This window comes from Adiantum capillus-veneris, chromosome 13, assembly GCF_014529385.1.
Source record: "Adiantum capillus-veneris isolate H3 chromosome 13, ASM1452938v2, whole genome shotgun sequence".
NCBI lineage: Eukaryota > Viridiplantae > Streptophyta > Polypodiopsida > Polypodiales > Pteridaceae > Adiantum > Adiantum capillus-veneris.
Genome location: NC_140943.1, coordinates 57826143 through 57898231, shown reverse-complemented (window position 1 = coordinate 57898231; position 72089 = coordinate 57826143). Strand labels below are relative to the sequence as shown.

Here is a 72089-nt window from a genome sequence, read left to right as displayed (position 1 = left end):
GGGTCCTTGAATAGCCTCCTTGCTCCTTCTATCCTGGTAGCAGCCGCTATAAACTCCTCCAGAGATGCTTCAATTCGAAGACTTTCGCATAGTTTCTGCTGAGAAATCTTTGGAAGAGCTTTCTGTACCCACTCCTTGACCATAAATTCCCCTGGTTGCTGAGGAAGCTTGGCAGCCAGAGACTTGGTTTTAGTCATGAGTTCTGCAAAAGTCTCCTCTCGCTGGAGTACCATGTTGGCCAACTCATCCAAAACCTTTTGGTGGAAGTCACCTGGCCTGAATGCTGCACAGAACCGTTGTCTCAGAGCTGCCCAAGTTGGAAAGTGATTCTCTGCAAACTGTACCACTTGTCTGCTAAACCATCCAAGATTGATGGAAACAACACCAAATAAGCATCTTCTCTATTAAGACCACGACCTCTACAGAGAGATACAAACCTCCCTGCATGGTCGTCTACATCTTCTGAGGAGAGTCCCTTGAAAGTAGGAAACTTGATGTTTACCTTGGCCAAAACATTGGTCAACTCCTCCATGGCCTCTTACTCAGGAGACTGTTGCTCAATAGCTTGCTATAACAAAATGGGAGAGGGCTTTACTGGGGAAGGTGACCTGGAAGATGTAGAACCGAATGGAGGAATGGATGATGCTATATGTGGAGGTATGGGTGATGGGGTTGGTGGACTTCTAGTAGGTACCAAGGGTTGACGCCTTCTGTTGTAGTACTTCAGAGGACTCAGTAGTGCACTTTGATACTCTAATGACCGCCTTGTATGTGTCATGAAGTGACCACAAACCCAACCAAGCTTTGGGCAAGAAGACCTTTAACTGGCTGAACACGGGTCTAGACTCTACTAGACCACCTAGCTGGACCAGGGACGAGGAAGGACTAGACGAGGACGAGAGCTAATTGGACCAGGGCAAGAGAGGACCAAACCAGCAGGGTGAAAGACAGGGTGAAAGACTAGGTCAGCTAGACTAAGCTGTCTAGGGTGAAATTGGACCAGACCAACAGGTGCAAGGTGAAGTAGGCCAGTCTAGGTAAAAACCAGCTAGCTCCTCGATTTGTACCTCAATAGAGATTGAGACTTCAGTTGAGGTCCCACCGGGCATGCAAAAATGAGAGCACCTGTAGCGTGGATAGTGTGTCGTGCTCTCTACAGTGGGTGCTCCTCAGTGCAATGTGCGTGACATCTCACTCAAAACAAAACGAAAACATAGGAAACAATAGATAATAGCAAATCAACACAAAGACACAGCAACAAACCAGAACATATGGACTCAACTATCTCAAAGCAACCAGTATAGACTTTGGCGTGGTAGCACACTCAGCTCCAGCCCAAAACTCACAGGTACAATGGGGGTGTCGAGGCTCAGATGTGCAAGGATGGTGCAGACGTGTTGTGTGTATAGACTCTCTACTCTAGACGACAACGTTGTACCATATATGAAGAAGATAATCGTGATGACCCAACAACTACTACTCATCTGTACAACCATAAAGAGCCACCAATGGCTCATAAATGTCAGCCATCTAACTAAGTCTATCTCCAAACTGAGTGGTGGTGGTGACCTGGCCATGATGTCCACTAGACCCTCGTACGTATCCCTGCCACGTGTCACTACCCAACCCAAAGAGTCCATCAAGTGTGAACCAGACCAGACTAACTGCACTAATTGTGTGTCCTATGAAAGTGACATTGTAGCCTGCTACAATTTTGCGACAAGATCATCAAAAAATTTGAAGGTAATGATTTCCTCCCCCCTGATGAATTGATGATTTCACATCAAAAAAAAAGGTGACCTCCTATACTAGAGGACAAACAAATGTGAGCCTTTGAACACTAGAGGAGATGCATATTGTAACCCAAACACTCGAGGAGGAAACAAGTATGCAGGGGAAGGGCACATTCTTTACAGTTTATAATAGCTGGGTGTGGATGGTGCCACCTCTCCGTCATACTTACATATGGTATTTTTTTTTTTGGGGGCACAAGCATGGGAGTACATAATGCATTGATCATGATCTTTTGAACCCATGCCTGTATAATTTTTATTGTAATTTAGCTTGTATAAATGCATTCTGGAACGGATTTTTGAAGGTACATTATTACCCTTCCATTGATTTTTTTCACTAGTGTGACTTGAAGCGATCCATGTCAGCAGAGAAATTGTGATCCAGATTTTTTTAAATAGCAGCAGCGCTTTTCCTTTTCGGCATACAAAAGCCAATAACACCCTGCTTGAAAAGGCCAAAAGCATTTGGACATTGATAAGCGAGCTGCGAGCTGGAGAAAAACCTGAAGGAGGAACGAGCATCGAAAGGTGGTGGCTTCACTTGAATGTAGAAGAGGCTTTTTCTGTCAAGATTGGCAGGGTGAAACCATGGCAAAAATCGTAACGGAGGCGAGGATATCTATCTGCAATGATCATTGCGGTCGATGATTGTGGACTGCTATAGAGTTGCTTGAGAAAAAAGGCTTCGCGTAGATGCTACAGAGGCTATGCAGGATTGCTTAAACTTGTTGCGACGAGAGAGAGAGAGAGAGAGAGAGAGAGAGAGAGAGTACATCACCCAGTATCAAGTCAGAGTTTCATGCTTGAAGGGCAGAAGAGTTGAGTTTGGGGCTGTGAGACAAGAGAGGGAGTACATCACCCTATATGAAAGAGTTGAAAGTGCAGCTTAGAAAGAAATGTTGCACGTCGATAAATAGATCAACGAAGTGAGCTGTGAGATGGACAGAGAACTCATCAACTGGTTAGGAGTGTAGGTATGTCTAAAATCGAAAACACAGAAGCTGTTTTCTCAAGATAGGTTCTGCCTAGCCATTCAGAGACAACTCTTAGATACAATTTTACACACACAAAGACAATCACAGGTTCTCTTGACATAGCAGATCTGCTAGCATCTTTGACAATGATAGACATTACAATTCTAGTGGGAGTTTTGGATGCATATGGCTTATCCGTGACTAGCACTTGAGAGGGCTTGTGCTCTGTTGAGAACGTTTTACTCCCTGCAGGGAGCAGGTTGCGTGATTTTGCTTGCATCTCATTGTTGGGACTATGTTCCTATCACAGAAGATTCATTCGTAATTTTTACCGAGATTGCTTCACTCGTACATGCTCTACAAAAGAAAGATGTCACTTTTAAATGGACTCAAAAAGAGATTTCAGCTCTTGAACGAAAATAAGACTTTGGATCCAGTAATCGTTTTGGCATGGGTCAGTGTGACGCTTGTGGTAATACTAATGGTGCTAGACTAATGCAAGATGGTCCGGTAGTACCTGCTAGGTGTTGACTTTGTTGTCCAAATAGATCATCAGATCTTGCCATACTTCTTGACACAGTCAAAGTTATGTGAAAAGCATATGCAATGGGCAAACATTTTGTCTATGTTCCACTTCCAAATTGTGCATGTGGAAGGCAAAATGAATCTTGTGGCTGATGCATTGTCAAGAAAGCCACAAATTTTAATTAATGAATCTTGTGGCTGATGCATTGTCAAGAAAGCCACAAATTTTAATTGTGTCAATCCCTTATCATTATGTGCTTTGATGATATGAAGGAACAATATGCTAATGATGAAGATTTTGCAAGGAACTTTGAACATTACTGGATGGACATTGCCATGAACACTATCTCTCTAGGGATGGTTATATAATGATGCATGGTAGACTTTGTGTTACTAGGCCATTGCGACATAAGCTTATGGTAGAAAATCATCTTCCACCGAATGCAGTGCATCGTGGTATTGATGCAACAGTAAAAGCGGTTGAGACATTCTTTTATTGGCCTAGTTTGAGGAGAGATGTGGACGTCTTTGTGAGAGCATGCATAATTTCCCAAAAGGCCAACTTTGAAAGACAAAAGGCACGAGTGTTGTTATAACCATTGCCTATTCCAGATAAGCCGTGGGACAGTATTGCTATGGAATTTATATTTGATCTTTCGAGAACGCAGACAGGGAATGATGGTATATGGACCATTATTTGCAGGTTCAGTAAATAGGCCCATTTTATTCCTGTCAGGAAGAAAATAAAATATGATCAGATGGCACGATTGTTCATATACAATTGTTTAAGTACCATGGTATGCCATAGTCAATTATCAATGATTGTTCATATACAATGTGTTTAAGTACCACAGTATGCCACAGTCAATTATCAATGATTGTGATTCTCACATGACAAGCTTGTTTTGGAGAGGCTTGTTTGAAAACATGAGCACTACGCTTAAGTTTTCATCCTCATTTCATCCACAAAGAGATGGACAGTCAATAGAGGCCAATTGTATTGTCTTAGACCTGCTTAAATGCTATGTGTCAGATAATAAGGGCAAGTGGGAATAGTATTTACCTTTGCTTGAGTATGCATACAACAATACAATGCATTCTTCAAGAGGCAAGGCACCCTCTGAATTTGTTGAGGGAGGCAAAAAGGTTCCTCCCATTTTGCATACAAAAGACAAGAGTTTTGAAGCATATCGATATGTAGAAAATATGAATGAAATTATAAGCTTGCCGTGGAGAAGACTCGGGCAAGCCGAAAAGGGGTGCTAATTGTCATCGACGTGAACTTTTGTTTTCACTTGCGTTTGGGTTCTATTGCAAAAAGTTGCAAGACATCATTTGGTGAAGTTCAAGAACTATCAACTATGTTAGGGAGAATATGTTAGTACCTAGTTCTACACCCACTATTGGGCACTGACGACGTTAGTGGGGATGTCGTGGTATTTAGTCAGTACTATGCATGATGGAGTTGATGGTTATATTGTCTTGTGGGTGACTACCATAGGTCTATACCTTGCACTTTCCTTCAAGGATGAATATGGGCTTATCCTGGATTCATCTGAGTATAAGTTCAAGAACTATCCACCTATGGATGAAAGAGAGTGAATTGGTAGAGTCACCAAATGTATGAAGCCTTTGGTTTACAACCCACGTATTCCCCAACTTAGATCATTTCAGCAGAGCAAAGATCAAAGTTTATGACACATGCTCAAAAAGGGTGTGATCCTAGAGCTAGTACTTCTCATGTATACACGGATTTAGTGCGTACATTGCTTGACAAATGTTAACGGTACAATGCTCACTTCTGTAATAGAGAGGAAAGACAAAAGTGTGAAGATTTCATAAAGTCATTTGTACTCATGTTTGATAGTTTTTCTTGTAAATACATGCGATTTCAAGAGGGAGGTATGTCACGAGACTGTGACAAACACTAACTTCCCTTGATTTTTATTTAATTTTTGGGACCCTCTTTTTGAAATCACAAATGCCCGGACATTGCATGGCCAATGTGAAACAACTGTGGCCAAGAGTTTCATCCGCCGGATTCAAGGCCAGACAACCACGAGATGGTTGGGCCGATCACAACTAATATCTGACGAATAAAGCAATGGCTAGGCTCAGTTAAAGTCTCTTAGAACCCTCGGCAAGACTTCATAAGTTGGACGGGGTTAGGAATCAAACCATATGGGGGCAAGTTGGACATGTGTCAGTAGGAGAGCCACTTGCTTGACTAATTCTCTCTCTCTCTCCAGAACGCCTCTTTCCAGTTGGGGGCACCCAAATATGAGTGGGGGGACTAATTTTCACTCTGTGAGTGGAATTTCACGTTCTGTAAATTTAATGAAAAACTTGCCTTCTCTCTTGTCTCATGTAGCGCAATGATTTGCTCTCGTGCATCTCTCTCTGTCCCCTTTACACATATGGTAATGCTTCACTAGTTGCTCTACTCAGATGACCATGTACAGTTATGTGGGTTTTATGTGCATTTGCCAAGGCAAGAGCCTCTTGAACAGGAACCGGATTAGCTAATTGTTGATACCCCGATAGGTATGCACAGTTCCATCGTCGCGACAAATTGAGAAAATAGAGAGTTTTCTTGTGTGAAAACTCGTCCAAATAAAAGGGAAACTGTCCCATTGCGTTCCTGAGACACGCATAGACGTGTTTGCTCCGCTCAAAACGATCCAAAACAGAGAATTAAAGCCTGTTGTGTTTATTTGTAGATTAAGGGTTTCACACCTAAATTGCAAGATAGCACAAGGAAGCCTCGGGGAAGCCTTCGGATGGTTATATAGGGGTTTGGGCACCTGAAAGTGACCAAAAGAGGACATTACAATACGCAGGAATTGACCTATAGCTCACCAAAAAGCTTCTCAACCGCAAGGGAATCGGTTCTAGACGTGCACTTTTGACCTGCAGGGGTTTTGGCACTATTATCTTGCCGAAATTGAGCCAAAAGCCTGCAATGTCAGCCCTTGACAGGTTTGAACAGCTTGGTGAGAGTTTGGTGCAAGTGTTTGGGTCGTCTGTTTGCAAATTGAATAAAGAAATATGGAAAGGGATGCCAGTCTTTGGGGCCAACAGGGTATCATTGTCTACTTGGGAGCACGCGAGCTACCAAGCCATGGACTATTTTGAAGTGGTGAATTTCCATTTGCAAGTTCATTTGTGAAGTTATTTTGTTTCCTAGAGTAGAGGGAAAGTTTAGACAACATATTTTTGGGTGAAAGCTAAAGTTTACCGCCCTTCAGTGAGGCTACAAGCTGGTTGACTGAGATGTAGCAACGACATATAGAGCCCTTTCACCGAGCGTTCGAGATCAGCTTGTAGCGGTAGTTTCTGATGAGTGTCCAAAGACCCGTTCTCATCCAGTGAGCATTTAATTACAGTTTCCATGGATATATGTATAGCAGTTGGAGAGCCCCTATTGAGGTTATATGAGAACTCATCTTCTGTTAGAGTTTATTTTTTATTATTTGAACTCATATATTCCCCTGGCTTGAGTGCAATGTGGTCCACGAAGCAATAATATAGCTTCTTCTTCCGCACCTTGGCCCAATTGATCAAGCACCACAAAACGAAGATGTGATCTATGGTAGAGAAAGCTCGTCTGAAGCCTACTTGTCCTGGAGCTCTCAGGCCCTCCCTCTCTACATATGAACTCAACTCTACCTCAAGTACTACTCCGTAAAGTTTGGCCATTGTGTGGCCAATCATGATAGTCCTTTAGTTCCTTGGATCCAAGGTGTGGCCAAATTTGTGGATAGGCACTATGATGTGTCGAGTCCACTCCTCTGGGAAGCCTTCCACCATAGCCCTATTGAAAAAGTGTGCAATCAATGGGGCTAAGGTGTCGGCTGCATAGATGAGGTGTTGACTGTGTAAACCTGTATGATCATTAGATCTTTGGTGTTGTAATATGTGGATGGCTCACCCTACAATGTCTGTTGTGAAAAGTATGGATGTCGTGGGCCGTGACTCTAGAATGGGTGGCTGCCCAGGGATCTTGTAGTGTTGCTTTGCATAGTCATGCCATGTCTGAGGGTCCTCAATGGGGGTGATAGGGAGAGCCTCTCTGAGTGTATGCCATGTTGTTGCATAGTCCATGCTGATAAGTAGATTATACAACCCGAGCTCCTAGGCCTCCTCTAATGCTCGCATTTCAACGAGTGAGGGCTCTCATCCATCATCTATCATCTCATTGTGTGATCTCTCTAGTGCTTGTAGCTTGTGGTATAGCTCTTTGTACTCATCATCATACCATTTGTTCTAGGAGGTCCCAGGTGGAGGTGTGCGACCAATGTGGGTGGTTTGTGGGGAGCAACTAATGGCGGATGTGTGAAGGATTGATGAAATCTGAGAGGTGAGGGTGGATAAGGGGGTGTTAGGGTCAAGGGTAAGAAGGGCTTGGTAGACCTGTGACAAGTAAATGAAGGCTAGCTCGTGAGTGAAATGTTTAGTATTGTGGGGGGTGTATGTGGTCTTTGTATAAGAGATGGAGGTGCCTGTGAGAGAGGAAGTGAGGTGGGTATGGTCGGCTCCGATGGGCTTGGGAGGAATGGCCAAAACGTTAGAGTAGGTGTGTTGACTCTCTGGGCCCGATGATGTAGTCCACTATGCTGCCTCTCCTCTCTACTACACCATGTGGCATACCTCCTGAAGTGGGCCACTGTGCCATCTCCTTATAGATAACGAGGCAGCGCTGAGATTCCAGTCTGAGCAGGTGGTGCCTATACCTTGGGTGGGCCATGTCGGCTGAGGTCCGCATGGTGTCTGTGTGCTACATGGTCTGTAAGATCTCGGGATCCTCAAAGTCATAGAACTCACATTGTCGGCTCCCAAACATAAAATGACATCTTTCTCAATAGCTTTGCATGATTTTTTTTCACTTTATTGCTTTAGTGGATCGTGGCATTGAAGTCTCCCATAAGGAATGAGGTGAGTACTCCATGATCCCCTTCTAAGCCACGTGTAAGGTGACCATCCCCCTGCTTTGTCGACCTGAAGCCAGTAGGAGCAAAGTAGCATAAGGCTATGTATCTGATGTGGTCGTGACAGCTCAATGCGAATCCAAAGGAAATGGGCGTCTGGATCGCGTGCTACAATCTGTATCCTGCTCTATATCTCTCGAAGGAAAAGTATGGCGACTTATCCTGACTCTCTGGATGTGTTTTGGCATGCACACCCTCTGTGTATAGACTCCACTGAAAACTATGTATGCATGGTAAGCTCTTCTCGCGGCTCTCGTGTGTCTTGGTGAGTAGTATGATGTCACGGCCACTCATGACCTCCTCTAGGCTCTCTGGATGTGTCCATAGGTCCTCGTTGCAGCTCCAAACTGCAAGGTTTATCTTTTCATAGTGTGTCCCATAGGCCGCAAGTCCCTATGCTATGGCCTTGCCATCAATGATGACCCGGTTGTCATGGTAAGAAGTTCTCTTTCCCTCTTTGTATTCTTGAAATATTTAGGGCATGCATGCTTGCCTATGTTCCACATGCATCTTTGTGAGCTCATCATCAAGGTAGATAGGAGGGGCTCGTGTGAGAGCGCGTAGGATTATCCTTTTGTGAATGAAGAGGGCTCTCGCTTATTAAGAGGGGAACTAGAGGATGAGAGACATATTCTTGGTTAAATTTTTTTCGGGGGTGTAGTCCTCCTTTTCTAGTATGCCGGTGATCAAATGTTGAGTTGGTGGCATGTCGCATCTCCTCCTCAAGAGTAGTGTTCCCGAGGAGAATCTCTTCTTTGTGTGACTCTATCTTTCCGTCAATGCTCTCCGTGAGGGCTTTGGTGAGCTCCTCTTGGATGGCCTCTTGCATGCCGTTGTTGATTTCTTTCTCCTCGGGGGTGAGAGATGCCATCGAGGCTTTGAAAATGGCCATTTGGCCCCGCATCTCCTTCTCCTTCGTCCGTTCCTCTTGGATTTTCTTCCATGTCTCAGTCTCCTCCTTTCTTTTTTTCCTCCAAAGTCTCCTTGTCTTTCCTCTATTCCTCTTTCTCCTTGTTCAACACATCCACCTCTTTTTCAAGCTTTGATAACCGATGGATGATGATGTTGAGAGATGAGTCGATTGTCTTCTTGTTTTCTTTAATGGAGGTGACCGTCTTGTCTTTAAGTTTGGCCATCTCCTCCTTAGTGGCGTTCTTCGCCATGTTGGTGTGGGATTGGGAGAGGCGAGATGGAAGGGGGGAGGTGAGGGGTCGAATACCCTTATGTAGGGGGGGGGGGGGGGGGGGGGGGGGGGGGGGGGGGGGGGGGGGGGTGTGTGTTTGTGTGTGTGTTTTGGGGGGGGGGGGGGGGGGGGGGGGGGAGATGGTAAGGTGGCAGTGTGGGTGCGGGTGGCAATAGCAATGGCAATGAGCGGCACACAACAACAGCAAGTAGCAATTTGCAACAGCATCATCAGCAAGCAGCAAACATCAATTTGCGATCTACAATAGTAGGCAAGAATATTTGCAAAGGGCAGGGTCAAGGTAGAAAATGCATTTGGCATTTGGAAGAATTGATGGCGCATCTTGAGAGATCTCAACGTAAATTTGCCTTTTGCACCGACTGTGGTGATAGTATGCTATGTGTTTCATAATTATGTCCAATCAAAAGGAGAACCCGAGCATGGCAATGCAATTGATCCACATCCAAATGATGATGAGCCCTTAAGATGGAGAACGGTAACTCGACATTGTTCAATGATTTTGTGAGACGCAAAATTGTTCAATGATTTTGTGAGACGCAATTCCCGTTCAATATGAAATGCTTGCAGGTAACTAGGAATACATGTGATGCTTCTTGAGCGTTTAATCAATCACTTCAATGTGTCTAATTGTTTCGTGTGTATTGTGTGTTTGTGCAGGACTTATGAATCAAGCTCGCAAATAGTTTGTTCTCTTCTTTTTTTTGTGATAGCTTTAGGGTTTGTATGCCTTGCGCACGATCGCGTTCCTGCATCTTTCTATTGCATGTGCATACTTTCTTTTATGTGCATGTGTGAGCATTCATCTTAAAAACCAGAAAAAAACATTCTTTTTTTTTTCATGTGTGTGTGCGCATGTGCTTCAGTCATGAAAAGAATAAAAAACATTTGCATTGTGTGCATTGCATTATGTGTGTGTGTGTGTGTGTGTGTGTGTGTGTGTGTGTGTGTGGGGGGGGGGGGGGGGGGGGGGGGGGGGGGGGGGGGGGCATCAATCTATGGAGGCTTCAACAACCTTGATGGACTAAGTCAACATGGCTTGTGGAGGGATTGATTTCGATTCTCAGGTGACTTTGATGGATTGGACACCCCCCCCCCCCCCCCCCCCCCCCCCCCCCCCCCCCTTCCCCTTGTAGCATGCTCCTAAGCAACTGAAAAACAGTAGTAGCTCCTCATGAACTCAAAGTGGTTTCCTTGATGGCGGGTTGCCCACCGTCGTGCTCATGCCAATTTGCTACACAGAAAAAAGACTTTGGTTGGAGCCAGAGCTGTTGTGCTCAAGATTGCTGACCGATGGGCGAATGCTCTCCAAAATCTTTTTGTGCTTCTATCAACATGAGCTGCTCCTTGCATCCCCCTTGTCTAATGACTGCAAGTTCTCCATCATGTATTTCCCTTCAAAGCCCTTTCCTAATAGAGCTTGATCAATTGGAGGTCACGATAAAGACCACCCAAAAGGGCACCGCATTGTCCTCTTGGGCCTTGAGGAGGGACCCTGCAGACAATGTTTCTACAGTTTCCTTTGACAATTGGTGACAATGGCATGGAGTTTTGAGGGATCTGGATACAAGACAACAAATTCTCTGTTCTCTGTTCGATGAATGAAGTCCACCTTTGAGGCGGTATCCAAAGCTGAGCACGTGGTTCAATAACAAGTCGATTCTTCAACTCGGGGAGTTAGGGAGGATTTGGTGCAAAGTCTGGGGGATGCGGGACAGAACCTCCCTCATGGAACTTGATGCGTCCTACACATCTGCATCAACCGAGCCTCCCTGATCACCGCGCCTCACGCTTGAAGTCGTCTATTGGAAATTAAAGGAATGAAAAGTTCTCAACACTCATTAAAGAAGTGGCAAATTGGTGTCGAGCTGGGGTAGTAATCTCGATATGCATTAAAATCATTGTCAAGGAGATAGAAAAAGGGAAGCCTAGACACATGAAAGTTGCTCTTTATTGGGTTCAACAAACGACTAATAATAAAAGACCAAAGACCATCTTATTTAGTCATGGTGTTTGCACAACAAAGATTGAACTTCAGAGAGAAATCCTTATTTGCAGCAACGTCGGTGGTAATGTAGCTACTAAATTCAATGGTCTCTGGTTTTATTAAAAATCGTTTGTTGAACCCAATGAAGAGAAACTTCCATGTGCCTAAGCTACTCTTAGCCTATCTCCTTGACATTGATTTTAATGTTTATCAAAACCACTACCCCAGATCGACGCCAATTTTCCACTTGATGAGTTTTGAGAGGTTTTCATTCCGATAGGCGACTTCAAGCATGAGGCATGGTAATCAGGGAGGCCGGACTCATGCAAATGTGTTGGACACATGAGGTTCCTCAACTCCAGAGGGAGGTTCTGTCCCGCATCCCCCAAACTCTGCACCAAATCCCATCATGATTGCCCAAGTTAAAGAATCAACTTGTTATTGAACCATGTGATGATAGTGGCACGGAGTTTTGAGGGGTCTCTAGACAAGACAACAAACCCTTTGTTCTCTGTTCGATGAATGAAGGCCACTTTTTAGGCGGTATCCAAAGATGAGCACCAATCATCAAAGGAAACTGTAGAAACATTGTCCGCCACAAAAAAGGTCCCTCAAGGCCCGAGAGTGATAGGCCTTTTGGGCGGCCTTCATGCCAATCTCAAAGCGATTGAGCTCTATTGGGAAAGGGCTTTGAAGGAAAAGACATGAGGAAGAACTTGCAATCATTAGATAGGGGAGATGTGTGGAGCAACTCATGTTGATAGAAGAGCGGGCCAGAGAGGAGAAGGGGTGAGAAAGTGGAGAGAGGGGTAGAGAGGAGGGAATGAGAAAGCATTAGAGAGGATGAGACAAGTTTCTTGATCAAGAATTCAAGAAAACTGGTCTTGATAAAGAAAACGGGCAGATCGCTCTATCACAATGAGTTGGGCAATCACTTTTCAGCCACAAAAAGACCTTGGAGAGTATTCGCCTGCCGGCCGGCTATCTTGAGCACAGTGGCTCCAGTCGGCCATCACTTTTTTTTGCAGCGAATTGGCATGAGCACAACGACGGTGGCTGGCCGGCCATCAAGGAGACCACTTTGAGGTCATGAGGAGCTCCTTTTTTTGTACTTTCTTAGGAGCGTGCTACGAGGGAATCCAATCTGTCATAGTCACCCAAGAATCGAACTCGTCCCTGCACAGGCCATGCTCACGTAGTCCATTAGGGTTGCCCAAGCCTCCATAGACCAATGTGCACACACACACACACCACAACCCCCCCCCCCCCCCCCCCCCCCCCCCCCCCCCACACACACACACACACATAATACAATGCACACGATGCAAAAGTTTTTTATTCTTTTCATGACTAAAGGGCGTGTGCACACGCACATGAAGGAAGAAAGGATGATTATTTGGATTTTTTATGATAAAAGAAAGCATGCACATGCAACACAAAGATGCAAGAACACAATCATGCACAAGACATGCAAACCCTAAAGCTATCACAGAAAAAAAGAGAACAACCTGTTTGCGAGCTTGGTTCATAAGTCTTGCAAAAACACGCAATAGACAAGAAACAATTAGACACATTGAAGTAATTGATTAAACGCTCAAGAAGCATCACATCTACTCCTAGTTACCTGCAACAAGCATTTTACCATTTGCCATCTTAAGGGCTCAACATCATTTGGATGTGCTAGCTAGGGTGGATGAAAGAGAAACATCATGCACACAAGTGGTGAGTGTAGGCTAGATTATCCCTCAAGCAAATTAGGTTCCAAGATGAATTAACTTGGACTCATAAACACAATCTTGAGTAGTTGATAAGCCATTACAAGCTCACCATAAACAAGAGAGATGTAATGCAAACATGGAATGGATTTGTTTATTCATGAAATGAGCTTTAAGTAGCTCTACATCTATGCACCACTACATGTGGGATAATTCAACCTTTTTTCTTGTTGACTCATACTCTAGTGACTCTAGGACAAAGCTCACACCTTACATTGATGATGATTTACTAGATGCTTAAATATTTTCTATAGAAATGATCCTTAAATGGTCAGAATAGATAGTGATCTTAATGACCATTTCATAGATGGCTTTGGATGTCCCTTTACTCATATACCAAGGTTTATTGGACAAATTGTTATGTACTAATTCTTGGCAGGACACTTGTATTGATGAACACCTGAAGGAGTTCTTGTTTTGTGCATAGATCCCCATGAACATATAGATTACTTGAAATAAGATCATAAGAATATTAAGGGTCTTCATTACGTAAGAAATCAAACAGTGGAAAGGCTCACATGGTTAGGAGCCTATTGGCCATTTATAATATGGGATGTTGCAACATACATAGAATCCTACATACCAAAGATGAGCCCGATTCCACATATCACACTATTCCAAGTAATGCTAAGTCCTGACACCCTTGTGGAGAAAACATTTGGTAGAGTTTTTATCAAATATATTGTTCCCAGAGAGCAAAAGACTTCGGAGAGCAATTGAAGTCGAATCCCAAAACTATGCATTAATAAAGAACCATGTGTGAAAACAAGGTTAAGACCAACATCTTTGCCTATATGAAAATGAATCCAATTACTTAATGTAACAAAATCAATCAAACAACTCATCTAGACCAATCAAGTGTACACGGTAACTCTCTTACCACCTCCATCCCTACAACCATCAGGAAAAACATAGTATCCTTGTCCTCAGCATTAGATACGACCCTCAAAAACCATAGTGCGCAATACATCACTCCAAATGCGACACCATTATTACGCCAGCAACCCAACAATAACCAGGTGCCAAATGCAATAGAGGCCCATCGGACCCGGTCCCTTTATATATAATGATTCCAATATACCCTCACCCCAAAACTCTGTACCAAACTCTATTCATCAGCAAAAGACACAAGGGGTAGATCCGAATTGTAACCCCTCTCCTTTCACTTAGTGTATCCATACAAGCCAATACGTAGATGAGTCCCTGGTGCATCTTGCCCTTTAATGGCATCAGCGGCTAAAACCGCAGCCAATAGCCCAAAATGGTGAGTTAGAGCAACGTGAATTCCCTTCCAAAAATACAAGAATGTGCTTCTTTCTAAGCCAAGGTTTTGCACGTAAGAATAGGACAGTTAGCGCTTTTAACAAGCCTACAACGAACCAATTATGTGTAAGTTTTTAAAATTGAAGTCCAAGGTGTGGTGTGATCTGAGTACTATTAATGGACAACCATTTGTATGGTAGGAAAGAGATATTCTAAAAAAACATTGTTGAACTAATTTGATTAAGTCCAATAGGACTTTCTACTCCAATCGGAGAGAACTGACAAGGTCAATTAAGCAACTAAGTAAAGCTGATAAGGCAAGATATGGGTTTTTTGGAAAGCAAGGCATGTGATTTAGTCCTTTAGCAAGGATTTTTGGGATCGTGGTGTCATCAATAATATGAAGATCACAAGGGAAGACATGCTTGTCCAAATCACCAAAATCTTTGCAAAAAGTGCTATATTTATCACAAGCGCATTCTAGGATAGTGTTGTAACATAAAAAAACATTACTACAAACAATATTCTTAAGAGGTTGTTGATACCTCCATCCAATAAGGACATTATCAAGCATCTTATGGTTGCCAAAAATAAGTCAAAGAACTCACAGAATATTGTCTTGGGGGGAAACCAATCGAGAAGTTCATTTTGGAAACAACAATGTAAATAGATAGACTCCAAAGTAGCAGTCTTCTTTGTGAGATGCATCCTTTCACAAGGTCCAAAAGCAACCTGCATGGTATAGATGATCATAAGTCAAGGAGGTGTTGGATGGGAGTATTTCTACCTCTTCCTCTGGTAAAGCTATGAGATTTTTTCCTATTAAAGTTGGAGGAAGTATTGGGGGTTTAAAAAGTTGTGAAAGGGTTATTGGGTGTGGTTAAAGAGTTAGGTCTTTTAAGTGAGGGAGAATCATCATCCTCAATACACAGCTTGAGTAAACTAGTGATTATCTTGACACCTTTATAATTGGCATTAGTAGTCAAATAAGTCCCTGGTCCATCAGATTTGAGCTCTTTAAGGATATCAAGCATTAGCCCACGAAAGATGTTAAAAGCAATTTGAGCAACGACCAATTGTTTAGCCTATCCCCCTAACCAAGAGTAGATGAGGGATAAATGAAAGTCCACCGGTTTTTCAGGGAAGAGTTGATCAAGGTGGTTGAGGATATACCAGATAGCATGGTCAAATCACATGCTATTGGATTCACAAGAGGCTTTAGGGTCAAGAAATCTGCAGGCACATGTTAGATAGGGCGAGAATACATTCCAGATAGATTCAGTGTAGAAGTCAAGATTGCTTTTACAAAACTTTATGTTGCCTTTTGTACGAATGTATAACCCTGCATTAGAGGAGCACTTAGAATAGTCACAAAGTTAAGGTTTAAGGGGGCTTTGATGAGTTCTCCTTTGTCGAAAAATTGTCCTCTTTCAAGATTTTGAGTCTGCAATCTTCAAACGTGGATGCTGGTAGATTGTCAAAATAAACCCAAGTTTGGCTAAGGATTGGTGCCAAAAAGGCTTTATTGGGGAGGACCCAGAGCTGATAGTCCACACCAAAGGACTCAACTTCAATTTCTCTAATTGGTAAAAAAGAAAAAAATTTAGAAACTTTGGTATCCATTTCTAAAAGGTTAGAGTCACTGAGGGAGCAGATGTTGTTTTGAAATTCCTTGACGGCTTCCAGAGCAACATTATCTCTGCAAACGATGCCTCCCATTTGAGGGATAGCTAGAGTAGTGGGGGCACTGATGCAAGTTGGGTTGAGACCACATAACTTCTTGAGAAAGTTAGATAGTTCAGCCCCTGATGAAGAGAACTGAGTTGGCTCTTGTTGGTATTGTAAAAATAGTATGGGTGGTTGGGCAACATATACTGGGCAATCATAGCAACGCCATCTTTGGTGTCTTTGTCTAAAGTAGCCAAGATTTTGACCCAATCATTAAAAGAAATCATGTGCAAGATAGAAGACTTTTTATCCGTAGATAAGGCTAATTCATAAATAAGTTGAGAAGCCTCCAAGCTGCTTATACATCTGAGGACAAGGGAGGTTGCTAGAGAGAGGGGTTCAGAACTTAATTCCAATCCTTGTGAGAGAGCAAGGGTCTGCAATAGACAAAATTCCCAATTAGCAAGAGATTACTTAGGGTAAGAGGGTACAATGCTCTTGGCCTTTCTAGCAAGAAAAGGTCTGGATCTAGTAGCAAGGGCTTTTTTAGGAGAATGGTCCTTTAAGTAAAATATAATTTGTTTTAAAATTCTTGTATGCTTCTTTGGGTCGTGGATTATCCTCATGCAAGCAGTCAATTTATAGTGTATGTGATCCTAAAAGTTTATACAAAGTATAGGTTAGTATTGTAGGCCGGGCCTATAACCCTTAAACCGGCAAAGTCAAAATGACTATGATAGCCCTGAGTAGGTATCCAAAATTATAGTCTAAGAAGGACCACCTAAAACAAACCAACCTAAATAGAAATTATAGACAAAGGTTTAGCACTATTGTTGGAATTAGGGTTACAGAGAAACGCACACAGCTTGGACAAGACGAAGGAAGCTCAAGGCACACAATAGAGTGTGTACTTAGTGTGCAATGGAAAGATAGATGGCCCTAGAGTGATGGTTTTATATACAATGCTCGGGGGGAAAAACCTCCTAAAGAGAAAATGCCTCAGCGGTCCTAGTGTGTTCACAGACATCACTACCGCATGTATATGGTAACAAATTCCCCCTGGAGTGATGCGGTGAATGCGAGTTGGCACATGAGTAAAGGGAAGTGCCATGCCCTGAGGACATGATCAGTCCACAAAGGGGAGTAAGCCCAAAGCTTTGCGGAAAGCTTCAAGATTCTCACGAGACAATGCCTTTGTGAAAAGATCTGCAAGGTTGTCCTGTGTTGGCACATAAGCCAAGCTGATCTCTCCTGCTGAGAGCCTCTCCTTGACATAGTGGTAATGCACCTCAATGTGCTTTGTGCGAGCATGAAAAACTGGGTTCCTCGCAACTGCCAATGCGCTCTAACTGTCATTGTAGATAGTGTTGGCAGTGTCCTGTCCAACACCCAAATCAGCCATAAGGCGTCTGAGCCATACACACTCAACCGTAGCTGTGAAGATTACCATGTACTTAGCCTCACAACTCGAAGTGGCCACAGTAGGTTGTTTCTTGATCAACCATGATATACATGAACTACCAAGCATGAAACAAAAACCACGTGCGTATACTCGCGTGTCAAAAAAACCAGCCCAATCTGAGTCCGAAAAAGTATGTAAGTCTGGCGGCAATGATCCGCCCTTGGGATAAAACAAGCCAAGATGTAAAGTGCCACTAAGGTAGCGGAAAATCCTCTTGACAGCTTGCCAATGCTTAGACCCTGGGCTATGCATAAATCTGCTGACCTATGAGACTGCAAACTGAATATCTTGCCTCGTGTTGCATACATAAATGAGGCAGCCAGTAGCAGTTTGATAAAGAGTGACATCAGCAGGATCACCAGCATCATGTAGACTCAACTTCAAACCTATTTCCATGGGAGTGGCAATAGGTTTGCAATCCTCAAGTCCAAACTTACATAGCAATGTCTCTATGTAACTTTTCTGGCACAAGGCAATATCACCATCACACTGCTTAAACTGTATACCCAAGTAATGATGAAACAGCCCCAAATCTTTCATCTTGAAAGTAGCATTCAAATCAGCCTTAAATTCAGCAATATGTCTCTCATTTGGTCCATTGATCAGCAAATCATCGACTAAAAGAACCACAATGAGAAGTACATCATCCTCACGCTTTACATACAATGTGCTTTCTGTTGGACTGTTACGAAAGCCACGTTTGACCAAATGAGTGTCAGCTTTCTCATACCAAGAACGAGGAGATTGCTTCAACCCATACAAAGCCTTCTTATATCTGCACACTTTGTCCTCTTGTCCTTTTATGACAAAACCGCGAGGCTGCGTTACATAAACTTCCTCAAATATGTCACCATTCAAGAAAGCAGTAACAATGTCTAATTGATGTACATCCCAACTAAAATGAGCTGCCAATGCACATAGAAACCGCACAGTAGTCATACGACAAGTGGGAGCAAAAGCCTCTTCATAATCTATGCATTTTTGCTATGCATAACCCTTTGCAACAAGTCGAGCCTTATGGAGATCGATCTCACCATCCGGCTTGCATTTCAACTTGTAAACCCACTTCGTACCAATTGTCTTTTTGCCAGGAGGCAAATCACATAAAGTCCATGTGTCATTTTCTATAAGTGCATCATATTCTGATTGCATGGCAGCCATCCAATTTTCTGAATTTTGTGCTTCATCAAAAGATAGAGGCTCCTCAACATCATGTAAGCTAGACACAGCCAAAGCATAACAATCTGATGCATAAGATGCATGGCGAGAGCCTGAACGAGTACGACTAGACAAAGGTTCATCCAATTTACTGTCACGCAAAGTGTGCACCAGCCATTTTGGCATACCTCTAGCCTGCTCATTTTCAGCCCTTTCCTCATCAAGTACATCATGTATATCTGCATCAGTAATAGGCTGATCTATAACATTTTCAGAAACCCCCATAGGTTGTACATTTGCCTCATTGGAACTTACATTCGTATTTCCACCACTGAAAAGAGGCAACAAAGTGTCATAAATGTCTTGTGAGCTTACATTACTGTTTCTAGTACATGACAGCAAGGGCTGAACAGAATCTTCCACAAACATTACATCACGTGAAACCTGAATACGTTTTGTTTGCGGATGATACAACCTGTAACCTTTGCTTTCAGCGCTATAACCAACCAAAATACATTTGACAGCCTTATCGTCCAATTTTCAACGTTGTGTTTGTGGCACCAAAGCATATTCCAAACAGCCAAAAACACGCATGTGCTCAATAGAAGGCTTTCTATCATGCCATGCTTCATATGGAGTAATAGACTGCAAAGCTTTCATAGGACACCTGTTTAGTACGTAAGTGGCACACATGATGGCCTCAAGCCAAAAAGAATGCGGCAAAGCTTGACTTTTGACCATACATCGTGCCATTTCTGTAAGTGACCTGTTTTTCCTCTCAGCAACACCATTTTGCTGAGGTGTATAAGGCACTGTACATTGGTGTTTTATCCCACGACTAGCCAGAAATGCATTGAATTCATGAGACATATACTCCCCCCCTCGATCGAAACGGAGGGTGCCCATAGTACATTTCGAGACACTTTCTGCCATAGCCAAAAAAAAATTGAACTACATAAAAACTTTGAACTTTGCTTTAAGCGGAAATACCAATGCATTCCTGGAGTAATCATCAATGAAAGTCACGAAGTACAGGTACTATTGCCCAAGGACGAAGTTTGCATGGGTCCACAAACATCACTATGCACAAGCTGCAACCTGCATGTGGCCCTAACTGAGACATCCTTTGGAAACATTGAACGCTGCATCTTACCAAAATACAGCTTCACAAACATGTTTGACAAGTGCTTCAAGAGGCGGCAAAGAATCAACCATATCAGATTTCTGCAAACGCAGCAAACTGGCAAAACTCAGATGACCAAAACGTGCATGCCAAAGTTTTGCATCTGAAATAGCCCTTGAATCTACAACGGCATTTGCAAAATTTTATCCACACTTGTCATACAAAGTGAGCTTATACAACCCAAGGCAGAAAAGGCCAGATGCAACAATTTCATCACCAAAACTGAGATCATGTATTGTACATCTGTCATCCACAAATTTGACTACAAGTCCAAGTCTAGCAAGTGCGGATACAGACAAGAGATTCTTCTTGATCCCAGGTACATAAAGTGCATCAACAAGTGTGAAGGGACTGCCATTTGCAGCAGTAAGCACAATCTTTCCAACTCCCTGAACTGGATAAGAGACATTGTTGGCACAAGTGAGAGAATTCCCATGAGGGACAGACTCGAGAGAAGTGAACAATTCACCATGTGAGGTAATGTGCTTTGTAGCACCACTGTCGAAATACCACACATGTGAATCTGCAGCAACTGACAAGCATGCATCATGGACAGCAGGATGGTAAGTGCACTCTGCGCTAAAAGCCCATTCTGTATCGACAGCAGCATCACAGTCTCCTTTCACAGAAGACTCAACAATGGCTGCATTTGTAGTGGAACTAGCATTTGCAGTGGAACCACCCTCTTTCTTTTTAGCCTCTTTGGCCTTCAACTTAGGACACTACTTGATCAAGTGATCATTAGCTTTACAATAATGGCAATGTATCTTCTTTTTGCCCTTATCACCAAAATTGCCTGACGAAGTGCTGCCAACAGAAGCATTAGGAACAAAAGTTTTTCCACTCGCAGTAGAACCATAAGAAGTGGCTACATTGCTGTTACCACCCTTTCTTTGAGAAGCAATAAAAGCATGTTCAATTGCACGCTGTCTAGTGCTATTTTTTCTGGAAAGTGACTCTTGCAACAACAATGTGCATAATGCATCAAACTTGACAACTTCTAGATTTCCTTGGGTCATAAGTCTCCAAGTACTAGCAAAAGTCTGGTAAGAATCTGGTAAGGCATCAAGAACAGTCTGCACAAGGGAACTGTCTGAAATGACTTCACCTGCAGAAATAAGTTGCTCATTGATATCCTTGACACTAGCAAGGAAAGTGTCCATATCATCTTCCTCATGCATAATCTTCGACTCAAGCTCGTTACGCAGCAAAGCAATTTTAGCCTCATTGCGGCTTGCATAAAGACCAGCCAAAATATCCCAAGCCTGTTTTGCAGATTTTGCTGAATCGATGTGAGGAACAATGGTGCGCTTCAGAGACAACGCAATCAATGCATGAGCCTGCGCATCCTTTACATCCCAACCAGATTGTTCCGTCGTAGGCAAAACAACTTTAATAGCAGCAATCCTTGCAGCAAGACCTGCAACATCCTCAACATTGCATACATCCTCAGAACCACGACGTACATTAATGCCCTGCACAATATTCTAGACGCCCTTTGACACAAGATCATCTTGCATCATATAAGCCCACATAGGGTAATTGTCCCCATCCAACCTGTCCTCGGCAGCAAACATCTTAAAGACATCTGTGTTGTTGTCAGCCATGGTAAATGATGCACCTGATGTGAAAACTGCTCGAAAATAGGAGATACAGAGCAGGAACAACACGTGCTATATAGCACAAACCGTAGAAGACTGTAAGGCACCTGTTATGCAGAAAACGGCACTAACAAAAATTCTGCACAAAATGACGAAATAGCATGTGCAACACTACCTGTAGTGGAAACGGAGGCCGAAATGAGCCCAAATCAAAAATCTGAGCAGACCTAGCTCTACGAGCTATCCCGAAATATTTGTTGACCTGCGAACGCTCGCCAAAGCTCATTGAAATCGGAGAAAGTGAGCAGGCGTGTGTGCTGGAGCAACTGGCGACTAAGCCGGGGAGGACGTAACCTGCTCTGATACCAATTGTTGGAATTAGGGTTGCACAGAAATGCACACAACTTGGAGAAGACGATGGAAGTTGGCTTTAGACAAGTGACAATGATTAGTACAAAAATAACTCAGTCTTAGAACTATTTTTATACATTGCTTTCAGAATGAGGTCTCGTCCTAGTGTAGAAATACAGTGGTCTATTTAAGTGTATGTTCCAAGAAATGACAAGAGCTTGGTAGGCCAAGGAAAGACATTTGCTTTAAGCCAAAAAAACTTCAAGAAAGGATAGAGTCCTCACCTGAATCCATACAAACAAGACAACAGATACGTTAGCCTTGAATGTGTTTTACAAGTGTCAACAAACTATATCAGTTGTTATCCATGTGCAGCTTACAACTTTTTTTACATAAAACAAGCATCCAAGTGTATATGTATTTCAATTTTGTAAAAAAATATTTTTAAAGCTTGTAAAATAGGTCATTACCCCTTTGAATTATGGTAGTAATTATATGTATGGTTTCTATATAGCCCAATTTTTAATAGACCTTAAATAGATATTTACATATATATCATTCTGATCAGAAGGCCGCCACCCCTTCCGATCCAAGTGTCTTAATACCAACATCAGCCCAAAGTTACTTTGTGCCTACTCCTCAACCATACAACATCAAAAATTACATTGCAAGTTTGTCATGCTCTTACTTAATGTAGCAAAATTAGTCAAACAGCTCATCTAGACTAATCAAGTGTACGTGGTAACCCTCTTACCACCTCCATCCCTAAAACCATCAGGAAAAACATAGTAGCCTTGTCCTCAGCATCAGATACGACCCTCAAAAAACACTGTGTAATAAACAATTGTTTGTTGCTTGGTTTAGGCAAAAGAAACTCGGCTAAGCATATCAAGCCAAACAAATCCACTAGCTTAGATTGCATAAGAGGTACCAAAACCAAAAAAATAACAAAATTGAACCAAAAATTGTAATGAAGCCATGCCTTATGTGAAAAACCCATTAAATCCAGTCTGTCCAGTCATGACATTGTTATCAAAACCCTCCATCATAGTATGCAGTGCGAACCAAACCATAGTGCACAATACACCACTCCAGATGCAACACCATTATAACTCTAGCAGCCCACCAATATCCAGGTATCAAATACAATAGAGGCCCATCAAACCCGGTCCCTTTATATACAATGGTTCCAATATACCCTCACCCCAAAACTCTGTGTCAAACTCTACACATCAGCTCAAAGACACAAGGGGTATATCAGACTTGCACCCCCTCTCCATTCACTTGGTATATCTCATACCAACTAGGACGTAGATGAATCCCTAGTGCATCTTGCCCTTTAATGGCATCAGCGCGGCTAAAACCGCAGCCAATAGCCCAAAATGGTGAGTTAGTACTAGAAATACGAGCCAATACTTAGGCCTCAGATGCATTACCATGCTTACCTATGAAGTGCATGGGTATGACCCAATGCCAATTACCCTTATACATCAAAAAGATGGCCAAATCCTAGTTTTTTCAAAAGTATATGCCAGCCAAGGCCTTACTTCAAAAATACCTACAGTTGTGAAGTCATATATCATAAGGCATTGGAATCACAAAAACCCTTCTTAATTATGAAGAGCGCAGTTTAAACCCCTAAATTCAAAGCATAAACAAAGTAAGGTGCAGTAAATCGTAGGTAGTTTAATAAATTTAACAGATAATAATAGCACAGGTACTAAATGGGTACTTGTCAAACCATAGTGTATTAACATCCAACATATAAGATTATATAGTGCAACATAATAAGAAAAACAGAGCCCACCACAATGTACGCATCACATTACCATCCAAGCATGAGAAGAATCTATGCTTGAAAAAACCAAAACATGAGATGTTTCCGATAAGGTACCGACCTACGAAGTGACCCCTTGTTCCACCAATTCCATGGTTATACAGCAGACAGTTGAACAGAAGATGCCCTAAAAAACTCTCTTTCACATACACACACAAAACGCAAAGGACAAGTCTAAGTGCGTGGCGTAGAGCAACCCTCACCTCATTTTAAATAGTGAAGTATATCCGGCTGATGAACTTAGTAGCGCCAGTAGCAGGGAGGATACATTCCATGCTTGGTCATTAGTAGGTTAGAATCCCGAGACTCATGCTCTAGGTGGTGGTTCCCATGAGAGCTCCATTGGGAGAGGGCTAAAGAGCTCGACGCTCGCATGTATAGCAGAGAGACTGAGGCACGGAGTTGTGCATAGTAGCCAACAAAGGTTTAAAGATGTAATAAGAATACGCCATGCGCCCCATTGGGGTTATGTAAAGAAACAACCAACACGTAGTTTTTACCAAAAGAGGTCAAGCTCTCTAATGAAGGGATTTATCCCACGGAAAATAAGTGGATTCCCTAAGGGGAAAACTTTTTAATTTTTCCAGAATAGGTCATGGACTACTATGTATACAAAGTATTTACTAAATTTATATTGTGCGCCTATTCCAGGGTCTTTTTTTTGGTGGAAAAAATCCCCCACTACTTGTCGGGCGGTGAGATCTTGTTTGTAAGCTGACCTTGTCAGGTGTAGAGCTATAACTGTATTGGTACTCAAATGTGTGTGTGTGTGTGTGTGTGTGTGTGAATCTATGCACTCATGACTCATGCTCATCATTGTTGCAAGAGGTCGTCAAGGCTCTTTGCATCCTTCTTCACAAAGGCTTTTCACACTTGCCACAACAACTTCTTCACCTCCCCTTTTGCAAGCAATTCATGCCCCCCCCCTTAGATGTACACATGCTTCACCACGTGTGATGTGTGAGGTATAGAGAGAGTCCCCATTTAAGTTTTTCTTTAGGCATACTAGGCTATGCGGGTGAGCACAGCTTCACCATTCATGTAGAATCTCATATTTGCTTTATTTGATGTCTCATAGGCAAGCACGCCAGATGAGATAAGCTTAGGGAAGTTGGACGAGTAGGCCTCATTGTGCTCTATTTCCTTTGTCATGGCATGGGCCACTCGAGACTGTGAGGTATGGTTTACCTATCATGCTTTTTGAGTGCAAATCCATCAGATATAACGTTAAGGATAACTATGTTTCTTCCTTACTAGGTAATTAGTTTCCACTCCTTGGTCCTTTGAAGAGAAAATTCTACCGTTTTTTCTCTTAAAAAGAGATAGAGAAGAAGAGAGCTTCAGCTCTGCATACACCAAGAGAAACACACAACATATAGATGGAGGTGGAAGTTTTCTTCTTCTACTTCTTTACTCAGAATCGTAAGATAGGTCTATAAAACATGACAAGGAAATATAATATAGTGGAGTAACTATGTACAATGGTCAATGTGAAACCGCTAGTAAGTGAGCTCACAAGATAAGCATCCATTGCTCCTTCTGATAGGTAGATCTTGTCATTGTGAAGTCCAATAGTAGTAGAAGTGGAAATTATCCTTGTATGTTCTACCTTGTGCAAATGATAAACATAGGAGAAAAGTCATCTAGGTTTTACCATATGCTAGGCATGATATCTACAACATTCCCTCAATCTCAATGTCATCTCTTGTACTTCAAGGTCCCCTAGAAATTGCCACATCTTCTTTGCTTCTAGGGCCTCCATGAAGATGGGAGAAAAGTAATTCAAGCTTCACCATATGCTAGGCATGATATCTCAACATTCCCTCAATCTCAACGTCATCTCTTGTACTTCATGATTATTCTAGAAATTGCCACATCTTCTTTGCTTCTAGGGCCTCCATGAAGATATGTGCAATTGATCATTTTTCCTCATGCACCTAAGGTTGGTGTTGCCAACCAAGACCCCATCTCTAAAGAAGTGGTAGTGCATATTAATGCACGTAGTTCTTGCATAAAACACTAGGTTTTGCACCAATTGTAATGTGCTTAACTTGTAACATTGATATGACAACCGACGTCTCAATCTGTATCCTCGACTCTCCAAGTAGCATCTACAACTAGGCCACCTCACAAGCTTCTATGTTAGTACCCCTATACTCGACCTCTATACTTGAGAAAGCAATTGTGGGTTGCTTCTATGTTAGCACATTCTACCATTGTATGATGGTTTTTGGCATATTAAAACATGCCTTAGAGGAAAAGGAAAAAAGGTGTACAAATTTTAATTGCCTTTGTTTAGTTTGTAAATCAGTCGCTTCATTTAAGAGCCTCGTAACTTCCTTTTCAATTTTTTTGTTTTAAAGGTCTTTCTTTGATTTGTAAATTGTCCCTTCATGTAAGGGTCTCAAGAATTTCTTTTCAGCTTTTCTCTTTTGAAAAGCCAACATGACCCTTGACCTTATTAGTAAGCGAGTGTTGATAGCTAAAATAACCAATTAAATCAAGAGCAATAAAATAAGTTTAGGTGGTGTTAAATTATAAAAAAGGCCTTTAGCAGTTATTACACTAAGTTTGTTGTTTGTCATAATTATAAACGAAAACAAGTTGATGCATTATTTTGTTCTTTGGTGTGATAAGAAATTGTTTTAGTATTTTTTTCATTTAATGTAAGAATACACTTTACATAAGATCTCTTATCACACATAAAAACAAACTACCTTCCAAATCAAGCTACTCGTGGTAGAAAAAATCAACAAATGGATTAAACAAATTCAAAACGTAGAAAAAAATTACAGTGATTTGAAATAAATTATAAAGGAAAACAAAGATAAGAAAGAAATTCTTAGAATTTTAGTTAAGAAACCTCCCTATATCTCCTTTCCCTAGGGAGGAGGGATTTGACTACGTAGTCATTTCGTGCCCGTTGGAGGGGTTGTTTACCCCTTTGTCTCTTTTAGATATGAGGGAATACAAGTTGAGCCTCAATGTAACACACTTAGGACCGCCGAAGCATTTTTTCCCTCACTAGGAGGTTTTTCCTCTCGTGCATTGTATATACGTCCATCATTCTAGGGCTAACGTATCTTTCTATTGTCCACTAAGCAATACATTCTTTGTTGTGTGCCTTGAGCTTCTTCACCTTCTCTAAGCTATGTGTGTTTCCCTACAACCCAAATTTCAACAATTGGTATTAGAGCAAGTTGTGTCCTCCCGGGCAGCATCGCCAACACCACCCGCCTGCTCACTTTCTCTGATTTGGGTGAGCTTTGGTGAGCTTCAGTAGGTCGATGAATACTTCGGGTAGGCTTGTAGAGTTTGGTTTGCTCCGAATTTTGATTTGGGCTCATTTTGGCCTCCATTTTCCCTACAAGCAGTACTGCGTAGGCAATTGTCTTTACATCAAGTGCAGTCACTCACCATGGCTGACAACAACGCAGATGTTTTTAAGATGTTCGTTGCGATGGATAAACTAGATGGGGATAACTATCCAATGTGAGCTTACATGATGACACATGTTCTTGTGTCAAAGGGCATTTGGAATGTTGTGCAAGGCATTGATGTACGTCCACCTTCTGTGGATACAGGCTTTGTTGAGGATGGTGCAGGTTTTGGTAGGTCTGTAGCTACTAGTGTTGTTTTGCTTACATTTCAACAGGCTTGTTGGGATGTTAGAGATATGCAAGTTCATGCATTGATTGCATTATCTATGAATCTCACTATTACTCCTCACATTCGCTCAATAAAATCAATTAAATAGGCTCATGATACTCTGGCTAATCTTTATGCAAGTCGCACAGAGGCTAAAATTGAATTGCTCCATGAGGAGCTTGAGTCAAAGATTATGAAAGAGGAAGATTACATGGACACTATCCTTGCTGGTATCAAGGATATTAATGAGCAACTCATTTTTGGAGGCGAATTCATTTCTAATACTTCACTTGTGCAGACTGTTCAGATTCTTACCAGACTTCTGCTAGTACTTGGAGACTTATTACCCAAGAAACCCCTCAAGCTGTCAAGTTTGATGCATTATTCACATTATTGTTGCAAGTCACTTTCAAGAAAGAACGGGGGTAAATAGTATACAGTCGAACAAGATTTTGTTGTTGCTCAAAGAAAAGGTGGTAACAGCAATGTAGCCACTTCTCATGGTTCTTCAATGAGTGGCAAATCACATGTTCCTAATGCTTCTACTGGTAGCACTTTGTTTAGGAATTTTGGTAAAAAGGGCAAGAAGAAGATGTGTTGTCATTATTGCAAGGCTAATGACAATGAAGCAATGTCCTAAGTTGAAGGCAAAAGAGGCCAAGAAGAAAGAGGCTTGCTACACTACAAATGCAGTTATTAAAGAATCTTATGGGGAAGGACATTGTGATGTTGATGTAGATACAGAGTGGCATTTAGTGCAGAGTGTACTTATGATCCTTCTGTCCATGATGCATGTATGTTAGTTTCTGCAGAATTACATGTGTGGTACTTTGATAGTGGTGCTACAAAGCAGATTACTTCACATTGTGACTTGTTTACCTCTCTCAAGTTTGTCCCCCTCATGGGAATACAGCCACTTACGCCAACAATGTCTCTTATCCAATAAAGGGAATTAGAAAGATTGTGCTAATTGCTGCAAATGGCAGTTCTTTCGCACTTGTTTTGGTGATGAAATAGTTGCATCTGGCATTTTTTATCGTGGGCTATATAAGCTCACTTTGTATGACAAGTGTGGGCAGAATTTTGCAAATTCAGTTGTGGATTCAAAAGACTGTTTCAGGTGCAAAACTTTGGCATGCATGTTTTGGGCATCTGCATTTGCAAAAATCTGATATGGTGACTTCTTTACTGCCTCTTGAAGCATGCTTGTGAAGGTTGTATTTTGGGTAAGATGCAACATTCAAAGTTTCCAAAGGATGGTTCAGTAAGGGCTACATGCATGTTGCAACTTGTGCATAGTGATATTTGTGCGCCTACGCAAACTCCATCTTTTGGCAATTACCTATACTTTGTGACTTTCATTGATGATCACTCTAGGCATGCATAGGTGTATCCGCTTAAATCTAAGTCGAAAGTGTTCATGTGCTTCAAGCAATTTCTAACTATGGCTGAAAATTTCTCTAAATGTTGTATGGGAACCCTCCGTTCAAATCGAGGGGGGGAGTATATGTCTCATGAGTTTAATGCATTTTTGGCTAATTGTGGGATAAAACACCAATGTATAGTTCTGCATACACCTCAAGAAAATGGAATTGTTAAAAGGAAAAACATGTCGCTTATTAAGGATATGACACAATGTATGGTCAAGAGCCAAGCTTTTCCACATTCACTTCGGCTTGAGGCTATCATGTGTGCTACTTATGTACTTAATAGGTGTCCTATCAAAGCCTTGTGGTCTATGAATCCTTATGAAGCATGGCATGATAAAAAGCCATTTATTCATCACATGTGCATTTTTTATTGTTGAGCTTATGCTTTGCTGCCACAAACACAACACATGTAATTGGATGATAAAGCTGTCAAATGCACTTTTTTTTGTTACAATATTGAAAGCAAAGATTACATGTCATACTATCTACAACAAAATGTATCTTGGTTGCATGAGAAGATGTGTTTGTGAAAGATTCTTTTCAACCTTTGTTATTGTGTACCAGAGACAGTAATGTAAGCTCACACGATATTTATGACACTTTGTTGACTCTTTTTAATAGTGAAACTTGAATGTACATTTGAATGAGGCAAATGTACAACCTATAGGGGTTTTCAAAAATGTTACGAATCATCCTGTTACTGATGCAGATGTACATGATGTACTTGATGTGGAAAGGGCTGAGAATGAGGAGGCTAAAGGTATGCCAAAATGGCTGGTGCATACTTTGTGTGACAGTAAATTGAATGCACCTATGTCTAGTCGTACTCATTCTTAATGTGGAAAGGGCTGAGAATGAGGAGGCTAGAGGTATGCCAAAATGGATGGTGCATACTTTGTGTGACAGTAAATTGCATGCACCTATGTCTAATCGTACTCGTTCATGTTCTCGCCATGCATCTTATACGTCAGATTATTATGCTTTGGCTCTTTCTAGGCTATGTGAGGTGAGGAGGAACCTCTTTCTTTTGAAGAAGCACAGAATTCAAAAAATTGGATGGCTGCCATGCAATCAAAATATGATGCACTTATAGAAAACAACATATGGACTTTATGAGTTTTGTCTCCTAGAAAAAAGGCCATTGTTACAAAGTGGTTTTACAAGATGAAATATAAGTCAGATGGTGAGATTGATCGCTACAAGGCTCGACTTGTTGCAAAAGGTTATGCACAGCAAAAAGGCATTATTATGAAGAGACCTTTGCTCCCACTTGTTGTATGACTACCATTTCTTTTCTATGTGCATTGGCATCTCATTTTGGGTGGAATGTACATCAATCAGACATTGTTAGTGCTTTCTTGAATGTTGATATTTTGGAGGAAGTTTAGGGTCCGAGGGAGGGGGGCCAACAGAACAGACACAGATTCGGTCTCATGCGTATAATATGCACAGTGAGAGCTCAGCCGGTTACATGCGTAACAGTGTCAGAGGACACATGCCACGCATAGCCCATTCGCATTCCAATACGAACTTCGCTTGCTGACCTGGCATATTTCCATTGCTCGAGAGGTTAATTACGGATGCTGACAGGGCCTGCAGTGATTGGCAATGATTGCGAGAGGTCGACGGACTCATTATGAGTGCTGACGGGGCTTACATTAATTGGCAATGATCGGCGAACATTCCGTGCGCTGACATGGCAAGCAGCCAGCAGGTTTCCGTGCGCTGAGCTGGTAGAAGTTCATTGAATGCATGGCAAGAACGTCCTGCGTGCTGACCTGGCAGAAATCGAGCGACTGCTGCAGGCGATTCTGCTGAGGAAACGCTAGTGGATGGACGGGCTAGATTCTCTGCCCCCCGACCTCGGACCTTGAAGGATATGCATAGAAATTGATTATCTTTTGCATTGCGCTCCTTTATTTAGATCTTGCAAGTTGGTCACTATAAACCTTTTAGCATTGGCATCACTCTTAACCGCTTATCATAGCAAAGGCTTTTTTTAAGCAACACACATGTTTTTAGTCGTGTTGAGTGGATTAAGTCCAAGCGTTTGCTACGAAGTTTGAGGTCGTTTGGAATCCACTGGAAAAGTGAAACATTTAGAGCTGTCCATGTCTACACGCACAACTTCCCAGAGGAAGATAACATCCTCAATATAAATTAATGAGTTGGAATAAAAGAATGACTTCAATGTCCTAAAAGGTTGATGTATTCCGTCAGTTTAAAAGACATACACCAACTTAGATTACATTATGAGCTAGGAATGGTTGGAAGCTTTCAATGTAAAACTCTGTTAATCAAATCACGGACAAGCCCAGCCTCTCTTAGGAGGACATCGTCCCTTGCCTGGTGGGAATCCAATTTCCCCAGGTTACAGTGATCTATATTGATTAATGTCAGCAATTAAAAAAGATAACCAATGCACAAACAGTGCTAAGAAGGGAGTTCATGGCATCGCCCTTCAGCAAATATTAAGCCATAAAAATACATTGAAGAGACGTGCAAAAAAAGTTCAACGAGCAACGCAACGGCAAGGCCAGGAGGACTCTATTAAAAAAAAAATCATCAGCTAGGACAGTGACGATCTGCGAAAATAAGACAAAACCGCTCATACAGTCCCAGAATCATCTTTGGATAATGGTCACTTGTTAGTCGGAAAAATTGAGATAAATCACCAAAACACATCTCTAAAATCAACTTGCACACATCACAAAGCACAGAACTTTGACCATAAGCACCATCAAAGGTAAATGTTAAAACTATCTCAAAATCTGACAAAAATTCCCTTGTAATAAAGCCTTCCTATGCAGATGCTTTGCCAACATAGCACAGGTGCTTATAGGCAACAATAGATAGCATGAAATCAATGAGTATCGTTGGTCTCTCATAACATAAATAATTATAGTGATTATTACCATAATTTTAGTCTATTACATTGGTACAATATCAAAAATAAGATGCACACTGTGTGCGCGCGCGCGCGCGTGTCTGTGTTGTGGCTGCAAGTCAAGATAAGAGATCCAAAGAGAAACTAAGAAAGCCTTCATTTTCAAGGGCTCCAAATATCACAGGTCATCGTCCCGGAAAAGAAAAGGCCGGTGTAAGCATTCTCGATTCAACTTTATCCTCCTACAAAGGTGTAAACTATTTACTGCCAAAGGCAGCAGCTCCCACCATTTCAGTACAACCCAGACTCCCATTTAAACGTCTCTCACATAGTGAGAGGACTGCCATTGGGCTAAAGCATTCCCCTTTTAACTTGAAATGCCGCTCGGAGTTGAACTTGGTTTAAAAGCGCCCACACAATCACTTCAACCACTAGGTACAGAAGTGAAGGCAATGAATGACAAATCAATCCCTCAGCTCACTCTCTAAAGATGACACTCTTGGTCCATCTATTGTTGCCAAAGGCAGCCATAAAATAGAAGGCAGCACAAACAGAAAGCGCAATCGATTGAATATACACATGGCTATGCAACAAAAGGGAAACACATTTTCACAGGAATGACCATACAAGTATGGAGTCCACTGTATTGTAAGAGGCTCACACTAGCTGGCTTACATAAGTAAACTTTAGCTGCTAGTGCTTTTTGGCTTTATGAAAGGGTCGGGTATGACTGCATTTGTCAATAAATCTAAATGCAGGCACTGCAGGTTCATAAACAAGCTTGCAACTCATGATTTTTTTACATTATTGATATTGATATAGACAAATCTATGTAAGCAAGCGTAGTGTGTAATGACAGTAATACCTGTTGCTATTGTTGCACAGGTCTTTCAGTGTTCTTTCACAACAAATCAAATATCGCAGTAGAAAACTCAAAACATCTGCTCACGTATAGCAACAAACCACTTTGTAAAAGCATCTTGACCTGCAGTGTGGCTCAAGTAATTTCAAATCAAGCCTCTCTCTCTCTCTCTCTCTCTCTCTCTAAAAGCATCTTGACCTGCAGTGTGGCTGAAGTAGTAATTTCAAATCAAGCCCCCCCCCCCAACACCCCCCCTCTCTCTCTCTTTGGTAGAAAAGGAGCTGTATTCTGTGTACATAAGAGACCTCGGGAGATGCTCAATGGCCTATTGAAACCGGCATGTAGCTTTACTAAAGGGCGGTAAACTTTGGCTTTCACCCAAATTATACGTTGTTTAAGTTTACCTGTACTTTACAACACGAAGTAATTAAACCTGTAACTGGAATTCACCACTTCAAAACACTTCACGACTTGGCGGCTAGAGCGCTCCTAAGTAGACAGTGACACCTTGTTGGCCCCGAAGGTTGGGGCCCCTTTTGGTATTTCTTTGTTCCAATTGAAGTAGGAGAAAAACCAATAAACTTTTACGAGCTGTCCCAGTCCTATTGGGCTGAAAATTGGCTAGTCTAGCTTGATTTCGGTAACATAATGATAGTAGAAGGCTTCAGAGACAAAATCCCCATGTACTACATGACTTTCCACGCAAATTAGAGCACTTTTGCAAACTTGGCGAGAAAATACAGCATGCTGGATTCTCTGTTTTCAGCCTCTAAAACACTCCAAAACACCTGTTTAGCAGTTCCCTAGCTTCCCCAAAGCTCTTGGGACCTTTAGGCATCAAAAAGGGTCAAAACCCTAAACCTGAAAAAAATTACAGCAAGCTGCGATTCTCTACTAACAAACGCATCCGTAGCAAGCCCTCGAGTCCCTGCACCTGTAGGGCTACTTGCCCTTTGATTTAGACGAGAAATCACACTACATCAACCTGTACCTACTGGGGATTAGCAATTAGCTAATCCGGTACCTATGCAAGAGACTCTTGCCTCAGCAATCACACATAAACCTACAGAATTATACATGCAAATGAATAGCCCTTGAGCTCCGCATGACAATTTTGTGTTCAAAAGGGTGCACAAGAGCGGAATCATCGTGCTACATAAGACAGAGAAAAAGGCAAGCTTTCCATTAAAGCTGTAAACCTACACCCACTACTCACACACACTCTGTAGTCACTTAATGAACTCAAATCAGTTCCTCCCTTGCCTCTACTTGATTTTGGGCGCTCCCCTTGCTGAGGTGTCCTTGCAGATGGCTCTAGAGCCGCTAAGTGTCCACTTTGCCCTTTTGGTTTAGATTCCTAGTACCCACCAACTTATGAAGTCTCGGCTAGGACCTAAATGACTTTAATTGACCCTAGCCACCCTTTTACTAGTCAGATTTTAGTGCCGATCAGCCCAACCAATGTTCGGCCATTTGTGACTTCAAAAAGAGGGTCCCAAAAATTAAATAAAAATCAAGGGAAGAAAACCAACAAATAAGGTTAGTGTTTTTCATAGTCTTGTGACATATCCCCCTCTTGAAATCGCAAATGTCCTCGATCGCATGATGGAAGACTATGTGTGGCTAGATCATTGCGACATAAGGTTATGGTAGAAATGTCCCACCGTATGCAGGGCATCGTGGTATAGATGCGACAGTGAAAGCGGTTGAGACATTCTTTTATTGGACTACTTCGAGGAGAGATGTGGATGCCTTTGTGCGAGCATGCGTAGTTTGCCAAAAGGTCCAGTTTGACAGGCAAAAGGCACCACTGTCTATTCTAGATAAGCCATCGGAAAGTATTGCTATGGATTATTTCTTTGACCTTCCGAGAATACCGACAGGGAATGATGGTATATAGACAATTATTTTGTGTGTTCGGAAGAAAAATCTGATGAGAGAGCACGATCGTTCATGTACAAAGTCTAACTCCTTATGCATAGACTCTTGCACAACGTCCTCCTGTCGTGACTCACTAGAGCAAGACCGCTCTACCTATCTATCCTGCATAGAAGTATCTCGCACAACTGACTCTCTGCTTTTCTCAGTCACTAGCAAAGCATGCATGTCTGACTTTGTCACCTCTCTGTGTGACTGCTCAAGTCGTGCCCCAACTGTGTGCACAACGAGCTCACTACTCTGCACTCCATGCAAAGCACCCTGCAACCCATAAGCAAAAGATACTGTCCGAGTCTCTTGTTTAAATACCATGGTATGCCACCTCGTATGACGAGCCTGTTTTGGAGAGGTTTGTTTAAAACATGGGCACTACGCTTACGTTCTCATCCTCATTTCATCCACAAACTGATGGACAATCAAAAGAGGCTAATTGTCTTAGATCTGGTTAAATGCTATGTGTCAGACAAAAAAGGCAAGTGGGAACAATATTTTACCTATGCTTGAGTATGCATACAACAATACGGTGCATTCGTCAATAGGAAAGGCACCCTTTGGAATTGTTGAAGGTGGCAAAAAGGATCCTCCCATTTTGCACACGAAGGATAAGATTTTTGAAGCAAATTGATATGTAGAGAATATGGATGAAATGTATAAGAAAAATAAGCTTTGCCTCGGAGAAGATTGAGACAAAGTAGGAAAGGGCCGTTGACCGTCATCGACGTGAAGTGTTGTTTTATCCTGTGATTGGGTTCTTTTGCGGTTTGAAAAGGCATGATTAAAGAAGATGGAAGGTCAAGGTAAGGAGGTTTCCTAAGCTCAGCATGCGTTACTATGGGGCCTTTTCAAGTACTCGGTAAGATCAGCGATATTGCTCATGGTTGAAATTGCCTGACTCTTGGAAGATTCATTATGCGTTTCCTGTGAGTCTTCTAAGCCCTTTTGTGGGTGATGTGCCGAAAGATATGCCAGATAAAGTTCACCCTGAAGTTGAGGAACTTGATGAGATCTTGGTGCCTGAGAGGATTTTGGCACATAAAGAAAGAAAAGTTAAGGGAAAAGTTGCAAGACATTATTTGGGGAAGTTTGGATGGAAGAAAGTGAACTGGTAATGTATTGCAACTTTATCTTGAGGCCTTTGGTTTACAACCCACGTATGCCCCAACTCAACGTGCTCAAAAGAGGGGTGATCCTTGAGCTAGCACTTCACATGTACAAATTTCACTGCAATAGAAGTGTACATTGCTTAATAAGCATTACACGTATAATGCTCACTCCTATGATAAACAGAAATGACAAAACTTTGACGGTTTCATTAAGTCATTTGTATCTATGTTTCAAAACCTTTCTTGTGGATACATGTGATGGTAAAAGGGTGCTAATCACATTAAAACGTCTATGGCATGTATATTTTCCATGCATCATCATAAAGTTATTCCCTAAGGAGATAGCGCTCATGGCATTATGCATTTAACGATTGTTCAAAGATCCTTGCAAAATCTTCAACATTAGCATAATGTTCCTTCATGACACATGTCATCAAGCTCATGATAATAAAGATTTGAAACAGGTAAAATTTGTGGCTTTCTTAACGACGCATCCGTCACCACATTCTTCTTGCCTTCCACATGCACAATCTGAAAGTGAAACATAGAGAGAATGTTTGCCCCATAGCATATGCTTTTTAGATAAGTTTGATTGTCTCAAGAAGTATCGCAACTCTGGTGATCTATCTGGACAACAAAATCAGCACCTAGCAGAAAGTGTTTCCAACTTGAAAGCGCATGAATCACAGCGAGTAACTCATAGACTTGCATAGTCTTTTCTCGCCCTTGCAAGCTTCTGTTTTCATAGGCTACTACCTGACCATCTTGCATTAACATTGCACCAATACTATTGCCACAAGCATCACACTGGACCACAAATGACTCCCTGAGATTTGGTAAAACAATTACTGGATCCGAAGCCATCTTTTCCTTCAAGAGATTAAAAGCTGAAATTTCTTTTTGAGTCCATTTGAAAGTGACCTCTTTCTTTTGCAAAGCATGTAGGGGTGAAGCAATCTCGTTAAAGTTTAGGATAAACCTTTTGTAGTAGAAACACAATCCCAAGAAGCTACAGACATCATGCACATTGCATAGTATTCAAATCTGGCCATGCCTTGATTGCTTCAACCTTGGTAGGATCCATCTGGACACCATCCTTTGACACTATGTGGCGTAGAAAGTGGATCTCTTCCAAGAAGCATTCACGTTTCTTGGTGTTGATGACTCTAGAGATGGGACAATGGGTCTATCTGAGGATACCCAAGGATTCCAAGACTATGCGAACGAGAAAGCATTATAAGCTTTCAGCTAGATATTGTGATCCGTTCTTGATCACAAAGAAAATTGGCCAAGTTGCCTATAAACTGGCTCTTCATTCAAATGTTAGTGTACATCCAATGTTTCATGTCAGCCGCCTTAAAGAAAAATTAGGCGAAGCCAACACTGTTGTGCCTATCGAGGAAAATGTATGGCAAGATATGCAAACTGAGTATATTCCTCAAGAACCAGAGGCAGTTTTCGATCATCGTACCCGTCATTAGCGCCAAAAGACTTATGACGAGTACTTAATTAAACGGAAGGTCAATCTGAAAGGTTTGCTACTTGGGAATCAGTTAGAACTTTGAAACCTCAATATCCCGACTTCATTGATGAGGACATCTATGGTTCTTAAGGGGGGAAGTATGTTATGTCCTGCTCATAGGAGAGGGGATCTGGCCTAGACATCATCGGGATGTGCGTCCAGTGTCCGAGCGGACGTAGTGTGAACATAGTTAGTGAGGTCGGCCATTATTATAAAAGGGAGGCCAAGGCTTCATTTGCGGTTATCGACCCCCACTGGCAGAGTGCCAATGGTTAGCCCATGAGGATAGGAGTGCGCGAGGTCACCCCGAGAAGGTGAGGCCGGGTGGTATGGGACGCTCGGTCTTACAGGTGCACGCCTACATCCTCGGACGCTGGCCCAAGCACGAGAGAGATGCCGAAGAGAGATGCCGGATGGTGGCTAGGGTCGTGTGGTTCGTCGGAAGCATGTCTGTAGGCGGTCCGTGTAGCCGGGAGATCCACTCTTGTGTTCGTTTCACTACCCCTACTGTATCTACTTCGGCTATCACTTCTGTAATTAAAGATCATTTTTCTGCATACTTAGATTTTTCACGTGATGTTCCACGTAATTGTCAATCAAATTTATCTGTGTTAGATAAAGAAAGGTCACCATTTTTGCGAGAGTTTAATGACTATCTGATTCATTACCGTCACAATTGCCGTATGATAGATTTGGTGCCACGGTGTAGCCTACCAAACAGACCTCCCTACAGGGTTAGTGCGGCTCAGCAGAAAGAGATTATGGGCCAAGTTAAGGAGCTTTTAGAGAAGGGGCTGATTCAGCCTAGTTCTTCACCTTTTTGCTCCCTAGTGCTCCTAGTGCAGAAGAAGGATGGCTCTTGGCGCATGTGTATTGACTACCGCGCGTTGAATAAGAATACCATCAAGAACAGGTTTCCTATCGCAAGGATGGATGATATTCTGACCGTTTAGAGGGTGCTGCTATTTTCAGCAGGATAGACCTTAAGGGTGGGTACCATTAAATTCGTATAAGGCCAGAGGATGTGCACAAGACTGCGTTAGGACGACATTTGGTCTCTATGAGTTTTTAGTGATGCCATTTGGTCTTATTAATGCTCCTCCTACGTTCAATAGGATGATGGACCGGATTTTCCGCTCACATCAAAAGTTTGTTGGCACATTCTTTGATGTCATGATAGTCTATTCGAAGAATGAAGAGGAGCATAGGCGTCACTTGACCATTGTGTCCGAAGAGCTGCACACTCACAGGTTACATGTCAATCCTAAGAAAAGTGAATTCTTCTTCAAAGAGATCCACTTTCTTGGCCACATAGTGGCGAACGATGGTGTCCAAATGGATCCCGCAAAGGTTAAAGCTATTAAGACATGACCAGACTTGAAGACTATGCACGATGTCCGAAGCTTCTTGGGATTGTGCTCATACTATAAAAGGTTTATCAGGAATTTTGCAGAGATAGCTTCATCTCTTCACGCTTTGCAAAAGAAAGAGGCCACTTTCAGGTGGACCCAAAAAGAGATTTCAACTTTCAATCTCTTAAAGGAAAAGTTGACTTCAGATCCCGTGATTGTTTTACAGGATCTCAAGCAATCATTTGTGGTCCAATGTGACACATGTGGCAATAGCATCGAAACAGTGCTAATGCAAGATGGACGGGTAGTAGCTTATGAAACTAGAATTTTGCAAGGGCCACAGAAGACTATGCAAATCTACAAGAAAGAGCTTTTGGTCGTGATTCATGCACTTTCTAGTTGGAAGCACTACCTATTAGGTGCTGATTTTGTTGTCCACACAGATCATCAGACCTTGCGATACTTCTTGACACAATCAAAGTTATCTGAAAAGCATATGCCATGGGAAAACATTCTTTTATGTTCCACTTCCAAATTATGCATGTGGAAGGCAAGAAGAATGTGGTCGCCGATGCGTTATCAAGGAAGCCACAAATTTCAGTTGTTTCAATTCCTTATCATCATGAGCTTGATGACATGAAGGAACAATATGGTACTGATGAAGATTTTGCAAGGATCTTTGAACATTTGCAAGATGACAACGCCATGAGCACTACCTCCTCAAGGATGGTTTTATAATGATGCATGGTAGACTATGTGTCACTGGGCCATTGCGACATAAGGTTATGGTAGAAATCCATGTCCCACCGTATGCAGGGCATCACAGAATTGATGCCACGGTAGAGACATTCTTTTATTGGCCTACTTTGAGGAGATATGCAGATGCCTTTGAGGGCATGCCATGATTTGCCAAAAGGTCAAGTTTGACAGGCAAAAGGCACCAAGGTTATTACAGCCACCACCAATTCCAGATAAGCCATGGGAAAGCATTGCTATGGATTTTATCTTTGATCTTCCAAAAGAACGCCGACAAAGAATGATGCTATATGGACCATTATCTACAGGTTCAGCAAATAGACCCATTTCCTTCCTGTCAGGAAGAAGATAAAATTTGATTGATGACACGGTTGTTCATGCACAATGTGTTTAAGTACCATGATATGCCACAATCAATTGTCAATGATCGTGATCCTCGCATGATGAGTTTGTTTTGGCGAGGATTGTTTGAGAACATGGGCACTACGCTCAAGTTCTCATCTTCATTTCGTCCACAAACTGATGGACAATCAGAAGAGGCTAATTCTATTGTCTTGGATCTACTGAAATGTTATGTCAAATAATACGGGCAAGTGGGAACAGTATTTGCCTATGCTTGAGTATGCGTACAACATACAATGCATTCGTCCACAGGCAAGGCACCTGTAACCGGCCCGTAGGGCGGTAGGCGTTGGCTTTCACCCGAAATTCTTTACTTTATACACACACACAGAGCACTTTGCAAAGAGAACCTGTAATGGGAATTAACACTTAATCGCACACACGGCTCGGAAGCTAGAATGCTCCGAGCAGACGCCGACAACCTGTAGGTCCCAAAATTGGCGCCCCTTTCGGTATTTCTTTATTCTTTAGGAGGGTAAATTACAAGGTAAGGTCCTGGGAATCCTTCACGTGTATCCACCTAGATACCATTTGATTTGGCCAAATTTCGGCAGCATAACAGCCCCAAAACTTGCGCGAAACCAATTCCCCTGCTGGAACTCGCTTGCACTGTCGTATACCCTCTGATTCCTGTCCAAAAACAATAAATTCAGCACGCTGTATTTACTGGTTTTTGCCCTGTTTTCAGTCCCAAACAGTCCCCTAACTGTCCTTTGCCAGTGGGGCACGATTCCCAATGATCCTGGCGTCCGTATGGCTGAAAAACAATGAATTTACAGCGCATACACAGCGCTGATTTTGCACCTGTACAGTGAGGTTATGACCCTCACCAGTGCCTGCTTTGGAGCAGCAGTTAGCTACCCCTGTTCCTGCTCAAGGAGGCTCTTGCCTCAGCACAAAAGCATGAACCCACACAACTGTACATCAGTCAAATGAGTAGCCCTCTTGTGGGGCATCACATAACTGCACGTAGGGGGGAGAGAGAGAAGTGTGTAGTGTGCAGGGCATCACTCCTAGCACCACACTGTACATGAGAGGGAAAGAAAGCACTCCATAGCTCTTAACCTGTGACAGGCTCTCAATGAAGCATCCTCCCAGCATAAATCGAGCGCCCTCTCTTCTGCCCTTGACCTGTAATGCATCTGTGAACAAATAGATGCAAAAAGGAGAAGATTTCCATGGCTGCCAAAACCTGCGTATCGCTGAAAACGCAGCAAAACAGCCCTGTAAACACGCATCTGATGCCTTCCAATGCTGAAAATGAGCTCCTTGGACCTAGGCAAAGTCATAGGAAGCTCAAAAATGGAGAGAAATGGCTGAAAATCCAAGTTAACAGCCTCCAAAACTGCTCTCAAAACTCAGTTACGAGTTCTCTTCTCCCAAACTTGGTAAATTGACCAAAAAGTGCCACTTGGCACTCATGCATGCAATTTCCCCGCATTGGGTTTCCTGCTTAAAAATCTCTCAACTGGTGCATCAGTTGACTTTGCAGCAGAGTACTAAAATGTTCCCTTGGTCATACCGAAGGTAATGACACGAACACATTTCACGGCCCAAAATAGCAGTTCCCTAATTTTTAGGAGATGCTTCCGTCGGGCTCTCGCTGGTCTTCTGACCATCTATCCTCATTGGGACCGCATCCAAAAGTGCAATGTGGCCCACCTGTCGAATACTTTCTGTTGGTGATCCCACCTTGACTTTATGCCTTTATTGAGTTCACTTCCTAGTATCCACCAACTTGCTAAGTGCGACGGGGGGGACCTATATGATCTTGCTCTGAGCCTAGACATCCTCTTACTGTACGAATTCCAGTGCCGACCAACTTCCCGTCTGCGGGTGAAACTACCGTTCACATTGGCCATACAATGTCCGACCATTTGCGACTTCAAAAAGAGGGTCTCAAAAATAAAACAAAGATCATTGAAAAGAAACCAACAACTAAGGTTAGCAATTGCCACGTCCTCGTGACAGCACCTTTTGAGATTGTTGAAGGTGGCAAAAAGGTTACTCCCATTTGCATACAAAGGACAAAATCTTTGAGGCAGATGGATATGTTGAGAACATGGATGAAATGTATAAAAAAAATCAAAGTTGCCTTGGAGAAGCCTCAAGCAAAGCAAAAAAGGGTTGTTGATCGTCACCAACTATTGTTTTCACCTGGTGATTGGGTTCTATTGAGGTTTGAAAAGGCAAGGTTAAAGAAGATGAAGGGCAAGAAATGGTTGTTTCCTAAGCTCAGTATGCGTTACTATGGGCCTTTTCAAGTACTTGATAAGATCAACGATGTTGCTCATAGGCTGAAATTGCATGACACTTGGAAGAATCATAATGCGTTTCACTTGAGTCTTCTAAGACCCTTTTGTTAAAGTTTTGGCATCTCAAGTCAACTGCCCAATGTGATCCCATTATTTAGTTTGGCTTTTAGGTATTTATTTTACTTATTTGTCAAAGTCTTGGGTAGGGCAATTTATTGAGGTTGCTATATAAGCAACCCCTTGCCTCATTGTATACACATTCAGTTATTCATTGCCAAGGTTGATTGGTTCAAGAGACTCTCTCTCTCTCTCTCTCTCTCTCTCTCTCTCTCTCTCTCTCTCTCTCTCTCTCTCTCTGAGTAAAGCAGGGATGCCCACTGTCCCCTACTTTATTTGGTATGTATATAGATGAGGTATCAGATTACATTGATAGAGAGGGTGATAGAGGTGCTCAACTTGCAGGGTCATGGATCCCTTTGTTGTTATATGCAGATGATATTGTATTGATAGCAGAATCACCAGATGGAATGCAGAGGCAGTTAGATGCATTACATAAATTCGCGGAGGACAGCGAACTGTCGGGCGGTAAATTTGGGTAAAACCAAAGTTATGGTGTTTAACAGTGGGTTAGGAGATCGGCACCTACATTTGCATATGGCCAGGATACAGTAGAGTACACAGATGCATACACATACCTTGGTGTGGTATTTACAGGACCGAAGTTTACTCTTAAGAAAGCAGCGGATGCTAGATTGTCCAGAGCCTCTGCGGCCTAGGGAGGGTTGGAGAGGATGTGTTCACAAGTGCAGTTTCAAGAACCACGAACAAAACTTTGGCTCTTTGATACTGTGGTGGCTTCGGCTATGCTTTATGGGGTCCAGATTTGGGAACCATCTGTGGATCACGATAATTGGAAGTCAATGGAGAGACCTTTGGTATCTATGATTTCCCGAATGATTAGAGCCAAGGCCACCGTACCACACGCGATTGCCCGAGCGGAACTAGTTGCCCCTCCGATAGAAATTGAAGCTCTTACCAGATCAGTGTCCTTTATACATGGTTTATGGGATACAAATAATTGCCGATATACTAGATTGGCCCTCGAATCCTCTCGACAATTAGCAATGAAAGGAGATACATCATGCTGGTATGCGCAACTGTCCTCGTGGTTTCAGAGACACGGGTTCAGTATGGAAAGATTACCCCCCTTCCAATACTCTCTTGAGGTTCCATCACTGGCAATCACACGAACGGAAATTAATAAAATCATCCGCCAGGATCTTATACAGTTAGACACTAAGAGGACATGGGTAGACCCTACACAAGAATTGGGCACGAAGATGGCCGACTACAAAGAAAACTTCCTACAGCTATCTGAAGATGGTTTTTTGATTCACCCGAGCTACATGGATACCCACCTGTCTCATGGTTTGAGATGTGCTATTGGTCAGATTCGTACATCCTCACACCATCTAGAAATTGAATTTGGCAGATTTAGGGGAATCCCACCTGAGAGCAGAATTTGCAAGTTATGCGGAATGGAGCCGGAGACAGAATTGCACTACATATGCCATTGCACCGTATACTATGAGATACGTGGGCGTTTCCATTGCCTATTCAAAGAAGGCTTTGGACCTCTAGATAGAGTCATGCAATACCAAGATCAAAGGTGCTTAGGCCTGTACCTACTGGAACTACATCGGCACAGGGATAATCTAATGAGAAGACAAAGAGCACTACAACCTCAGAGGCAGATCACAGATTTCTTCGGATCGAGAGAAGCACGAATGGAAGGAGAAGCAAGAGGCCAGCAGCGAGCACAAAGGAGTACCCACATTCATACCAAAGGCACCCTCATTGACAGGGCGATTGAGCTTAGGAAATCGAGACGACCACGACCAAGATGCAGAAGCACACTTCACCGGAGGAGGCTACAACAAAGGATTAGAAGCATTCTAGCCAGACACCCAGAATGCTCCTAAGAAGTCTATCTAATACTTTGTATTTAGTTTTTTGCATTTATTTTCACACTCACACTTTTCAAACATTGTAACATTTTCACCGCTTTTGTATCAGTTTGGTCTCATAGGTCACTCTGGCCTTTTTGAAGACGTTAATATAACATTTCATTTCATTTCATTTCTCTCTCTCCCCCGTGCTCACTCCCCTTCGTCTCTACGCTTCCGCATGGTCGACTTTGACATGGTATCAGAGCTTATTGGTGTAGCTCGTGCTTGAAGCCCTTGTTGTGGAGGAGCAGCTCTCGAAAAAGAGATCCCTTGAGGAGAAGAACAAACCCCTGTCACCGGCTTCCTCCCCAGCCCCCTTTGTCGCTGCTCTTCTTTGACCCTTGCGTTTTAAAACGCAACCCTTAGGCGGCCCTACATTAACCCCTGCAGTTACCCGCTGTACATTTTAAAACGCAGTCAATGTTGCCCGCCTCCATCCTCTGCCGGCAGTCATCGAGCTCCCCCTTTTCCCTTGAGTTTCAGAACGCCGCCTTGCAGTGCTAAGGTAGCGACGAAGAGAGGGTAACGCCCAAACCCCTGCGCATGTCTGCGTTTTAAAACGCCTACCAGGCTACCTACCTAGCAACGAGTCTTTTCTTGCTACATATTTATAAAAAAAACGCCCAAGCCTACAAAAGTCTTCTGTTAATTTTTTTTTAAACAGTGCATTGCTTGAAAGAGGTTCTCGGGGCACGAAAAGTCGGAGCTTTGATTTGTTCGAGGGCTCCCACATGGCAAATTGGAGACGGAGAGGCAAGCAACTTCGGAGTTGAAAAGGCAGATTGTGGAGTAGTTTGGCATAAGCCGTGGAGCAAATTGACATCGTCTTGGACGGAACTCTTAGCCCTTGTTAAGCACAGTTTATTTGGAGCTTTGGATTTGTTCAAGGCCTACCACAGGGCAAACGTCTGAAGTGGCTATCGGTGACAAAGTTTCGGTTTTCAGAGAGGGATATCAGATTGTGCGGAGCCCATTGCATGTGAAATTCCCTTTGCAGTGGAATTGAATCGTCTTGGAACATTTGCGGCTTGGTTTGTACGGCCATTTTTTGGAGTACGAGAAGGTACCCGATTACCAAATCTTGCAGCTTCAATATGTCCCTCCCTTGCTCGAGCGCCCCCGACAGCATTTGCAACTTGGTTTGTACGGCCATTTTTTGGAGTGCGAGAAGGTACCCAATTACCAAATCTTGCAGCTTCAATATGTCCCTCCCTTGCTCGAGCGCCCCCGACGACATCGACTAAAACCAACCAAAAGCTATGGATAACGGATCGTCAACCATCCATTTAGCAGCCTATGCTCCCGTACAGTTCTCAAGGAACCCCACAAATTGTTTGGCTCGAGAAGTCAAAAGCAAATGGCGGAGTTTGCTAGAGGACAACGGCAAAGGTCAATTGGACAACGATGACAGTACCAATACTCATTTAGCTTCCTTGGTACCCACGAGGTACGATCACAGTTGTCATGAATGTGATTCGACACTTTGTTTGGCTCGAGAGTTTGAAGCCAAAGGCAAAAGCAGGAACTCACAAATAGACAAGGACAAAGGCAAGCTGGACAGAGATTGTGTAATAAAGATTTCATAGAGGAGATCCGCATGTCTCGATGTCAGCTTTCTAGTCAAATGACAGGTGTCACCACTAGCCTCAGCCAGAGAGAGGCTTGTGAGTGGCAAAGAGGGGCAATGAATGCTCCCTAAAATTAATTTAGACCCTTGTGTTGGAGTTCAAGTTATCGGTGTTTGGACCTGTAGGTCGGAGTTCAATGGACGTGCATCTGGCAAGGAACCAATCAAACGTCTCAAACACTATGGATGGGCGCACCAATTTATTGTTGTTGGTTAGATCATGGATAGGATGTGTTCCACAGTTTATTATCTTGGAGTTTTATATTTTGGACGTGATGTGTTCATAGTTCACGAATCTACAGTTTAAAGTTTCTACAAAGGTAACCCATGCTCAAGATTGCATTACTTTCAGGTACAAAGTTGAGGAGAGCAACACCGAGGTGTATCCAGTAGTGCAAGGCCTTCTATTGGGGTGTCCATGGTAGCTTCTTCATCAACTTGGTCTCACTATTGATGTCCACTATGAGCTACAGAGAGGGTGTTAAAATTTTGGCATCTCAAGTGGACTGCCCAATGTGATCTCATTATTTAGTTTGGCTTTTAGGTATTTATTTTACTTATTTGTCAAAGTCTTGGGTAGGGCAATTTACTGAGGTTGCTATATAAGCAACCCCTTGCCTGCATTGTATACACATTCAGTAAGCAACCCCTTGCCTGCATTGTATACACATTCCGTTATTCATTGCCAAGGTTGCTTGGTTGAGGAGACTCTCTCTCTCTCTCTCTCTCTCTCTCTCTCTCTCTCTCTCTCTCTCTCTCGCTCTCTCTCCTTGGTCTCTACGCTTCCGCATCGTCAACTTTAAGACCTTTTTGGTGATGTGCCAAAAGATATGCCACAGGAGGATCAACTAGAATTTGACGAGCTTGATGAGATCTTGATACCTGAGCAGATTTTGGCACATAAGGAAAGAGACGCTAAGAGACAGGTTGCAAGACGCTATTTGGTGAGGTTCAAAACTATCCACCTATGGATGCAAAGTGGATGGAAGAGTATGAACTGTCAGAGTCACCAAATGTACTGCAACTTTACCTTGAGAGGCTAAGGGCAGAGACAAGCAGATACCCCATATTTTGCTATTTGTTACTTTCCTCCTAACGTCAGTATATGCATCACCTAGGACAGTCCCCCTTTGCTATTTTTGATAATGACATATATAAGTTTTCCAAGGATGGTGACATTATCATACTAGGGGAATTCAATGCTAGGACTACCCATCATTAGACAATATTTTATGATACTTCCGAGGAGATGCTTAGGGAGCTGAACGTTATAGAGATAGGCCTATCCAAACTATCACAAGATGAGGAGTACAATGAGTATGGCAGTGTAACAGACTTGGACACTCCAAGTCAAGAATCAACTGCGACAGCACCAAATAACCACTTCAAAACAATTCACAGATCACAATAGATTTGCACTGGCCCGGCGGAGTTCCGTGCCTAGAGATATTGGCCCCAAAGACTCGCGCCCCTTTCGGTATTTCTTTTTGTATTAATCAATCATCAAAGTACAAGAGAGCGGTTAGGGTTTCACTCTCAGACTCTGCGTCCAGATGCTCTGAGAAGTGAGACCCTCACCACTTATTTAAAGGTTACAAAGGATGCCCAAAAGCAGAGCCCCAAAAGCTTTTTAAAATAAAAAGCATCTGTTCTCTCTCTCTTAGAGAGTCTTTTCTCTTTTTTTTTATTAAAAAAAGCAAAATTCGCGTCGCTCATCAGTTTCCAAAAAAAAAAAAAAGCCTCCGCGATTTCCGGAAATTAGGGTTTTTGGCAGAAATTAGGGTTTGCAAGAATTTTAGGGTTTCTGTTGTCCGCCACGTCATCACTTTGTGACATACCCCCCTCTTGAAAGCATTGTAATTGACCGCGATTACGCCTGCAAAACCGACAAAAGCCATAAACCGTCTTAGCAGACACTGACTGTTAGTACCTACGTACTAGGAACACACATCTAGCACATGTACAAAATCGACAATCACATCACACGATATCACATGACATTCAACATTCATTCGGATCTTAGACCATGATTTATCGACAATGTAGCTAACAATCACATCTAGGTCCAATCGGGACCTCATCGATGTCCGATTGACTAACCCCTATTGCAACCATGTCTATTCGAGATCAATTAGACCAAAATGCTGCAGTCATTTCGGCTATCAGTTCCTGCACTCACAAGAAGTCAAGAACAAATCAGTATCATTATCAGGAATTCCATTTCATAAAGTCATCCAACAGAATACTATCAGCTCTCAGTATCCCTGAAGCTCAAAGAGACATCAGTGACTTCAGTATCAAAATCGAGGCATCTGTTGACAAGGGAGCGGAGTGACTCCCCTCTTGTGCATCCCACTGCACCAGATCTCTGGCCAAGCTGAATTTCTGGGTTCTAAACCAAAACATCGAGGTAAAGTTTCACAATCCGAGGAGTATCTGCTAGGTCCTCCTCCTCCATCCACTTCGCATCAAATGCAGGAAAGTTCTTGAACTAAACCAAGAACCGCCTTCGGACTTTAACTTTCTTCGTATCGTTATGTGCCAAAATCTGTTCAGGAACAAGGATCTCCTCGTTTTCTTCCACTTCGGGTTGCTCATCAGGCTCCCCATCATCAGGCACATCACCCTTAACAGGGTTCAAGAGACTCACATGCAATGCATTATGAATCCTCCAAGTATCTGGCAGTTTGAATCGGAAGGAGACATCATTTATCTTTTCAGTAATCTGGAAAGGTCCGTAGTATCACATACTAAGCTTTGGAAAAAGCCTCTCCTTTCCCTTTTTCTTTCTTAGGCGTGCCTTCTCAAAAGTAAGAGCACCCAATCATCCTCCTTCAGTTTCAAGTCGCGACGATGGCGATCCGCTGCCTTTTTCTGTCGTTCTTAAGACTCCTGCAAAGTCTCGCGAACCTTGGCAAAAGCCGTATCCAAATCTCGCGAATATTCATCCGCTTCCAATATCTAATCTTTCGTGCTCAGGAAGGATGGAACCTTCGCAGCACTTTCAACAATCTCACATGGCGTCTTCCCCGTCGAAGAGTGTATCATGTTATTGTAGGCAAATTCCACCAAAGGTAAGTTCTTTTCCCATTGAGTCTTCTGATCCGAGATACAAGACTTCAATAAATCTAAAATCACTGAATTGGCAATCTCAAATTGCCCGTCAGTTTGCAAGTGGAACGATGACGAGAACTGCAACCGCGTGCCAATGTTCTCCCAAATTGCCTTCCAAAACAAACTCATAAATCTGGGGTCTCTGTCGGAGACAATCGTCTCAGACGTGCCATGTAATCAGAAAATCATCGTGATCTTTCTGTGTTCTCGGGAGATCAAAAATGAAATCCATTGCAATACTTTCCCAGGGGTGGGTGGGTATGGGTAAAGGCTGTAACAATCCCTGTGCCTTATGCCTGTCAAACTTGACCCTCTGGCATACCAAGCAACTGCGCACAAACTCTTCCACATCCTTTTTGAGTCTCGGCCCAAAGAAGTATCTCTCTACCCCCTTCATGGTGGTAGCAATGCCGCAGTGACCCGTAAAAGGTGGACAGTGGCATTCAGTCATAACCTTATCCCTCAACGGCTGTGTAACGCACAACATAGTCTTTTTCATCAAGTAGCCTTCCCGAAGGGAGTATCCCGCTACTATCTCCCCATCCCGTATCCGTGTGAAAATATCTGCAAAATCTGTATCTGTGGCATACTGATCAACCATATCCTCGAAGCTCCTATGATGTATCGCGGAAATAGCCAGAACCAACGGTTTCCGAGACAAAGCATCTGCCACCACATTCTTCTGTCCCTGCACATGGACAATCTGGAAGTGGAACTATGGCAAGATGTTCGCCCACCGCATCTGCTTTTCTGAAAGCTGCTTCTGTGACAAGAAGTAACGCAAACTCTGATGGTCTGTAAAGACAGTAAAATCCGCTCCGAGTAGGTAATGCCGCCACTGAGTAAGAGCGTGGATAACCGCCAAAAGCTCTTTCTCATAGATCTGTGATGTCATCTCCGGCCTAGAGAACAGACGGCTCTCGTAAGCTACGACATGGCCTTCTTGCATCAAGACTGCACCCAGACTACGACCACAAGCATCACAAAATACTTCAAATGACTTCTGCAAGTCCGGCAAAGTCAAATCTGGTCCTGTAGTCAATTTCTCTTTCAATGTCCGAAAGGCAGTCACCTCTGTGGGTTCCCACAAAAAAGGTACTCCTTTCTGAGTCAAGGTATACAAAGGGGAAGCAACCTTTGCAAACTTTCGTATGAACCGCCTGTAGTACGAACACAGTCCCAAGAAGCTTCTAACTTCATGGGCATTCCTCAAATCGGGCCAATCACGGATAGTCTCTATCTTAGCCGGGTCAATTTGCACTCCTGCTGCTGACACAATGTGTCCCAAAAAGTGTATCTCTGGTAGGAAAAATTCACTTTTCTTTGCATTAATCACTAACGTGTGATCTCGTAATGCCTGAAAGACTTGAAGCAGATGATCTCTGTGTTCTGCCTCATTCTTGGAGAAAACAATGATGTCGTCAAAGAAAGTGCCAACAAATAGCCTGTACTCTCGAAAAATCCTATCCATAATCCGGTTAAATGTCGCAGGAGCATTGGTTAAGCCAAAAGGTATCACCAAAAACTCAAATAACCCAAAAGTCGTCCGAATAGTTGTCTTGTAGACATCTCCTGGCGCTATCCTGATCTGATGATATCCACTCTTCAAGTCAATCCTCCTAAAGCACGAGGATCCCTGTAACCTGTCGAGTATATCATCGATCCTAGGAATCGGAAATCTGTTCTTGATGGTGATTTTGTTGAGAGCGCTATAATCGATGCACATTCTCCAAGATCCGTCTTTCTTCAAAACCAACAACACTGGAGAGCAATACGGTGAAGTACTAGGCTGGACAAGACCCTTTTCCAAGAGGTCTTCCACTGGGTTCATAATCTTTTCATTCTGTACTCGGCTCACACGATAAGGTGGCCGATTCGGTGGCGTGCTTCCAGGTATCAGATCAATGGTATGATCTTCAGGCCCTCTGAAAAGCAATCGACATGAGTGTGGAGAAAAATCTTGGCGTTCTTTTGATCAGGTCAAAAGATATTCAACCTTTATCCATCGTTCAGTTCTCTTCCAAACGAATGAGTAAGAAACTGAAGTTCATCAAGTACAATCTCTAAGCCCTTCATTTATCAAAGTCGCTTTCTCGGCCCTGTAGTCAACCACGGCGTAGTTCTTGTGGTACCAAGGGATCCTGAGTAGAACGTCACTTGCGTGCCCTGAACACCTCTGTCATTGCAAACAAAGTTTGCCAATGCTCGGTGTAATGGCAACATCCCATCCGGGTGCCAGTCGAACTACCTCCGCCTGTGGCGTCAGGCTGTCGGACGTAATTCCAAATCGAGCCGCCAATTCCAAGTGAAAAGAAGTTGGCCTTGGCTCCTTCAAAAGAGCTTCCTGATCCTTCACTTTGCCCCAAAAGCGGCAAAGTTTGTACTTTCATTCATTAGATTTGGTGCAGGTCCCACGCCATGTGGTACCAGTTCTGCTTTTCTATCTACCTTTTCTGCCACATTCCTCAGCTGCTCTCGAACTCTCAGACCTGTCGTCGTCTTTATCATTCTGTTCTTTCTGTGCCTTATTAGGGCACTTCGCGGAGATATGTCCCTGTTCCCCGCATCCAAAGCACTTCCCCTCTCTAATGAAGCGAGCTCTCTCCTCAGGAGTAAGCTTGGGTCGTGCATCATTTTTCTCTGGGTTGCTCTTTTTCTTCCTACTTCATTCCCAAAAGTCTGTTCGGCTCGTTGTGTCATAGCCTCATCTGTGGGGTAGGTCAGACTGCTAGAGTGAATGGCAAAGCCCCACTTCGCATGACTCATCAACTCCTGAATAGAAGCTGACTTCTATTCCAAGCAGTGATCTCGGATCTCTGTAGGTAGACCCAAGGTAAACCGCTCAATCTGTTCTCTGAATGAGATCTTCTTGAATGAAGAGGCGGGTAGAAAAGAGCTCCAGAATCTTTCACAATAAGCATTGATTGTATCTTTCTTGGTCATCCGAAGATGGTTCCAAGCAGCTCGTATATCTCGCTCAAACTCTTGAGTCAACCAAGAAGAAATAAAAAGCCTCTTAAATTTCAGTCATTTAACTGGCGCACTCTTGTTTAAAAGAAGCGTGGACCACCAAGTACGAGCATTCCCCTTAAAGTAAGAGGCAGCTCTCATAATCTTGGAGTGCTCTGAATAGCGTCCTCCCGCGAAAGCGATGTCAAATTGCTGTATAAAAGACAAAGCCTTCGAAGCATCTGAGTATCCTGAAAAAGTATCAAACTTGATCGAGTGGCCACCTTCCTTAAACTCTCGGACTTTCTTGCTTTTATCTTCGAGAAAGTCATACTGGTTGGCTTAGTAAAAATTCTTCTTGTTCGCATAAAAGTTTTCATCATCAGAATCTCAGCTGTCTGTAGACGAGTCCTTAGTAGAACTGTCACTCACTGGGCGAGATGTAGCCTTCTTTGCCTTTTTCTTGCCCTTTCTAAAGCGTTGTTTCTTGCTTCGCTTTTTGCTTTTCCTGTCTTCTTCGCTCGAGTCTGAAGAGCTAGAAGAACTGTCAGAAGAAGAAGAAGAAGAAGAAGAACTGGGTAGGTCTTCAAACTTGACGCGCTTCTTTAATTTCTTTGCCTTGTCAAATGTCGACCGACGACCCAAATATCCCAGGAAGTCAGTACCTTTCTTCTGCTTTTTGCCGTGCTTTTGCACGTCGAAAAGCTGAGCAATCCGTGCATCAACCACGTTCTCCAATTCCTTCTCCGTATATTTTCTTGGAGGCAGAAGGTTTCTTGAGAGCGGGGTTCGAGAGTGGTGTTGTGATTCTTTGCCACTCCATCTGTACCTCTTCCAAAGAGGTCTGGTTCATATATTTTGCCATCTTCGGGTCCTTGGCAAAATTGAGCATCATCTTTGTTGCATCGCCGATCAACTGGCGACGCTCTCTCTCTCGCCGCTCCGTCTAAGTAGGCCAAGGCGGGCCATACTCTCTGCCGGAATCTTCGTTGTAATCTTCGTTGTGATCCCTGCCCGCATCGCCAGATGCAGAGGGAGTCGACTGATCATTGCTTGAAGCCATAGGTGCCGCGGAAAAAAAAAAAATCGAGGATCAGATTTCTCGTAGAAGAGAAATCGGCCGTGCTTTGATACCACTACAACAGACTTGGACACTCCAAGTCAAGAATCAACCGCGACAGCACCAAATAACCACTTCAAAACAATTCACAGATCACAATAGATTTGCACTGGCACGGTGGAGTTCCGTGCCTAGAGATATTGGCCCCAAAGACTCGCGCCCCTTTCGGTATTTCTTTTTGTATTAATCAATCATCAAAGTACAAGAGAGCGGTTAGGGTTTCACTCTCAGACTCTGCATCCAGATGCTCTGAGAAGTGAGACCCTCACCACTTATTTAAAGGTTACAAGGGATGCCCAAAAGCAGAGCCCCAAAAGCTTTTTAAAATAAAAAGCATCTGTTCTCTCTCTCTCTTAGAGAGTCTTTTCTCTTTTTTTTTTCTTTTTTTTTAAAGCAAAATTCGCGTCGCTCATCATTTTCCAAAAAAAAAAAAAGCCTCCGCGATTTCCGGAAATTAGGGTTTCTGGCAGAAATTAGTGTTTCTGTTGTCTGCCACGTCATCACTTTGTGATAGGCAGATACTTGATAGATATGGGAACTGCACATAGATTGGACTACAAAGACTTTCGACAGCTAGAGGTTTTACATGCTTTCCACATTGACATGGTGCTAGTACAGTGGATTATGTTATGACCCAGCCAGGTCTCATTCCATTCTTTCAAGTTTTCATGGTGGGCACCACACCAGTTGGAGTAGCAATTGATCATGCTATCTCGTCTTCCACTCTTACATTTCAGTTTATCACAGCTCCATTAGGAGAGGTCCCCACGCACACTCTTTATACATTCGTGAGGGAGGCGGATTCTGTGTATATGGATGAGATATACAAGCAGCTATTGAAACCGGCCCGTGGGGCGGTAGGCTTTGGCTTTCACCCGAAATTCTTTACTTTAGATACACACAGAGAGAACGCGCAAAGGAAACCTGCGACGGGAATTAACACTTAAGCACACACGGTTCAGAAGCTAGAATGCTCCGAGCAGACACCGACAACCTGTAGGCCCCAAAATTGGCGCCCCTTTCGGTATTTCTTTATACTTTGAGAGGGTAAGTTACAAAGTAGAATCCTGGGAATCCTTTACCTGTATCCCGCTAGATACCACCTGTTTTGGCCAAATTTCAGTAGCATAACAGCCCCAAAACTTGCACGAAACCAATTCCCCTTCTGGAACTCACTTCCACTGGCATAAACCCTCTGATTCCTGCCCAAAAACAGTAAATTCAGCACGCTGTATTTATTGGTTTTCGCCCTGTTTTCAGCCCCAAACAGTCCCCAAACTGTCCTCTACCAGAGGGGCACTGTTCCCAATGGTTCTGGCGCCCGTATGACTGAAAAACAGTCAATTTACAGCGCATAGACCGCGCTGAAAACGCACCTGTACGGTGAGGTTATGACCCTCACTAGTGGTGCCTGCTTTGGAGTAGCAATTAGCTACCCCTGTTCCTGCTCACGGAGGCTCTTGCCTCAGCACAAAAGCATGAAACCACACAATTGTACATCAGTCAAATGAGGAGCCCTCTTGTGGGGCATCACATAATTGCACGTAGGGGGGGAGAGAGCAGTGTGTAGTGTGCAGGGCATCACTCCTAGCACCACACTGTACATAGAGTGGAAAGGAAGCACTCCATAGCTCTTAGCCTGTGAGATAGGAAGCAAATGAGGCCTCTCCCAGCTAAAAACTCAACGCCCATTTTTTTGCATGAGGCAAGTACACAAGAAAGTGCCACTTGGCATATTTGTCTGTTTCGGGGTTGCCGCCCAAAAATCTCCCGACTGGTTGCCCAGTTGACTTCGCCGTAGAGTTGTAAAGTGTTCCCCTGGTCATACCGAAGGTAATGACGCGAACACATTACACGGACCAAAATAGCAGTTTCCTAATTTTTAGGAGATGCTTCCGTTGGGCTCCCACTCATCATCTGACCATCTATCCTCATTCGGACCGCATTCAAAAGTGCAATGTGGCCCAACTGTCGGATACTTTCCGTTGGTGCTCACACCTTGACTTTATGCCTTTATTGAGTTCACTTCCTAGTATCCACCAACTTGCTAGGTGCGACGGGGGGACCTACATGATCTTGCACTGAGCCTAGACATCCTCTTACTATACGAAAAAGAGGGTCTCAAAAATAAAACAAAAATCATTTGAAAGAAACCAACAACTAAGGTTAGCAGTTGCCACGTCCTCGTGACATAGTTAACAGCTGCCACGTCCTCGTGACATACCCCACTCTTGAAATCGCAAACGTCCTCGATTGCATACCCTAAATACACGTCACTGATGATTTTGTGTTGTTAGCACTCTTTTATCATCGCATGTATCCGCAAGAAAGATATCGCATGTATTCGCAAGAAAGGTCGTAACACATAGATACAAATGACTTAAAGAGACCTTCATATTGTTGTCATCTCCATCTATTACATTGAATTCATATGTACATTTGATGTGCTAGCCCTATCATTACCCCTCCTTTGCACACGTTGGGTTGGGGCATAGGTAGGTTGTAACCCAAAGGCTTCAAGGTAAAGCTGCAATACATTTCGTGACTCTTAACAGTTCATGCTCTTCCATCCACTTTGCATCCATAGGTGCTTTGCCAGTTGACGAATGCACCGTATTATTGTACACATACTCAAGCATAGGCAAAATATTGTTCCCACTTGCCCTTATTATCTGACACATAGCATTTCAGCAGATCCAAGACAGTAGAATTAGCCTCTTCTGACTGTCCATCAGTTTGTGGATGAAACGAAGACGAGAACTTGAGTGTAGTGCCCATGTTCTCAAACAATTCTCTCCAGAACAAACTGGTCATGAGAGGATCACGATCAGTGATAATCAATCGTGGCATACCATGGTACTTAAACACACTGTACACAAACAAGCGTGCCATCTGATCAGACTTTATCTTCTTCCTGACAGGGATAAAATGGGCTTGCTTGCTAAACCTGCAGATAATGGTCCATATACCATCATTCCCTGTTGGCGTTCTTGGAAAATCAAAGATAAAGTCCATAGCAATGCTTTCCCATGGCTTATCCGGAATCGGCGATGGTTGTAACAACCCTGGTGCCTTTTTCCTGTCAAACTTGACCTTTTGGCAAATCATGCATGCTCGCACAAAGGCATCCAAATCTCTCCTCAAGGTAGGCCAATAGAAGAATGTCTCTACCGCTTTAACTGTCGCATCAATACCACGATACCCTACATACGATGGGACATGACTCTCTTCCATGACCTTATGTCGCAATGGCCTAGTGACACAAAGTCTGCCATGCATCATCATAAAACCATCTCTGAGGAGGTAGTGCTCATGATTGCCCCTCTTGGAACTGTTTAAAGATCCTTGCAAAATCTTCATCAGTAGCATATTGTTCCTTCATGTCATCTAACTCATGATGATAAGGAATTGACACAGGTAAAATTTGTGGCTTCATTGATAACGCATCAGCCACAACATTCTTCTTGCCTTCCACATGCATAATCTGGAAGTGGCACAGAGAAAGAATGTTTGCCCATCACATATGCTTTTCGGATAACTTTGACTGTGTCAAGAAGTAGCAAGGTCTGATGATCTGTTTGGACAACAAAATCAGCACCTAAGAGGTAGTGCTTCCAGCTAGAAAGCGCATGAATGACGGCCAAGAGCTCTATCTCATAGACTTGCATAGCCTTCTCTGGCCCTTGCAAAATTCGACTTTCATAAGCTACAACCCGTCCGTCTTGCATTAGCACTACTCCGATGCTACTGCCACACGCGTCACACGCGTCACACTGGACCACTCTTTTTGGGTCCATCTGAAAGTGACCTCTTTCTTTTGCAATGCGTGAAGAGATGATGCTATCTTTGCAAAGTTCTTGATAAACCTTCTATAGTAGGAACACAATCCCAAGAAGCTTTTGACATCGTGCACAGTCTTCAAGTCTGGCCATGTCTTAATAGCTTCGACCTTTGCGGGATCCATTCTAACACCATCCTTTGAGACTATGTGGCCAAGAAAGTGGATATCTTCGAGGAAGAATTCACTTTTCTTAGGATTAACAAGTAGCGTGACTGCGCACCTCTTCGAACACAATGGTCAAGTGACGCCTATGCTCCTCTTCATTCTTCGAATAGCCTATCATGTCATCGAAGAACGTCCCAACAAACAGTGATGCGAGCGGAAAATCGGCCATCGTTCAGGAGCATTAGCTAGACCAAACGATATCACTAGAAACTCATAAAGACCAAATGTCGTTCTAAACGCAGTCTTGTGCACATCCTCTGGCCTTATACGTATCTGATGGTACCCACTCTTAAGGTCTATCCTACTGAAAATTACAGCACCCTCTAAACGATCGGAAATATCATCAATTCTAGGAATAGGAAACCTATTCTTGATGGTATTCTTATTCAACGAACGGTAATCAATAGACATGCGCCATGAGCCATCCTTTTTCTGCACTAGGAGCATTGGGGAGCAAAAGAGTGAAGAACTAGGCTGAATCAACCCCTTCTCCAATAACTCCTCAACCTAGCCCATAATCTCTTTCTACTGCGCCGCACTAACCCTGTAGGGAGGTCTATTTGGTGGGCTATACCCTGGCACCAAATCTACCCAATGGTCCTCAGGTCTCTCTGGCGGCAATTGCGACGGTAATGAATCAGAAAAACAGTCACTAAACTTTTGCAAAAATGCTAACCTTTATTTATCTAACACGAATAAATTTGACTAGCAATTATCTAGACATCACGTGCAAAAATCAAGTACACAGAAAGATGATTCTTTATTACAGAAGTGATAGCAGAGCAGATACAATAGGGACAGACTCGACTTTGAGCTTTACACCCAAAACATGAGTTTTGCTCCTAGCTGAAGGGTGATCGTCTTGCCGAAGGCATCCAGCACGCCATGCACTCTGAACATCCACGAAATTCCAAGTAGCACATTGCACCCTTCCAATGGCATGATATAAAATTATTCTGTATCCATATATGACTGAATAGGCACATGCAGCTTTCCAATAATGGGAGTAACACACTCTGAGTGGCCAGGATATGCCAACCCTGTTTGTGCTATGTACCCCATCTCTTCAGCTCTGATGTCCAGCTTCATAGCTAACTCAGGTGAGATAAAGTTTGCTTTGGCACTTGGATCAAAGAAGAGGAGTGCCTAACTTTACCCCATGCCCTGAATAACTCTTTGGCATCTATACCGGGCCTGTCACCCACAATATCTCGCATCAAGCCTGTCGTGGGTTTAGGCTTCTTGCCTTTCTGGTCCTCTTTATCATCTGAGTCAGTTGGTCCTTTCCTTTGTGGACAATTGGTAGCAAATTGACCAGGCTGCTCGCATATAAAGCATTTATTTTCAGCCATTAGGACCTTCTTTTCCTCTAGTGACTTGCGCACAAAAGGCTTCCTTTTTTGTTTCTTTGCTTGCGCTCCAGAAGTCCCGGCTGAATCATTGTCTTTGGTGGCTTTTTCGGACCCCTATGACGCTTCAGGAGCCGTTTTCACAAAGGGCTTCTTCGCTGAATTTTTCTTTTGTTGCCCTCCTTTCTCGTTGCTCGAAAACCCACTGTCCTCTCCTTTCAACAAGGCAAGACCAGTGTTAGCAACTTCCATTAGTTGAGTGAGGGTGGGTACTCTGTTCTTGGTATAGTAATCGCGAAGCCCTGTAGGCAGCCCACAACAATAGTTCTCTATTTGCTCCATCAGTGGCACAAATCTGTAGAAGGTCACTGAGGGTAACGCTTTACAAAACCTCCGATTGTACTCTAGCAAGATCTTGCATGTAGCCGAAGTAAGTTGGTGCCAATCTCCCATGACGTCGGCTTCAAATTCATTTGACAGCCAAGCAGATGCAAACATTTGCTTAAAGTAAACCCAAGTGACGGGTGTTGTCCTTGCATTAACAATGTCGTCCACCATGTAAGCGCATTGTCCTTTAAGAAAGTGGCAGCTTTCCTGACCTTAGAGGCCTCTGTAAAATTCCCTCTTGCATAAGCTGTATCAAACTGCTGGAGGAAAGTGAGAGCCTTTGCTTTATCCTCAAAGCCACTGAAAGTGCTGAACTTCACAACTACACCACATTATTTGTAAGCTTTCGGCTTTTCCAATGCCCCCAAATTGTCATATGGAATAGTTTGCAACATGGGCACTGTAGTAGGCATGATCGGCACATCTAGGCCATTAACATTTTGCGTCAGAGGTGCGATATCTGGCTGCTGTCCAGAAAAACCAACCATGCCAAAATGACCCTGCGGCACCAAAAACTGGCCCTGGTTGCACTGAAAACCTTGTTGCATGCCGATACTACCATACATGGGGTTTCACATCATGCCTTGCATACCCCCAAACACTGTTCCTGGCATGTACGGCTGACTTCCAGGCGCATAACCAACCATACTTTGGAACACACATCCATCCCCGAAGTACCCAAGATGTACCCTGGGTGGTGGAAAAACTGGGTGCATTGCCTGGTAACTAGTTCCCTATCCATTCAAGAGTGGGGCATTGTTCCCAATGGTTCTGGCGTCCGTATGAATAAAAAACGGTCAATTTACAGCGCATACACCGCGTTGAAAACGCACCTGTACGGTGAGGTTATGACCCTCACCGGTGCCTGCTTTGGAGTAGCAGTTAGCTACCCCTATTCCTCTTGCCTCAGCACAAAAGCATGAAACCACACAACTGTACATCAGTCAAATGAGGAGTTCTCTTGTGGGGCATCACATAACTGCACGTAGGGGGAGGAGAGAGCAGTGTGTAGTGTGCAGGGCATCACTCCTAGCACCACACTATACATAGAGTGGAAAGGAAGCACTCCATAGCTCTTACCCTGTGACAAAAAGCAAATGAGGCCTCTCCCAGCTAAAAATTCAGCGCCCATTTTTTTGCATAGGCAAGTACACAGGAAAGTGCCACTTGGCATATTTACAAGCATTTGCCCGTTTCGGGGTTGCCGCCCAAAAATCTCCCGACTGGTTGCCCAGTTGACTTCACCGTAGAGTTGTTAAGTGTTCCGCTGGTAATACCGAAGGTAATGCACATTTCATGGCCCAAAATAGCAGTTCCCTAATTTTTAGGAGATGCTTACATTGGGCTCCCACTGGTCATCTGACAATCTATCCTCATAAGGACCGCATTCAAAAGTGCAATGTGGCCCAACTGTTGGATACTTTCCGTTGGTGATCCCACCTTGACTTTATGCCTTTATTGAGTTCACTTCCTAGTATCCACCAACTTGCTAGGTGCGACGGAGGGACCTACATGATCTTGCACTGAGCCTAGACATCCTCTTACTATAAGAATTCCAGTGCCGACTAACTTCCCTTCTGCGGATGAAACTATCGTTCACATTGGCCATACAATGTCCAACCATTTGCAACTTCAAAAAGAGGGTCTCAAAAACAAAACAAAAATCATTGGAAAGAAACCAACAACTAAGGTTAGCAATTGCCACGTCCTCGTGACATAGTTAACAGTTGCCACGTCCTCGTGACAGCTATGCACTCGGGAGCCGGGACGGCCACTAGATGAACTCACTCAGATATTGACAGAGACGCTCCATGATGCAGCATCAGAGGCATACCCCCACAGCCAGCCTACACGGAGACGATCTGGGAGCATGCCCCAAAACAGTTGGTATGATGAGTGTAGAGAGACGAGGATCAGATTACAGAGGGAAGTGCTCATGGGTATTGCCACACACAAACAGTCACGGATTATCTATCGCCGCCTAGTGCGACGAAAGAAAAGGGCTCATCTATCACATCTACAGCGGGATCCGTATCAGCTATTTATGAGTCAAGACTCGGGCGAAGCATGGAGCCTATTCCACGAGCATTCACCACCACCAGAGATCACCTCCACAGAGACATGGGGGGAATATGCCATATCTCTATACACAGCATCAGGGAAACCACCTTTGCCGAACCCACTAGAGACATGCCCTTAGACATGTACTTTCTTTACTGCCGAGAGGGTAAGGAAAGCCATTGACAGGATGAAGACAAGGAGAGCACATGATCATGATGGTCTGGTAGCATAGCACTTCATCCATGCCAGAGATATGCTTACAGAGCTTCTTGCTATGATGTTTATTCGAGCCATGTATGAAGGCTTTCTTGAGACTTGGAGTATGTCTATGATTGTGCCTATTTTCAAGTCAGGATTCCCGGGAATTATCGCACCATCATGGTTGGTCACACATTGGCTAGGCTGTATGCATCCGTTCTTGAGCACGAGCTGAGTAGATGGGCAGAGCGAAAGGGCATACGAGCACCAGGGCAAGTAGTATTCAGGAGAGGTTTCTCCACTCTTGACCAAATTCTGACACTCAGAGCTATTATTGAGGTGGGTAGACACCATGGCAAGAGGATCTATTGTAGCTTTGTGGATTTTCGCAAAGCTTTTGACACAGTGCCGAGAGCCAGACTTATACGCAAACTACAAGACATGGGGGTGCCTATAGAGCTGATTTCTAGCTCGATACAGGACAGTGATGGGGCGGGTACGCACTACTGAGGGAATGTCTGATATGGTCCACTCTACTATTGGAATGAAGCACGGATGCCCCCTATCTCTGACTCTTTTTGGGATGTATGTAGATGAGTTTTCAGACTATGTAGAACGTCAGGGAGACAGAGGGGCTGAGCTAGCAGGGACATGGATCCCGTTGTTATTATATGTTGATGATATTGTGTTGATTTCTGACTCTCCAGAGGGGATGCAACGTCATTTAGATGCTTTGCATACATTTGCTCGTGACAGTGGATTGTCCGTCAACCTTGGGGAAAACCAAGGTTATGGTTATGCCTTGAGAGCACTGGAGAGAATGTGTTCACAGGTTTAGTTTCAGGAACCGTGAACAATGCTCTAGCTTTTTAACACTCTAGTGACTTCAACTATGCTCTACGGAGTTCAGGTATGAGGACCCTCAGTAGACCATCATGGGAGATCTAGCAACACAAAAGGATGGAGATATATGGAGAGCCCTTTGGTCTCTATGATCGCTCGGATGATTCCGGCCAAGGCCTCAGTGCCGCATGAGATTATCCGAGCCGAGCTAGCCGTCGCCTCCCCCCCGGTAAGGTGGAGCAGAAGTGAATGTTCAACTCTGCACAAGATGAGTGCTCCGAACTATGCTCAAGGATTCCTTTTTCTTACAGAAGGGAGAGTCTTCCGTTCCTTTAGTGAGAGAGTGCAATGGACACAAACAAAGTGAATGGACGCTGTGAATGAAGGTGCATGAGATTGAGAGATACAGAGAGAAGAATACGACACCAGAAAGTTGTCAAACCCTCCTCCGAAGGCCCCACTCTCTATGGCGAGAGCGGTCTACTTTATTGCACAAATCTCTACAATTCTTGCACTTGCCGACGATGAGGACGACGACGAGACGGGCTGAAATCTGAAATTGCTAAGGGCTGAAATCTGCAAATCTTTATCTGTTGAATCATGACTCTATGTCGGCGACGATGTCGTGGCAACGATGCGACGACAACGCACTGAAAACGCGGATGCTGAAATCTGCATTTTTGGGGCTGAATCTGCAAACTTCGCGAGATGTGACCGTGCGACGAGGATCTGCTGCAGGAAGGTGAGATCTGCGAGGTTCGGGGGTTCTATTGCGATGTCTATGACTACTGAAAACTGAAAATGCTGGTGCTTAATGAGGTTCCGTCGCAATGAATCTGCAAAACGCTGAAGTAGAAGATAGGAAGTAAAGCAACAACTTTTTCAAGTCCAAGAAAAGACACGTGTATGTGGAAGATTTTGGAGAAACTTGAGGGGCAAGCGGGTTGAGAATTTTGGGAACTTGAGTCTTGTGGATATGTACACACATTGTAGGCAATTAAATAAACAACCAAATGCTGAAAAAAAAAATGTCATTTTATAATTCACTCCCATGTATGCCCTCTTTTTTTACTATTGAGGATATATGCGGTGGGCTTGAAAAGTTGGGCACTCGCAAAGCAGGAGATTTTCAAGGTATCAAGCCGGAGATGATCAAATGGACGGGAGATTTTACCCATGAGTGGATGTGTGATATGTTCAACCTTGCACTTCAACATGGTATGCCTTATGATTAAAGTACTAATTGGGTCGAGCCTTTGCATAAAGGAGGGGATGTGAAGAATGTAAACAACTACCGGACTATAATGATTGGGTCTCTTATAGCAAAGTTATTTGGGTACATAATGGAGATAAAATTGAGTGATTGGGCTAAAGAGAACGACAAGCGTGCAAAAGGACAAGCGGATTTTCGTCGATACCATAGCACCATTGATCATCTTGTCACTCTGTGTTCTCATGGAGGAAAGTCGGTTAAAAGGCAAGCGATTGTATTGTCGTTTTGTGGACTTTAAGAAAGCCTTTGATATGATTCCACGTAACAATTTATGGAGAAGGATGGAAGAACTCCAAGTGCCAAGTGAGTTTATGCTTGCGGTTTCTCGAATCTATGAGAAGGTGATTTATCAATTGCACATGGAAAGAGGAATTTCAGAAATTTTTGTAAGCATTATTGGGGTTCAACAAGGATGTCCGTTGTCACCAACTCTCTTTGGTCTATGCATCGATCACTTGGAACAAATGGTACTTGACTTTATGCAAGAAGAAGGCTTTTGTTGTATGCGGATGATGTAGTTCTTCTAGCACACACTTTAGAGGATGCACAAAAGCTTATGGTTGTCCTTGAGAACTTTTGCTTGCATAGTGGGCTGATTGTAAATGAATCCAAAACAAAGGTTATGCTTGTGAAAACCAACCATAAGGAGAAGCCATGCATTGTGTACAACAACGAGACACTTGAAGTTGTTGAGAGCTTTAAGTACTTTCGCCTTGAGGTTCCGTTCAATCATAAGCGGCATGAATGTGCTATGCGTCTTTTGGGAGCGAGAAAGAGAGCATATTATGCATTTGAGAACTGTGTAATGCGGGAAACATCAAGTGTTGGGTACTCAAGAAGTACCTTTTTGATGCATTGGTGAGACCGGTTCTTCTTTATGGAGAGAATGTCCAAAAGCATTTTCTTACAAACTTTCTCCAAGTTAAGACACAAACACCATATATGCTTCTACTTCTTGACTCGAGATCTCTTCCAATTGAGGTTATGGGCATGGAAAGGGTTGTGGAGTACATGATAAAGATGCGTCAAAACCCCTCACATCGACTTCCTACAATTGCATGCAAAGCAAGCAAAAAAGTTCAAAAGACGCATAAAAGTAAGATCTTGAGCACGGGATGGATGCAAGACATGAAGAAATGGTTTGGGAGATGGGATGTATTACACTTGCTACATGATGCTTAGATTGACTCCCAAATGAATGAAGCTTTTCTACAACACCAATGTATTACGGCTTGGAAGAAATCCGATGTGTCACGCTTCATACATTACACCACCCATATCGCCCCAACTACAAAACCGTGTTCTTCGCCGAGAGAGGAAGCCGTACTCCTAGTTACATGCTTGAACCTATCTCCTGTCGGCGATACGCACTATCGCAACCGTTCAGCTTAGCTCCCATTCCATTCGATGCGAGACAGGGCGTTGGGAAAATGGAGAAGAGTAAAATCGATTGTGCACATTATGCTCACTGCAAGTTTGAGAGTCTCAGTACCACACATTACTAGAGTGCTCAACTTTTGGTCACATCAGAACTTGCTTCTCTCACATTTTCAGCCATGATTTAGATCTACACACTTTCCTCTCCCAGCCACAGTGTAGGTTCTCCATTGCGACTCTCATCACCACAATTTTGGAGCATGAAGAGTCACTCATCAACCATACATCACATGTAACTTTGGTCCCATAGGTCTTATTCGACCTCCGAGGACGATAATAAAATCTCTCTCTCTCTCTCTCTCTCTCTCTCTCTCTCTCTCTCTCTCTCTCTCTCTCTCTCTCTCTCTCTCTCTCTCTCTCTCTCAAAAAAAACAAAAAAAAAACAAACAAAGGGAAAAAAGACATGCCCATAATAGACTTAATGGTACTAAGCATTCAAAAAATTGTTGCAGTGCACTTTACCATGTATGCATTCAAGATACAAGTTCAGCGCCCCTTTTTTCCCATTATGCCGCCTCTGCACAAATTACTCAATTATGCTTAAGTAAGAGATCTTGACAAAGGCAGGACATCCAGTACAAGAATATAAACAGAGGAAAAAGTGAACCCACTCTCTCTCCAAGCTTTGTATGTCTGCAGCTTCAGTTCCCTTTGCCCCAATAACAAGCCCTTGTAAGAGGTTTCCACCTCTAAGAACCTGTCAAGACACAACATTGATTAATTACCCTCTGATTAAGCTGTGCCACTAACCGAGTTTCCAAGAGTTAAGAAAAAAAAAAGAGCTGCCCTAACCTTACATTCAAACTCGGCTTTTTCAGAAAAAGGTGCTTTTCGCTTTGTACTGTGAGCAGCAGCTTTTGTATCACTCTTTGAAGTACTGTCACACCATGCGCTTGAAGGATATTGTTTAAAAGCATCACCCATCCCAACATTTTCATGAAGCTGAGAACCTACTGAAGTTCTCCCACTACCAGTCTGGACTCGACACAAGGCTTTGCTGTCAAGGTCTGTAGTAGAGACAGCAATTTGGGAACCAGCTAAATTAATGTTTGTTTCACTCACGCAGCGTGCTAGCTTGGACTGTCTGCATGAATCCATGTCTGTGATAACTGTCGATGCAGACCCAAACGAGAGATCTTCTTGCGACATCGGATGCTTTGTTTCCGCATCAGCTCTTATCCTCTTACCACTTGAGCCAGCCCATGCACCAGACGATAGACCAGAAGCAGATGCCTCAGCTCGTATCCTCTTACCACTTGAACCAGCCGATCCACCCGAAGATAAACCAGAAATAGAAGCCGGCGCCGACTGGGAAAGCAAACTTCTTGGATGTTGAGAGGTCACCATGGCTTGTTCCATCAAGCCAATAGCTTTAGCTTCCAACTTGGAGGTCGCATAAGCTGGCGCTGTAGACTCAATACCATCAGCTATAAAGAATCCTTCTGAAGTCCCAAGTTTGACCTGATGCTGTGAAGGCAACCTAGGAAAGTCCATGCCTGTGCCTTCGGTAGTCCTTGATTGAGGCAATGACATAAATGGGAACTCTGTTACGATCATGGGAGTATCCGAAGCTGGTGATAATTGCTCAACATTTTTAAAAATTCGAGATTCGGTTTGTGTGCATGTAACCTGCTCTGAGCTCATTCCTGTCACACCCCCGGTGCGAAAAAACACAGAAAAATTGGGTCGTGTAACATTTTGAGAGGATAATCCTGGTTTCTCAATACTGGATGCCGACCCACTTGTTCTTTCAGTCACATGATTATCAACATTTCGGGCTGCATGAGGCTGAGCATTTGTGCGTACCTTGTTAAAAGTATCAGCTCCAGACTGGAATAGAAGACCTGCCGCACGTTGCGCACCCATAGCCATGGCCATGTTAGCAGTTAAAATTTTCTCACCTTTCTTGGTATCAGGAACTCCTGGAACACCCCAAGTGTATGTGGCTGCAAATTCAGCACCACTCTTTCCAATGTAAAAATCACTTCCAAGGCCTGAGACACAAAGCGAACTCTGAATATTACTCACCTTCTCTTAGAGTGAGGTTGGAAAATGCATTGTAAACAGTGTCGGAATTCGACTTGTCTCCTTGGGGGTAAGGCTCTTCTGAGCAATAGTTCTTATCAAAACTATCCTCCAGAGGGTACTGCAGCCAAGAAATCAACTCATCTTCATGGCAATGGCTAATATTGAGGGGGACTTCAAGAGCTGGCACAGATTCACGAGATCCGGATGTGCGTCCCTCAGCAGAGTGTACTGAGCTTTCATTCGGCTTTCTTTTATCAGCCATCCAGTTCAAAGTAACACCAGTATCTAGCCTGCACCCTCAAACCTTTGTTACCTATTCTTCTCCTTGCAAAAATCTACTAAGCTTACAATAACTTACTCATATGGTCTCCTTCCATTTGTAAAATCTTCATGTTGATAGCCAGTTGAAGAAGAACCCTACGCTATATCCCAGCTCATCCCTGAGCTCGAACTCTGCGAAGACAGGGGCCTTCCTACTGGAGATACTAACGACCTGCATCACGCAGCCCTTTGTGTTTGCCTTACCATTAAAATTGAATAAGTGAATAAGCCTGCAGTGGACGAAGGCCTGCAGCATCAAATCGGAGAACAAGCAGCAGCAGATAACCAAGACCTGCAACGCTCGTCCATTGCGTTGAAGCAGCACGCAGACCAGTGGGGTGCTGCCTCTGCTGTGTGTGTGTGTGTGTGAGAGAGAGAGAGAGAGAGAGAGAGAGCGGGGGGACGGGAGCGCTGCGCCGCCGCCTGCCTTCTATTCTATTTCTGGCAAGCCGCAAACCCATTCAACTTCCAATACCAGTTAAGGCAAATGGTCACGCGAGAAGGGGTCACGAGAGGAATCGTAAGATTTTGACAGATTAGACCTGTGCTCACACGCGCGCGAGCATGGGGGTAACTTCTATAAAATCCAAGTGGAGTTAGTGGAGGGGGCGGGCCTCAGGACTAAGAGGCACGGGTATGGGAGGGTAGGATCTACGGTGGGAGGATTGTGGGTCGTAGATTTAAGCGCGGATACCCTATATTAGTTTTTTGTAATCTAGGGTATCCCGCGTTTCAAAATAATCTAGGGTACTCCATTTTGCGGGCGTGGGATTTGAACCCGTGACCTCACCCATGAGAGGTACATGTCCTAACCACTTCGTCTTGCGCGTGTTTCTGAAGCATGAGAGCCCTAATTTATTTAAAACACGTGTGCAAGACAGCAACCTCCGAAAGAAATCTAAGGTACCCTAGATTACTTTCGACGTCGCCGCTCAGATCTACGACCCACGATCCCCCCACCGTAGATCCCACCCTCCCATGCCCTTACCACTTAGTTCCGAGGGGGGGGAGGGGTGGTAACTCAAAACATTTACACCCCCCTCTATGTGGGGTCCCCTTATCATCTATTTTACCTCTACGAATAGTGATGAAATCACAAGGCGTGAAAAACTCACTAAAGAAGCCTCAAACAAGTGATAAAATCACGAGGCCTACCTCTATACGTACTAGTATGGCTAGCCGCCTTCGGCTCTCTCTCTCTCTCTCTCTCTCCACTCTTTTGATCATAACTTCTTCATCCGAACTCCGATTTGGGTGATCTATAGCCTCAATCGAAGAGCACGAAGTCCTCTACGCATTGATGTAAAGACAGAAATTTTCAGAGTTATGGAAGGCGATTCTGTAGCAGCATTTCCGAAGTGAACAGGTTCAACAAAATTGATTCTCATCTTCTATTTTACATACAATGTCTTCCGGCACTCGCAAGGGTTCTTCTTCTTCAACAAGGTCCACAACCATTGTGGAAAATGATCCAAAATCTCCTAAGTGTGGAGATAGCAACACAACCACCCAACCAACGACATCGGAAACCATGATCATGGCGTACTTGGTATCATTGCAAGAGACCGTAAACAAACAAGGCGAAGACTTACGAGCACTTGCAATGGAGAATGGCACACTAAGGGTACTTGTGGTTGAGAATGAGAATCTCAAGAGGACACTTGAGATGCAAACAACACGTTTGATGCAACTTGAAGAGGAAGTCAAGGAATGTAAACGCTCTCTTGTGGACTTGAATGCTTTGAAGGAGCGGATGAGCAAAGTAGAGCATGACCATGTATTGAAAGAGGAGAAATTTGACACTATGAGCCGGGATGTATGCGACATGAAAAATGTATGCACAAACAAGTCTTGGGCTGATGTATGTGGTAGCAATGTGGTTTCTAATTCCTCACTCATGCAAGCTATGGTTCAAACAAAGAATGTTGAGAATGTAGATGTGGAGGAGTTGAAGGAACGGGAGCGACGTTCCAAGAACATTGTTATTCGTGGAATTCCCGAAGATAAGTTAGAGACACCTCCTTCTCTTGCCATTGTTATTGAAGATTTCTTCAAAACCCACTTTGGCATGTCCGTAGTTATGGTCTATGGAGCACATAGAGTGGGGAAGCAAGGAGCTCCTCGCTCGGGAGAACGGCCAATTGTATGCACCATGCCGGATGAGACCAAGCGAAAGATTATCCTTGATAATAGTTGGATCTATTTGAGGAATACAAAATGTTTTGTATGTGAAGATCGCACTATTAAGCAGCAAGATATGCGTCGCAAGGCATATGAGGAAAAGAATAATAAAAACAAGGAAATATCTCATGAAGAAAATGTGCCCAAGGAGGAGGCAAGTCTCTCAAGCAAATAGGGATGCGTGACCTATGAGACCGAGTTACAATTGAAAATATGCTTTTGGAATTGTAATGGATACCCATGGAATGCGGGGGTTGGCATTGATGAACTAACAAGCAAAGCCGATGTTGTACTTCTTGTTGAAACTTGGGAGCATGATACACAAAGGATTAACGGCTTAGAGGATTACAATGTACATTCATTGATGTGGTCAAAGAATCTCAAGCAACGAAGAGGACAAGGAGGGGTAGCATGTATGGTTAAGAAAGGATTAGAAGATTTTGTATCAATTGTGAAAGATGACAAGTACAAACGTTATGTATGGCTGAAAATTATGACACCAAAAAGAGCACCCATTTTTGTAGCCGGTTGCTACATTCCTCATCATGATTCTCCCTTTTATGCTTGCATGGATAGAGATCAACCATTTTCTGATTTGGAAGAGGACATTGCTTATTTCAAAGGTTAAGGTGATGTTATTGTATTTGGGGATATGAATGCTCGCACAAAAACATTGCAACATGATACTCAACAATTTGATATGCCATACATTTCAAGGGAGTTGGAGGAAGTTCACTTGTATGATCGTACTTCAATGGATGAGAAAGAGCCGGATCACTATGGAAAGTTACTTTTACACATGTGTAATAGCACAGGTATGCTCATTGCCAATGGTGTATCTTTGTGGAGTGGAACCAGTGGATTTACATGTAGGAGACATAATGGGGATAGTGTGATTGACTATATGCTACTCTCTGAAGCCATCATGTATCGCATAAAGAGTTTTATGTTTGGTCAATGGACCCCGGAATCCGACCATCGCACCTTATGTATTGACCTTTTATGTGGAGAAGCAACTAAGCATGATAATCTCAGTCGAAGGAAAGAGAAGTTATCACTATGTATGGATTTCAAACGGGCACCAATGTACATTGAAATGGTTAAGCAAAAATTATGGATGACAAAGCTTCAATGTGATGCACCATTGGAAACTAAATGGGAAGCTTTCAAGAAAGCTATTTGTTCTTGTGCGGAAGAATGCTTTGCCATAAAGCATCTCCATGGTATCAACAAAGATAGATCACGCAAAAGGTGGTTTGATAAATAATGTCAAGATGCTCGAAAGTCCTTGATAAAGCTTGATGCAACTATGGACAAAGACAACTATCAAAGTCATTTGCATACATACAAGGCATTGATTCAAAAGAAGAGAAGAAGATGGGAAGTAAAGCAACAAGAATTTCAAGTCCAAGAAAAGGCACATGCATGTGGAAGATTTTGGAGAAACTTGAGAGGCAAGCGGGTTGAGAATTTTGGTAACTTGAGTCTAGTGGATATGTACACACATTGCAGGCAATTATATGAGCAAGAAAATACTGAAAAAATGCCATTTTATGGTTCACTCCCATGTATGCCGTCTTTTTTTACTATTGAGGATGTATGCGGTGGGCTTGAAAAGTTGGCCACTCGCAAAGCGAGAGATCTTCAAGGTATCAAGCCGGAGATGATCAAATGGACGGGAGATTTTACCCATGAGTGGATGTGTGATATGTTCAACCTTGCACTTCAACATGGTATGCCTTATGATTGGAGTACTAATTGGGTTAAGCCTTTGCATAAAGGAGGGGATGTAAAGAATGTAAGCAACTACCGGACTATAATGATTGGGTCTCTTATGGCAAAGTTATTTGGGTGCATAATGGAGATGAAATTGAGTGATTGGGCTGAAGAGAATGACAAGCGTGCAAAGGGACAAGCGGGTTTTCGTCGATGCCATAGCACCATTGATCATCTTGTCACTCTTCGTGTTCTCATGGAGGAAAGTCGATTGAAAGGCAAGCGATTGTATTGTTGTTTTGTGGACTTTAAGAAAGCCTTTGATATGATTCCACGTAACAATTTGTGGAGAAGGATGGAAGAACTCCAAGTGCCAAGTGAGTTTATGCTTGCGGTTTCTCGAATCTATGAAAAGGTGATTTGTCAATTGCACATGGGAAGAGAAATTTCAGAAATTTTTGTAAGCACTATTGGGGTTAAACAAGGATGTCCATTGTCACCAACTCTCTTTGGTCTATGCATCGATCAATTGGAACAAATGGTACTTGACTTTATGCAAGAAGAAGGCATTGAAGAGGTCACTATTTGCAATGCGGTAATCATGCTTTTGTTGTATGCGGATGATGTAGTGCTTCTAGCACACACTTTAGAAGATGCACAAAAGCTTATGGTTGTCCTTGAGAACTTTTGCTTGCATAGTGGGCTGATTGTAAATGAATCCAAAACAAAGGTTATGCTTGTGAAAACCAACCATAAGGAGAAGCCATGCATTGTGTACAACAACGAGACACTTGAAGTTGTTGAGAGCTTTAAGTACCTTGGCCTGGAGGTTCCATCCAATCACAAGTGGCATGAATGTGCTATGCGTCGTTTGGAAGCGGGAAAGAGATCATATTATGCATTTGAGAACATGTGTAATGCGGGAAACATCAAGTGTTGGGTTCTCAAGAAGTATCTTTTTGATGCATTGGTGACACCGGTTCTTCTTTATGGAGTTGAAGTGTGGGGTGGGAGCATCTCAAAGTCTACTTGGAAAGAGTTTGAGAATGTCCAAAAGCGTTTTCTTACAAACTTTCTCCAAGTTAAGACACAAACACCATATATGCTCCTACTTCTTGAGTCGGGATCTCTTCCAATTGAGGTTATGGGCATGGAAAGGGTTGTGGAGTACATGATAAAGATGCGTCAAAACCCCTCACATCGACTTCCTACAATTGCATGGGAAGCAAGCAAAAAAGTTCAAAAGACGCATAAAAGCAAGATCTTGAGCACGGGATGGATGCAAGACATAAAGAAGTGGTTTGGGAGATGGGATGCATTACACTTGCTACATGATGCTTCAATTGACTCTCAAGTGAATGAAGCTTTTCTACAACGCCAATGTATTACGGCTTGGGAGAAATCCGGTGGGTCACGCTTCATACATTACACCACCTATATTGCCCCCAACTACAAAACCATGTTCTTCGCTGAGAGAGGAAACCGTACTCACACTTACATGCTTGAGCCTATTCCCTTGTCCGCGATACGCACTATCGCAGCAATTCGG

At 43.2% G+C, this 72089-nt stretch overlaps 1 protein-coding gene across 3 annotated transcripts; it reads right to left on the bottom strand.

Moving 5' to 3' along the window:
* Window positions 1–22083: 22083 nt before the first annotated feature.
* On the bottom strand, window positions 22084–67120 carry LOC147444064 (uncharacterized). Of its 3 annotated transcripts, none has more exons than XR_015190099.1 (7): window positions 66681–66817; window positions 66323–66612; window positions 65087–66240; window positions 64906–64991; window positions 64757–64811; window positions 32597–32716; window positions 22084–22213 (listed from the first exon to the last, which is right to left on the bottom strand). XR_015190099.1 is itself a non-coding variant. In XM_086527781.1 (7 exons), the coding sequence occupies exons 1-6, from the start codon at window positions 66897–66899 to the stop codon at window positions 64781–64783; spliced, it is 1704 nt and encodes a 567-aa protein (XP_086383907.1). In that variant the 5' UTR covers window positions 66900–67120; the 3' UTR covers window positions 32269–32716; window positions 64757–64780. The 3 variants fall into 3 exon arrangements, 1 of the variants encoding a protein (XP_086383907.1); XR_015190098.1 differs by lacking the exon at window positions 22084–22213 and adding an exon at window positions 31582–32162; XM_086527781.1 differs by lacking the exon at window positions 22084–22213 and having other exon boundaries at window positions 32269–32716; window positions 66681–66739; window positions 66816–67120.
* Window positions 67121–72089: the final 4969 nt, after the last annotated feature.

Excerpts from the sequence above, each read along its gene's own strand:
- LOC147444064 (XM_086527781.1), bottom strand. The coding sequence starts at position 66,899 with ATGCTGCAGGCCTTCGTCCACTGCAGGCTTATTCACTTATTCAATTTT. Across the intron at positions 66,740-66,815 it reads CAAAGGGCTGCGTGATGCAG|GGTTCTTCTTCAACTGGCTA; the intron begins GTCGTTAGTATC and ends GATATAGCGTAG. Across the intron at positions 66,241-66,322 it reads CAACCTCACTCTAAGAGAAG|CCACATACACTTGGGGTGTT; the intron begins GTGAGTAATATT and ends CTGAATTTGCAG.